Source organism: Lathyrus oleraceus, chromosome 3 (assembly GCF_024323335.1).
Source record: "Lathyrus oleraceus cultivar Zhongwan6 chromosome 3, CAAS_Psat_ZW6_1.0, whole genome shotgun sequence".
Lineage (NCBI taxonomy): Eukaryota > Viridiplantae > Streptophyta > Magnoliopsida > Fabales > Fabaceae > Lathyrus > Lathyrus oleraceus.
This window is the reverse complement of record NC_066581.1, coordinates 514173502-514245590: the sequence shown is the minus strand read 5'-3', so window position 1 is coordinate 514245590 and position 72089 is coordinate 514173502.

Genomic DNA, 72089 nt, shown 5'->3' with positions numbered 1-72089 from the left:
AATAGTAACCAATCTATTACTTGAAGTGGAAGTTTCATACTCTATATGATCATGCACAGAAATTGAATTTTTTATTTGATCGCTCCCACTAGTTAAATGATTTTCAAGAAACTTTGCATTTCTTGACTCCACAATCCTAGTTGTATGAGATAGACAATAAAACCTATAACCTTTAGACCTTTCGGCATATCCAATGAAATACCCACTAATGGTCCTTGGATCTAGTTTCTTTTCTTGTGGATTATAAATCCTCACCTCAGACGGACATCCCCAAACGTGCATATGTCGTAAACTCGACTTCCATCCTTTAAATAACTCAAATGGTGTCTTTGGGACAACCTTGAATGGAACCCGGTTTAGAATATACACAGTCGTCTTTATTGCTTATTCCATAATGATTTAGGAAGATTAGAGTTACTAAGCATACTTTGCACCATGTTCAATAATGTTCGGTTTCTTCTTTCTGCAACACCATTTTGGTTCGGAGAACCGGGCATGGTGTATTGGGCAACAATCCCATGTTCTTGAAGAAACTTAGCAAATGGACCAGGTGCTTGTCCACTCTCATTGTATCTACCATAGTATTCACCACTCCGATCTGATCTCACTATCTTTATTTGTTTTCCACACTGGTTCTCAACTTCAGCCTTAAAGACTTTGAAGGCATCCAATGCTTCATATTTATTGTTAAGCAAATAAATATTCATATATCGTGAGTAATCATCTATGAAAGTGATGAAATATTTCTGACCATGTGCATCCATATCAGGATAGCATATGTCTGTATGAATTATTTCTAATATACTTGAACTTCTATTGGCACCTTTCTTAGACATGTTGGTCTGCTTTCCCTTAATGCAGTCAACACAAGTTTCAAAGTCAGCAAAATCTATAGTATTAAGTACCCCATCTTTTACTAACCTTTTAATTCTCTCTATGGAGATATATCCTAATCTCCGATGCCATAACTTAGAAGAATTCTCATTAATATTACACCGCTTAGTGCCAGTTTGAACATGCATTGAACTATAAATGGATTCGATTTATAAATTAATACGATAAAGATCATCAGACAATATACCATTCCTAGCATATTCCGAATTATAAAATAATTCAAACAAGGTGTCTTTAAAATTAAAGGAATATCCAAAAGGTACAAGTCTAGAAACTGAAATTAAGTTTCGTGAGAAACTTGGTACATAAAAGGTCCTTTCTAATTTCAAAACAAAACCATTATTCAAAATTAAATTGCAAGTTCCAATAGTTTCCACATGTGAGCCCATCCTGCTTCCTGATAGGACAGTCCGCTCACTTCCCACTGACTTCCTTAGGTTTTGCATACCCTGTAAGGAATTTGTTATATGGATTGTTGATCCAGAATCAATCCACCAGGTGTTAATATTAACATCGGTCATATTAGATTCATAACAAATAAATGAGAATAAATTACCTTTCTTCTCAAGCCATTCTTTGAATCCAGGGCATTCCTTCTTCATGTGTCCTCCCTTTTTACAGAAGTAACACTTTGCTTCTTTCTTGATATCATCTTGCGGTGGTATTTTGAATTTCCCTTTTTGATTGGCTTGTGACTTGTCACTTTTGAAAGCTTTATTCTTCCCGTGAGTGCTTGTCAGCAATGCACTCTCACTCTGTTCCATTACAAGCCTTTCTTCTTCCTGAACACACATGGTCATTAATTCATTGATTGACCATTTATCTTTATGTGTATTGTAGGAGATCTTGAAAGGCCCATACTCAACCAGAAGAGAGTTCAGAATATAGTGCACCAGGAAGGAGTCAGACATATCAACCTCAAGTTTCTTAAGTTGAGCTGAAATGTCACGCATTTTCATTATGTGCTCACGCACACCTTTCACACTGGTGAGTCGGTAGGAGGAAAATTTCATAATTAATGTGCTTGCCAAAGCTTCTTCAGAAGTGACGAACTGGTCGTCAATGGCTTTCAGCAAATCACAGACATTCTCATGCTGATCGATAGAACCACGTATTCCACTTGTGACCTTAGTCTTAATGAACATCACACTAAGTCGGTTGGATCTCTCTCACCGCTCATATAGTGCGATTGCATCTGGAGTACTTTCATATGTAATTGCAGGTGGTTCGTCTTTCCTAATAGCATAATCTATGTCCATCCATCCTAGATGGAGGAGAATTCTTTCCTTCCACACCTTATAGTTATCTCCTCTGAGCTCGGGAATATCACATCGGATATCATAAAAATTAGCAGGTTGAGAAGCTAAAAAGATAAACAAAATTGATGTCAAAATTTGAGGCATAAATATTATCCAAATTGTATGTATTATCAATATGAACATACCATAAAATAAATCTTGCAACATAAAAATTACTTGTGGGCTAAATTTTAATGTAATAAGATTTAAAAAAAATTGCGATAGATTTTTCAAACCTCACACTTTACGTGCATGATATAATTTTATTTTTCTATCCAAAATTAATATTTTATGATAAAACTATCAAATTATGTACCAATTCATAATTCATGTGGGCAAGTTATGAAAGTATTTTGACATTTTATCCAAATTAATCATACAAATATAATAAGGATAATGCTAACTTGTGCCCCAAGGGCATAAGTTAAGAGATAAATATAGAAATAAATTCTTGGAAATTGTATATTGAATTTATTAGAAACTTATAATTAATAATTTTATTTATTTTTTCAATACAGATTTTCTATTTGTAGATTTCTTAACATGTGCCCTTAGGGCACAAGTTAGCATTACCCATATAATAAAAATTCTTGTAGGATAAAATTCATTATACCACGTATAATTAATTACAATTTTATGTCTAATAATTTATGTGATCTCAAAACTTTAAAAAAATAATCTCAATTAATTTAAGGATGTTGTGGCTAATTCAAATTAATCAAAATTATAACGATGTAAAAATGAAATCATATGGATATGAACAGAATCAAAATACATGTTTAACAAAGCAGCTCAGCGGTAACATTCATGAATGTTATAATATAATATATAATATATATATATATATAATATATATTGATCATATCTTCTTGATGATCAATACATTCGACTTTCTAACTTTGACTTAATACAAATGTATTCGACTACAAATCAAATACATACAACTTCGACGACTTCTTGCTATACTCAACTTACTGTCGAATACATGTAGATTGAACTACTACTCAGTCAAATGTTGCAACTACACTACATGTTTAACACAAAGAATTGCATATTTAACCTAAAGAAAGACTAATATGCAAAAACTTGTTTATTTCTTAAAATCAGACCAGCCTTGCTAAATAGTCATCTATGTTTTATAACTTATAATTCATTTTGAGTAAAAATCATATAGATGTTTTACGGATGTAGAAAAAATTATATCACGTAAAATTTAAAATTGGAGTTTTACTTAGTATAATTATATTATGTAATATTCAAATGGACATTATTTCAAAATATGTATTACGATAATAAGAAAGTGCATATCATGATTAAAAAAATTAAAAGTTTTCGTAGTATTTTTGTCAATTGTAATTGTTGTGTGAGGTAGCAGTATTAGATATAAGGGTATAAAAAAGCATTTCATGATTTATAAAAACATATAGAGGGAAAAAAAACAAATAACAAAAACTCCATGTCCATATTGAAGCCCAGATCCAACAGTACTATCAAAATGGGCTTAGAATTTGAAAAAAAAAAACTACTCTCCAAAACCAATAAAATGGATTTCGTAGTATGAATGAATAGTAAGCTATTGACTAAAATAGTTACAAATAAAATGTATAGTAAAGATAAATAAAAAGAATATTAGACTTCCCTTAAATTAATTATACTAAAAAGTTCAATTATATATTATTTATAACAATTTTTCTTTAAACTCACTATACATCAACATAAATGCATTAACATCAGTATAGGAAATTCTTTTATCAAGAACAAAGGTGCTTTTGTGAAAAGATCAACAATTACAAAAAGGATTTTAACAACAAAGTAATGGTATCATGTTAAAAATAGATTGCGGGTGTAAAGTGACAATCTTAATATGTATTGTGTGATCGTGAAAGACGGAGTTGTGTGTAAAGTGACAATCTTAATATGTATTGTGTGGACGGAGTTGTGAATAATTTAAATGATATTACTTTTATCACAATAGATAGGAGTTGGTTGAGAAATAAGAACACACATATAATAAAGTAAAAAATACATATTGAATTGTAATTATTTGTGTCGAAGTAGGTTGTTCGATAGAAGTAAGGAAGTGTAGAATCACCTAGTATCTTGAGTTGTATTAGTGTCGAAACATGTTGATTCACACAGAATTTCGACTTAGGCCTATTTTAGTAGTGTTAGCTATTTTGGACTTTTATAGTTTTTGGTTTTGCCTTGAGGTACAAGTTAACCTAAATCTATAAATAGATGGAGTAACCCTTAATTTTGTAATGAAGTGAATAAAGTATTTATAACATTTGTAAATCACAGTATTTTGCAGTTGCAAAGTGAATAAGAAGTTTTTCACAGTTTGTGGGCAAAAGAGAAACTCTGTAGAATTTTATTACTATTCTCCTTCATTCTTTACTTTCTTTCGTTTCTCCATTGTTCTTTTCTTTTCATTGCTGTTATGTGTGTGATAACGATCTTGTTCATCAAGATTGATTGAAATTCTCCATAGATTTTGGTGGATTTCCAACATCTGGTATCAAAGCCTGGTTTGAGAAAAGGAACCGAATTACTTGTATCAAAAGTCAACGGCGTCAGTGTGGTGAATAAGAAATGTTTCGTTGAAGAGTGTCAACGGCGCCAGTGTGGTGAATAAGAAACATTTTGTGCGATACAAGAGTTTGTGGAAGTAAGAAAAACTTTTACTTTAGGGGGAGCATTGTGGACTCACACTTGAGAGGGAGTGTTGAGAATGTATCAAGTGTGAGTAGTGTGGATAATAGTCTCACATTGGTTGGAAATGTGGAGATTTGAGCATTTTTATAAGTGGGGGAATCCACTCACCTATCACCTTAAGGTTTTAGGTGAATATGTAGTGTGTCTCTCACAAAGGTGTTGCTCTAAAAAAGGAAGTCCCACAATGTTCAATGCTCCCTAGTGAAAAAATTTCCCCAACAAATGGTATTAGAGCCTGGTTGAAACGATTCGTGGGAAGAAAATCACCATGGCAACGAATCATCCAAACGGGCATTTTCCAGCAAATCTTCTGATTCTCAAGAACAACAATTATGAGAATTGGTGCAAGCAGATAAAGGTCGTGTTCTGTTATCAAGATCTTTGGGATCTTGTGAAGGAATGAGTAGTAACGCTTGCAGAAGCCGTGACGGATCAAGAAAAGGATGCACATAAATAATTGAAGAAGAAAGATTATAAAGTTTTCTTTATAATCCATCAATGTGTTGATGCATATAACTTTGAAAATGTTAGTGATGCAGAGTCAGCGAAAGAAGCATGGGAAATTCTGGAGAAATCGTTTGGAGGTACAAAGAGGGTGAAAGAGGTGAGGTTACAAACTCACAAAAGGATGTATGAATTTCTTCAGATGGAATACAATAAAAGCATAACCGATTTCTTCACCAAGGTTACAAAACTGGTGAATTAAATCAAGATATGTGGAGAAGTGTTGACATCAAGATCTGTTGTTGGAAAGATCTTGAGGTTGTTAGCTCCAAAGTTCGACCATGTGGTAGTAGCCATAGAAAATTCGAAAGAAATTCTTGAAGTCATATACTCTGATGTATGTGGTCCTCTCCATGTGGATTTGATTGGAGGTAAAAAATACTTAGTTACATTCATAGATGATTTCAGTCGAAAACTGTGGTCTTACCCGATCAAGAAGAAAAGTGAAGTGATCGAGGTATTTGCCAAGTTTAAATCTATGGTCGAAAGATAGAGCGGTCAAAAGATCAAAATTTTGAGGACTGGTGGTGGTGGAGAATATGTGTCGAAAAACTTCGTTGCATTATGTGTGAAAGAAGGAATTGTGCATGAGGTGGTGCCACCCTACACTCCACAGTAGAATGGAGTCGCAGAAAGGAAGAATATAACCATTATGAATATGGTTAGAAGTATGTTGAAAGGCAAGCATCTACCCAAAGAATTATGGGGAGAAGTTGTGTAGACTGTGACATATAATCTGAACAGATGTCCGACGAAGAAGCTAGAAGGAATCATGCCCGAAGAATGTTGGTCTGGTGTTAAGCCTAGCTTAAGTCATCTGAAGGTGTTTGGATCTATAGCACATAGACATGTGCCAGATCAGTTGAGAAGAAAACTTGTTGATAAGCCGAATCAGATGATCCTGATAGGATATAATTCGATTGGAGGATACAAGTTGTTCGACCCAGTGAATAAGCAATTGGTGATCAACAGGGACGTGATCATAGATGATCTTAAGGAGTGGGATTGGACTGAGAATGTCAAGAAAGATTCAGTGAGAATCTTTTATGATGAACCAACTAGTGAAGTCAAAAGAGAAGTTCGACAGGAAGAAGTCATAGGTGAAGCAGGCCCAAGCAGACCTTAGAGAACAAGACACATGCCTGCAAGGTTTCAAGAATGTGTGATTACATCAGATGATGTGGTCGATGAAGAAGGTGAGCTAGTACACTATGCTTTCTACGCCAATGTCGAACCAGTCAATGCAACTGAGGCATTGAAAGATTCGAAGTGGATGATAGCAATGAACGAAGAGTTGAATTCAACCGAAGTCAACAACACTTGGCCACTTGTCGAATTACCCCAAGACAAGAAGGCAATTGATGTGAAGTGGGTATACAAGGTGAAGTTGAATCCTAAAGGAGAAGTGACTCGACACAAGGCGATACTTATGGCGAAAGGGTTTCTTCAGAAAGAAGGAATCTACTCCGATGAAGTTTTTGAACCTGTTGCTAGGATCGAAACAATCAGGTTGGTTGTTGGTCTAGCAAACATGAATGACTGACAGATGTGTCAGATGGACGTGAAATATGCATTCTTAAATGGCCCCTTAGAAGAAGAAGTTTATGTTGCACAACCAGCTGGGTTTGTAAAATAAGGCGAAGAAAGAAAGGTGTACAGGCTGCATAAAGCCCTGTATGGACGTAAACCAGATCCAAGAGCTTGGAACAAGAAGATAGATGGATTTCTGAGGGAAAGGAATTTGTGAAATACGCAAGTGAACATGGAGTATATGTAAGAAGAATCAAGAGTGAATTGCTTATACTATGTCTCTATGTCGATGACTTGTTGATAACAGGTAGTTGCAAGAAGGAGATCGAAGACTTCAAAGGTGATCTCAACAAGGAATTCGAAATATCAGATCTGGGTGACATTTCATATTTCTTTAGCATCGAATTCTACAAGAGTGGTAGAGGTTTGATGATGCATCAAAGAAGGTATGAAAGCGAAATACTCAAGATATTTGAGATGCAAGATTGCAACCCAACTTCGACTCCAGCTGAGCCCAGATTACAATTGTCGAAAGATTCAGATGAATATGATGTCGACCCAACCCAATATAGAAGACTTATTGAGTCATTTCGATATCTTTGTCACACAAGGCCTGACTTAGCATATAATGTAGGTATGGTGAATAGATTCATGCAGAAGCTAAAGGTATCACATCTAGCAGCGGCGAAGAGGATATAAGGTATCAGAAAAGAACTCTCGACTATGGTATTTTGTTTCCTGTAGTTAATGAAGGAAAAGAATGCAAATTAGTGGGATACACTGACACAAGTTGGTGTAGTCATCTTGAGGATCGAAAATCCACAATTGGCTATGTATTTATTCTAGGTGGTGCACCAGTTGTTTGGAGTTTGAGAAAAGAGTCAGTAGTGGCATTATCGTCATGCGAAACAGAATACATAGCTGCTTCTATTTGTGAATGTCAAACAACGTGGATGGTGAATCTGTTCGAAGAGATAACAACGAAAAGTCATGGAGCAATTACCATGAAGATCGACAGCATGTTAGCTATGAATCTGGCGAAGAATCCGATAGCACATGGTCGAAGCAAGCACATCGAGCTGAGGTTTCATTATCTTCGAGAGCAGGTAGCAGATGGGAAGATGAATGTGGAACACTGCAGAACTGAGAATCAGATTGTAGACATCATGACGAAGGGAGTGCAGGTCGAAGTGTTCAGAAGATTAAGAGCTATGATGAATGTCGATAGCTTAGACACAATGAATTAGGTGGTGTGTTGAATTGTAATTCCTTGTGTCGAAGCAAGTTGCTCGACAGAAGCAAGGAAGTGTCGAATCACCTAGTGTCTTGAGTTGTATTAGTGTCGAAGTGTCTAAGCATGTTGCTTCACATAGGATTTTTACTTAGACCTATTTTTAGTAGTGTTAGCTATTTTGGACTTTTGTAGTTTTGAGTTTTAGCTTGAAGTCCAAGTTAACCTAAATCTATAAATAGAAGGAGTAACCCTTGATTTTGTAATGAAGTGAATAGAGTATTCATAACATTTGTAATTCACAGTACTTTGCAGTTGTAAAGTGAATAAAAAGTTTTCCACAGTTTGTGGGCAAAGAGAAACTCTGTAAAGTTTTATTACTCTTCTCCTTCGTTCTTTACTTTCTTTCTTTCTCCATTGTTCTTTTCTTTTCATTGTTATTGTGTGGGTGATAACAATCTTGTTCGTCAAGATTGATTGAAATTCTCCATAGATTTTGATGGATTTTCAACAACGCAATCAAACTACTTCAATCGTAGTGGATGTCATAACACTATAGTTAGCTTTTGTAAAAGATCAGGAGACAATGACTTGTTTTTTACTTTACTAAAAGATGAGAGAATCTTTAAAAAGAAATATGGCATTGTCCCTTGATTACTTTTAGAAAAATCTCTGACGATGCGGTGGAGAGGAAACTAAATTACAAGGTTATCATTTCAACATTTAAAATATAGGATAAAAGGTATGAATTGGAAAAAATTTAAATACCTAAAAAAATGTCCAACTTTCTTTCTTAAATATGAGAAACCTCTAGCAACTGAGTGTGTGGTGAGACATAGATTATAATCAATCATCAGATTGATCTGGACGGTTAGAAAGATACTTGCATGAGAGGGTTAGAAGGATACTTGCATGAGAGGTTGTTTGTCCAATGAGGGAAATGAGTCTACATGTTATGTACTTCATGTTTTATTGTTTTTTTCCTCTTTGGGGCCTTGTGCATCCTAAATACTTGTAAGGTACAATATTAGATGTACAAAAATCTACAATATCTAATTAAATATAGTATTTCCTCTGTCTCATAATAAATATCTTATTTAATTTCTACGTATTTTTTAAGAAAATAATTAAATTTATTGACTTTAATAATAAAATTAATATTATTTATTAAAATACTCTTATTTATTATAATTAGCGGAGTTGTTGGAAAGAATAAAATTTAATAAATATGAATATAATAATGGAAAAAAATAATAAATGTTTTATCAGTATTCTAAAAAAGATATTTTCTAAAAAAGATATTTTGAAACATTTTTAATGAGACAGAGATAATGGGCCAGTTTGTTTTAGTTTTAAAAAAATGGATTTTTTGTTTCTATTTCTGAAAATGGATTCTACAAAAATATTTTTCAAAATATTACAAGTTTTTCTAAATTTATTTTCTATAAATTAAAAGATTGAATTGTTCATTCTATAACATAAATATACATTATTGAAGATCAAAATATAATCAAAATCACAATTTTTTCAAAAAGTTGTATCTTAAAAATGATTTTTATGAAAAGCTATTTGAAATAGCTTCAAAATTAAGTGATTTTTTGAAAATTTAATATCCAAAAAAAAGTTTCGATAAAATGATGAAATACCTAAAATAACATTTTAAGAATAACTATTAAAACCAAATTTTCATTTGAAGCTTTTATGAAAAGTTTCTTTGTAAATTTTTTTTACACTAAAATTTGTAACACTATAAAAATCATTTTTAAAAAAAGCCAAAACAAACGGACCCAATAACATCCTAGGTTTGAAAATCTCAAAAAAAACTCACCTGAAGATAAATTTCAACTATAACACTAACAAGTAGAGTCATATACTCACTCATTCAGCTATTTTCAAAACTAGGCATATGCGTAAGTACTTCAATTTCGTATTGAAATTTGTGTGAATAAACTTGAAAGTGTGAATCTCCTTTGAAACACAAAAAATATGGATGCCTGTATCATTTGGAAATCTCGTTCCTGTTAGTCATCAAAGAAGTGTTTAATTTCTTTCGTTTGGCGCAACAGTGAGATAAAGGAGAAAGAATAAAATAATATCGATTCCATGCATTTCCTATTCTTTACATGCATGCTAATAAAGACAAGAGACTTCTCTACCCTTCTCTCTTCACATTTTCAAGGTCATCATTATTTAACTAAGACTTTTATGTATTCTTAAGGCACGAAAACACTTTTTCAAAACAAAATAATTTACTTAATTTTTAAAAATAGTATCCTGATTAAAAATTAAATTTATAATCATACATTATTATATTAACAATATATATATATATATATATATATATATATATATATATATATATATATAGAGAGAGAGAGAGAGAGAGAGAGAGAGAGAGAGAGAGAGAGAGAGAGAGAGAGAGAGAGAGAGAGAGAGAGAGAGAGAGAGAGAGAGAGAGAGAGAGAGAGAGAGAGAGAGAGAGAGAGAGAGAGAGAGAGAGAGAGAGAGAGAGAGAGAGAGAGAGAGAGAGAGAGAGAGAGAGAGAGAGAGAGAGAGAGAGAGAGAGAGTTTATTTTGTGCCGAACAAAGATCTAATTCATGTCAAATCCATTCAACTCGATTCAAAGTATAAATTCATTTCACACAAGGAACAAGGTACACTTTCTAATCTCCATTTTTCGCTATACTCATCTTAAATCTTGAATTGACTTGGGAGTTAGAGTGTTAACCATGCAAGTTCACCTTGCATCGCCGTAACGAAGATCAGTACCACCGATTCAAGATGTCTAGTTCATTAACCACATTCATATCAGGTTCCTGAATGGAACAGTGGTGTCGTATGTGAGATTCTACTTCTGATTTCTATGATTTCCATTATTTCAGATCCAATATTTGATTTACCAGTTCGTAAACTACTCAGGTCACTGAATCAAGAGAATTTATAATCAAACGTGTAAATTTGTCTCATTATATCCATTCATTTATTGTTTCAACTAAGGTTCATCGTATCTCCAGATCTATGATTCCCTCGAGAACTCCGCGAAGTCGAATAAGAAATGCCTAGATCCAATTCCAAATCTACACTAAAAACATTAGAAAGTGAAGGCAATTTTCTTGGAGATTGTGTTGAAGATTCATGATCCATCTTCCGATCTAGCATCGCCTATATCTCCCTCCGCTAACGTGATACTTATTATGGTGACATCGGAGATACGACGAGTGCATCACTAATGTTGGCGTACATCCGGTACTAAAGCGCCTTCTATAGGAACTAAAGGATCTCCAGCTGATGTGCAGGGATTTCCTCAGGCTAGATTCGATCAATCGTGAGGGAGCATGTCGGCTCTGCAACATCTTTTCCTTATCGCTTAGGTCAATTATTACTAGGAAATGAGTTAATTCCAGTGGTGACATTTTGGTAAACTTCCTCTTCCATGTGATCTTTGAATGTTGCATCATGAAATAGAGACGTACGGGCGCAAATACAAGCAAAGAACAAGAACGTTGAACAAACTACAGCCTCGAGTCGTTCGATAAGTACAATAGTTTCTACCGAGGCCAGAGTGTGTATGTGATAGCTCATAAGCAACATTCTCTAAGCGACATCGCCATGTCCGACGTAGCCGAACTACCAAATTCCCATGGTCGGGACGGTAAAATAACAAAGATTCAATAAATACGCTCCGGGAAATGGAACCCTGAACCTTGGTAGCAAAGAAACCAAGTCTCCTCCAGAGACACCTATGGTTAGAAGTCTTCTCTAATCTCTCACATGGCATCTTCGTTCCTTCGAGAAATTACTAGATGAAAAATGCGGGACAAGCTTCTTCCGTTGAGGTCTGGAAGACAGGTCTCTTAAGAACGTTACCTTCGACCGACCATGCTTTTAGCCCTATAGGAATCTGGTTGCAAGCCCAGACCGCCTCTAAGAAAACCGGCAGACACGTCTCAGATGGTCGGGGAGGGTATTGTAACATCCCGTTTTTTGTTTATTGTAATTTTAATTGAATTTAAATTGATTTATATTATTTATTAGAGTGCTTTAAGTAAGTTGGTGGTATTTTGAGGATGGGTTGAGTTTTTGTAGAATTATTACTAACTTTAATTTTTTTAAAATTATAGAAAAATGTAGATAATTGATTTTGGGGTGGAAAATAGAAATATAATGAATATTGAGGATGAAGGTAGGAATAGTGAGAGATAAGTGAATTAAAGAGAATTATTAAAAGGAAATTAGATTTGGTTTAAATAGAGGAGTTGCGAGAGAATTGAGACGGTATGTGTTTTTTGTGGAAAAGAGGCAAAAGAGAGAAAACCTAGAAGAAACTTTTGGAAGGAGTAGAGAGAGAATCCCATAGTCAAAGCTTCAAGTTTTTCAAATTCACGGTAAAGAGAGAATTGTTCATATGTGGGTGTTTAGGAAGATGGATAATGAGGGTTTTTTAACCTCATACCTTCTTCTCTTTCTATTTCTATGTGATAATGTTTGTGGCCAAAGAAGATTTGGGCAAAACCTTATAAGGTGATTATTATGATAATGTTTCTCAGTTTGTACTTGATCATTGTTGACTTTGATTTGATATGTATATTGATTCCTTTTAATAAGGCAAAAGTAATTGATATTATCCATTGATGCCTTTTGATAAGCGAGTTTATAAATTTGTGATGTTTGTTGATTTTTATTATCCATGGTTAACCTGTGTGTATTGAATTGATAATATATTCCGTTGATGCCTTACGATAAGGCGAAGGTTGTATTCAGATTTTTATTGTTGCATTATGATAAGGCGAGAGTTAGAATATTTAATTTTTAATGACTATGTTTATCTGTATGTTTTTGGGGCGGTGAGAACTTAAATAGGAAAAATATGTGAGTTTTGAATTTATTCAATAGAGAGAGAAACACAAAAAATCACAGGTAGACATAGAAAGAGATTGACCGCCTTGTTTAATGTGTAATTTGAGTTTTGTAAGACCGTTTAAAGTGTCTTCGGTTACATTAGAAAGCTAATGTGGTAATATTTCTGTTGAAATGGAGAAATTGGGTCTAGGAGCGCTACAACAATAGCAGTTCTATGATTTTTATACCTGAGGTTTAGTCAAATTTCAGTCCTTTGTTGGTCATCTTATTTCATGTGTAACTTGAGTTTCGTAAGTCCTTTTGAGGTACGGTCAGTTGCGTTAGAAAGAGAGTTTAACGAAATTTTAAACATGAGAGTTTCATAATTGTATCACAAGTCTATACTTTTTGTGCCATTTTGAAGTTAGACATTTCGTTTTAGAGTTTATGCAGGAAATATTGGGATATGGTTGAACTGGAAAGAATAGAACTGGAGTTTCGTAACTCCGACCGAGATGCGATAAATTTCATTTGAAAGAGGGTTTAAAGAAATTTTAAACTAAAGAGTCACATAATTTTATCACGAGTCTATATTATTTGTGCTACTGTGAAGCAAGACAATTTTAAAGTTAAGGCAAGGGTTTTGGGAAACCCTTGGAACGACTTAAAGAATTTGAATATATTTATGAATAACTTGAATTTGAATTATTTTATATGTTTAGAGTTGAGTTTAGAGTATTTGACATTCTTAGAATTTAGTTTGAGGTATTTGATATTTTTACAACTGAGCCTGAAATGTTTAGAGTTGAGTTTTGAATATTTGTCAATATCCATATGAAACAATGCAGTGGGAAAGCAAGATGCAGTAATGCTCATATGGAGAAATGAAAACAAGACTTATTCAAGATTAAGAAGAAGCAAATAACAGAAAGTTGTTATTCAAACTGATTGTGAAATACAGAAAGTGATTGGGCTATTTATATTACATTATCCACATAGCAAGGAGAAAAAGAATGAATTAAATATATGTACATATGATATGCTATATATATCAGCTAACAGCCCCCCTCAAGTTGGGCAGTGGATGGTACAAACTCCCAACTTGACCAAACTGTTCTTCAAGGATGGTGAATGAAGAGGTTTAGTAAAAATGTCTGCCAACTGGTTATGTGTAGAGATAGGAAGAAGATGAATAAGTTTTGAATTGATCTTTTCCCGTATAACGTGACAGTCCAATTCAATGTGTTTGCTACATTCATGAAACGTAGGATTATGCGCCAAGTAAATTGCAGACTTGCTGTCACAAAACACAGATGCAGGCTGCTCAAATTAAACTAGGAAATCTTGAAATAGGAAATATAGCCATTGTAATTCACAAGTGATAGAAGCTAATGCACGATACTCAACCTCAGTGGAAGAACGAGAAACTGTGTGTTGCTTTTTGGATTTCCAGCATAATAAAGAGGAGCCTAACATAACACAGTATCCAGTGACTGATTTCCTGGTATCAGGGCATCTAGCCCAGTCAGAATCAGCAAAGCCAAAAAGCTGTAATTTGTTGTTGGAGGAGAAGAAAATGCCTTTGGCTGGGACAGATTTGAGGTACCTGAGAATTTGGATGGCAGCCTGATAATGAGGAGCACGTGGCTTGGATACATATTGACTCATATGCTGTACAGCAAATACAATGTCAGGGCGGGAGTTGGTGAGATAAATCAACCTTCCAATTAACCTTCTATATACAGAAGGATCCTCCAAAACATTGCCTTCATCAGCTAACAATTTCAGGGTTAGGTTGAAGGGAACTGCAGAGGGTTTTGCTGCCAAGAGACCAGCATCTTCCAAAAGTTCAAGAGCATATTTTCTTTGATTAAGAAAAATGCCAGTAGGAGATCTAGCAATCTTAAATCCTAAAAAGAAACGTAGCTGACCAAGGTCGTTAATTCGAAACTTTTGATTCAAGAGGTGTTTGACTTGTTGAATCTCAGACAAGGAATTACCTGCCAATACCACATCATCTACATAGACCAGTAGTGCAGTGAATTCATGTTTGACCTTCTTAACATAAAGTGAATGGTCAGCTTGGGATTGTGTGTATCCAAGAGAGATAAGGAAGGTGGATAGTTTGGAATACCATTGCCTGTTGGCCTGTTTGAGGTCATATAAAGACTTCTGCAGTTTGCACACCTTAGATTCACCATAGCCAGATAAACCAGGAGGGAGAGTCATATATATACCTCTTCATGTAAATCACCATGAAGGAAAGCATTGTTCACATCTAGCTGTTCTAAGTGCCAACCTTTAATAGAAGCTAATGATAAAAGAACTCTGACTGTAGTAATCTTGGCTACAGGAGAGAATGTGTCAAAGTAATCAATACCCTCCATTTGTGTATACCCCTTTGCCACCGACCTGGCTTTAAATCTTTCAATGGAGCCATCTGCCTTATGCTTGATTTTATAAACCCATTTGCATCCTATGGGTGTTTTTCCATGAGGTAGATCAACAATCTTCCAAGTATGGTTTTCCTCAAGAGCAATCAACTATGCATCAATTGCCTTCTTCCAACAGTCATGTTTATTGGCTTGGTTAAATGTCTTTGGTTCAACATGAGAGGATATAGAAAGGCAATAGTGTTTATAAGAGGGAGAATAATGATCATAGGTCAACACAGAGGATAAGGGATATGCAACAGTGGAAAGTTTTGTTTGGTTTTAAGAGAGATATGAGAATGATATATGGTGTTATAGCAATGGTAATCTCCAAGATAACTTGGAGGATGAGAAACTCTAGTAGAATTTTGATATGTAAAATTTCTGCATTATTTGTTGGCTCTGGTTCAGGTAAAGGGGCATGTGGTTGTTCAGTGGTAGCAGGCTGTTGTGTTGTGGTGGGTACAATAGGGGAAACAGTTGTAGCAGGCTATTGTGTAATGGTGGGTATAGCAGGGGAGACATGGGATTGTCCATTAGGTAATGATAAAGGTGTTAAAGAAGTTCTGATAGGAATAGTTTGAGTAGCAGACCTATGTGCATCCAACAAAGTGCTAGATTGGGACATTTGTGAAAAGTCATTCATGACAGGTTGTAAGGTTGGACTGAGGTGGGAATGGTCATTAATTACCAACTGCTGAGGTGTATCAACAGCAGGCTGCATATGAGATTAAGGTGAAAGCCTGCCATGAGTTGTGGAAGAGGGAATAGGTTGGATAGGTGGATCATCATAGGTGGGTTAGGCCATGAGAGTTGTGTTTTCAGGTTCAGGTGCAGATGTATTAGGGGTTTTAAAGGGGAAATAAGTTTCATAAAAAACTACATGTCTAGACACAAAGATATTGTGGTGTTATAAATCATAGAGAATATATCCCTTAGGCCCTTCCTTGAATCCAAGAAAAACAACTTTTCTAGCTCTAGGTGCAAACTTAGTTCCGTGGGCTTGTAATGAGGTAGCATAGCTAAAACATCCAAAGGTTTTTAAGTGGATGAGAATGGGAGGATGTTTATGTAGCAATTCATAAGGACTTTTGAGTTTCAGTAGGGGAGTAGGGAGTCGGTTTATGAGGTGTATGGCATGTTGGACGCAGAAATTCCACATGTTTAATGGAATTGAAGAGTGAAACAAAAGGGTTCTAGCTGCATTCAATATGTGTTGGTATTTCCTCTCTACTACCCCATTCTGTTGGGGTGTTTCAATGCATGACTTTTGGTGAATGATACATTTAGATAGAAAGAAATTACTAAGGCCTATAAACTCACTTCCATTATCAGATCTAAGGCATTTCAAAGAAGTTTTGAATTGAGTCTCAATGTATGCTACAAACTGTGTTAAACTATTCTTTGTTTGATCTTTGGTTTTGAGGAATATAGTCCATGTACACCTAGTATAATCATCAACCAAGGTTAAAAAATATCTATGTCCCAATGTAGAGGTGGTGGCGAATGGCCCCCACAAGTTAGCATGTAGTATTTCAAAAGGAAAAGAAGTAACAGTAGTACTGTTAGGAAATGAAAATTTCTTTTGTTTGCCAAAATGACAAGAATCACAGGGAGTATTATTGTGTACATAAGGAATAAAAGGGAAAGCTTTGGAAATGCATTTTAAACCATCATTAGATATATGGCCTAATCTTATGTGCCAAAGATTACAAGAGGAAGCAACATTGGAATGAAGGGCTTGTGATTGAGGAGTAGCATCAAGTACATATAATTCTCTTTGTAGGTTAGTTGTACCAATCACTGCCTTAGAATGGTTATGCAGAATGGTACAAGAATTAGCAGTGAAGTTAACATGACAATCATTGCTATTGACAAGTTTAGCAATAGAGAGTAAGTTAACATGGAAAGTGGGAATGTAAAGGACATTATGAAGAGTGAGGGTGGGAGATAAAACTATGCTACCAGACATGGAAGCAACAATTTGAGAACTATCTGGTAAACTAACATGGACTGGAATTATGTGTTTATATGATTCAAAGGAGGCTAAGTCATAGGCAATATGGTCTGTTGCACCAGTATCAAATATCCATAGATTACGGTTCTTACCATGATCATTGTAAGCATGAGAATTTAGGCTAAATGGGGATGAGGATATGGAGTTGGCTTGAGGTGTGAGCTGGGACTGTTGGATTAAGGCTAAAATGTTGTTGTATTGATCTTGTGTAAAACCAAAACTTGGTTGAGATTCGTCTAACCCTACATGAACAGATGCAACAACAGTCTAATTTGAAGTATTGAAAGATTGGTTTTTACCTTTGCCTTTGAAGCCAAGTGGATATCCATGCTTGAGGAAACAGGTCTCAACTGTGTGATTAGTTCTCCCACAATGTGTGCAAACACGGTTGAGTCCTCGAGCTCCACCTTGTGGCTTGCCTCTGAAAAACTGACCATTCTTGCCATTAGCATGTCCTGAATGAGAACTGTGAAGCTAAAATGCAGTTGCTTCTTCTGCGGTTGAAACAGTGGGAATGACCATGGATGACCCTGCATAGTTTATCTCTCTTTCTTGTTGAATCACCAATGAAAAGGCTTTGTCAATGGTGGGAAGGGGTTGCATCATCATTATTTGAGATTTGGAATGTGTAAACTTTTCATTCAATCCTTTAAGAAACCTGATAACATAATCTTGCTCTCTGTAATTTCGGATTGAACCAATGGCACCACAAGAACACGGTACGGCGCAAGAACATGCTGGTACGGGACGGTAATTCTCGAGTTCATCCCACATGACCTTCAATTGGGTGAAATAGTTCGAAACATCAAGAGAACCTTGACGAAATTTGTATAAATCTTCTTGAATATCTGAAATGCGGAAAATATCACCTTGCGAAAAACAGAGTTGCAAATTCTTCCATACGCCAGCTGCGCTTTCGATCCACAACACAGACTTAGCAATAGATTCAGAAATAGAACGGTGAATCCATGCCAGAACCATTGTGTTACACCGAATCCATGGGGAGTAAGGGATCAGAAACAGGAGGTTTTGTGAGTGTACCGTCAACGAACTTATCCTTGTTCTTGGATATTAACGCAATGTGCATCGATCTCGCCCAAGTATGGTAATTTTTATCATCAAGAAGAGGTGTAACGAGGACGATTGAAGGATTTTCATTCGGGTGCAGGTAATACGGATTCGACAAATTTGTGGAAAAATCGATGAAGCTCTGGTTAGCCATGAAAATAGAGATGGAAAGATATTAAGAATCTGCAAAAAAAAAAATAGAAATGCAGTTGATTGGAGAATGAAGGAGAAGAACGATGGCTACCAGAGTTGGTGAAGCTCTGATACCATGTCAATATCCATATGAAACAATGCAGTGGGAAAGCAAGATGCAGTAATGCTCATATGGAGAAATGAAAACAAGACTTATTCAAGAAGAAAGCAAATAACAAGAAGAAGAAAGCAAATAACAAGAAGAAGAAGCAAATAACAGAAAGTTGTTATTCAAACTGATTGTGAAATACAAAAAGTGATTGGGCTATTTATATTACATTATCCACACAGCAATGAGAAAAAGAATGAATTAAATATATGTATATATGATATGCTATATATCAGCTAACAGTATTTGACATTCGTAGAGTTGAGCTTTGAGTATTTGACATTCTTAGATTTGAGTTTGAGGTATTTTATATTTTTAGAGTTGAGTTTGGATGTTTAGAGTTAAGATTTGAGTATTTGACATTCTTAGAGTTGAGTTTGAGGTATTTGATATTTTTAGAGTTGAGTTGAATACAGGGATTGAGATCTGAGTCACTTGATATGTTTTGAGTTATGAGTAAGTTATTGAATTACATTAATGTGTTTGGAGTGTTGTGTGTGTCAAGTGTAACATCATAAACTCCAATACTTAATATAAAAGGGAAATTCACAATTTAGAATACTACTCAAAACACAACATGAATACTTCATAAATATTTTTCAAATCTCGCAACGGAACTCAAATAAAATCACATAACTTCAAAGAAGTGCAAAAAGCACATCAAGTACCTCGTTACAAAGAGGCGTCTCTTTACTTCCTAAAGGCAAACAATCAAGGTTCCCACTATAGCATCCCGACTTTAGTTAATTATTTTACTTGAAATTTATATTAATTTATGTTATGTTATTGAATGATTTATGTGTTTTGTCTGATTGATGGATATTTTGGTATTTTAGTTAATATTAAAAAAAATAAAGATATGTTAGAGTTAAGAGAAAATACAGTTTTTAATTAAATTAGAAAGAGAGAGGTGTTTGGAACAAAAGCTAGGGTGTGGTGAGGATTTTTGAGAATAATAGAATTATTATTTTAAATGAATAATTGTATGCGATGGTATACTATCTATAAAGAGCATAGAAGCTTTTGTGCTGACTCTTTTATTTTTTCAAATTTACTCTTTGTAACTTACAATATTTTTAAAATAAAATATATTGTATTAGTATACCATGTATAACTTTTATGGGATTGGAAACTCCCCATAAGTGCTTGCCGTTTCTAAAATATTATAATCAACTTCTCTATTGAACATGAGAATATATGTAATATTGGTTATGTCAAAAAAAAAAAGTTACACCTATATTTATATTAATTTTTTTCAGTGCAAAATAGAACACACATTTTAATTGCTTTGAAGTTTTATATATGTTGCTTATGCTTTATGAGTCCACTATTTTGATTTCAAGTGTCGTTCTTTTGAACTGAAAAAATTTAATTTATTCTATATTTTTGCAATTGAAATTTTGGTATATGTTTAATTCCAAATTGCAAAAGGTTTTCCTTACATACTTTCTATGGTTCTATTATAACAATAGATAAAAGAAATATAAGTTTTCCTTTTAAATTTTTAGATTATATTTAAACTTCTATGATCCCATTAGAGAGATTTTTGAAGTTAAGATAAAGAATATAAAATAGTTAGGGCCTTTTTGAAACACTTTTCAATTTTAGTTTTTAAAATTTGTTTTTCAAATCTATTTTAAAAAATTATTTTTAAGAAGAAAATTAACAAAAAAATTATTTGATAAGCTAGTTTTTAGAAACTATTTTAAAAATATGAAAATGAAAAAACTTGTTTGATAGTCTAATTTTTTAATAGTATTTTAAGAAGAGAATAAAAATATATATTTTATCATCTATTTTTAAAATCTATTTTTTTTTATAAAATATTACAAACTTAAGAAAATTAATTGATATTTGTTCGAATACAAATAATTGGATAAAAGTAATTTTTTAATTTTACAAATCACATAACGCTTGTTTGATGAATATTTTTCTTTATTTTTTTTATTATTATTTTTAATAACGTTTCTCTTAAACAAAATAGAAATTAAATATTTTCAATAACTTTGATAATTTTTAATAGTTTAAATTTTTTGAAAATATATAAAGTTGTAATGACTATGAAGAATGTGAAATAAAGTATGAAGGAGAAACCATTGTGTTAAAAAAATAATAAAATCAAAAAAAAAAAAATTTAAATAAATTATAATAATATTAAAAAAAGAAGAAAAAAATAGTATTAATAAGATTTAGCTATATAATATTTCAAAGTCAAAGAGATAAATTCAATGTCTTAGAAATCGCATTGGATCTGTCGATTGAACCAAACCAATCAAATCGGTAAAAAATGAAGAACCGACGATTTTTATAAATCGACTGATTAACTACTTGCTCTTTTTTCACAAAACACGACGCCGTTTTGATAAATAAAAAATTAAAATATAAAAAGATTTTGCTTAAAACTTAATTGGAACACCTTTCACCCCTTAAATCTAATTTGTCTAGACAATGTATTATATTGTTATTTGAGTTTATTTTATTTATATTTGTATTATGTACTATTTTGTTGTGTGCGATAATTATGTTTAGAATTTGAGTTTAAAGAATAAATTTGTTAAATTATGATATTTTAAAATCTTGAAAATTTATAGGTGTCGTAATTTTTTTAGAAACTGGATCATTTGGTTCGACCAATTTAATAACTATACATTTTCTTCATGGAGACTAGTTTATTCAACCGAATTATCCAGATTAATCTGGTTTAATCATTCGGTTCGACCAATGACATAGTGGTTCGTCCAATAAATTAGTGATTCGATACTCTTATTGATTTGTTGACCAATCTAGTTTTCAAAATAGTGAATAAATTTATTTAAAAGTGAATTTTTATTATTTTAAGAATTTAAAATAAAATTAAGAAATATAATAATAATAATAATAATAATAATAAAAGTAAAAAATGGGGTTGCACGTTTAATAGAAAAAAAGGTTATATAGTGAAAATAATTAAGAAATAAAAAAAATTAACTAAAATAAATAAATATATTTGAGAATATTACTTATGCATAAAAAAAACATACATAAATAAAAGAAATATCATATTCTTTCAAATACGTTCTATCTTATTTTAAAAATACTAAAAACTGAAAAGGAAAAAGTAAAATACAACTAAGGTGTTTTACTTTTTTGCTTTTAAAAACTGAAAAATAGACTCTTTTACAAAATATTATATTCAAATAAGTTTTTAAATTTTAAATTTTTAAAAACTAAAAAAGAGTTTTTAAGATGTATTTCAAACAGGCCCTTAATTAAAAATTTATTTTTTTAAAAGTACAATAAATTTGATAAATTTTAATTATTACAATATGTTCTATGCATTGTTAAGTTGGTCTTGATAATAATTGTTTTTGTGCAAATACCTGAAACTTTAGTGTCAATTACTAAAACATATTAAAATTGAATATCTTCATCTTACTTCTTACTTCTGTTTTCAATAATTATGTCCAAATAATATTTTTGTTAGGCGCAGATGCGAAAAACAACATATTATGTTTAAAAATTTCTAATAATAAAAAGAACCGCTGCCTCAATTTGTCAATATCTATTCAATGACTTCTCTTTTGAAGATACTCCTTCTAATTCATTTTTAAATATCATTTTTAAAATAAAATAAAATTTAATTGTCATATAAAATTTAAGAGTATTAACTGCAATTTTATCAAAATTATCTTTAAATAATTATTATATAAAAATAATAAATATAATAAATAATTAAAAGTATATAAATAAAAAAAGAATTATTATTTAAAAAATAACAATAATAATTTTTTTTATATATGTAAAAAATTAAAAAATTACATTTAAAAAGAAGAAGTCATTTTTATGAGAGTTTTAGTTTTTAGTTTTTTTTTTATAAACATTACCCCCTCTCCTTCAACACACATATTCAACCTAGCCTATGAAATTGAATTGGGAAGCAAAGAGAAGAAAACATGGTTACAAATGTAATCATCATTTCATTTTGGAAATAAACCCCTCTCTTCTTTCTTCTCATATTAATCTTACTTTTAAATTTTTACATTCTATAAAAGAAATTATTTATTTTCATTTTAATTTTGATTAACTCCATGTAATAGCTAAAAGAAGGTTGGGATTGTGCTAAAAGAATGGCCTTCTACAACAACAACCAAAAAAAAACTATTTATCATCTCACACTTTTTTTATCAAAATAATCCAATTTTTTTTTTTAAAATCCCAAAATAATTCTGGTTTCAAAAAAAATCCCAAAGTACCCCACTTTTAAGAGGAGGCGTCAATCCAATTGGCGACTCCTCTTAAAAATAGAGTGGAGACGCTAATTGGATTGGCTAGGGCACATGGTGCAGTCAATCCAATTGACGCCCATGTGTATTTTTATAAAGGAGGCGCCAATTGGATTGGCACCTCAATGTAAAATGCACTTTTTTTGTTATAAATAGATGTGTTGTGTGAATCATTTTTCCACATCTCATTTCATCATTTGGAAATCATGTTTGGTGTTCGTCGCCGATACGGAAAGGTGATTTATGCGAGAGACAAACCTCAGATGCTGATGCTCTCCTAGAACATCACTACGTTCGATCAACTGAAGAAGGAGTTGGTTCGTTGGTTAGATGGGAAAATACCAGAAGGGGAAAAAATTAGAAGTATTGAGAGACTCGACAGTATCTTTGGTTGGGTGCGAATGAAAACTGATAAGGATGCTAGGGAAATGATGTTCGGTCGAGATGACATCACTTTGATTGTTGTAATTAGTTAGAAACATTTCTGTTTTCAGTTAGCTTATTTTGTACTGATGTTTGTTGTGAACCTCATTGTAACAAAAAATTTATGATATATAATAATTGAAGGTTACAGAAAGACAATGTTACCAAAAGCTTATGACACAGATGATGCTCCTCGATTGGAACAGTTGTTCTTATTGTGTCCTGGTTGACGACAGATACTACATAATCTTATCATTTTATCTGTCGAATCCATTTCTGTCATGATACGTGTGTTGTTTGGCCTTCCTTTTTTCTTTCTACGCATCTCGTCGTTGTGCCAAACTATATCACCTTTGTATGGAGGCCAGTATTCCTCCATTGGTAGCACCGAGAAGCTTTTATTATATACATTCATGACGGTGATGGCCTTGTACACATCAGATAAATGGCTATAAGCATATTGATGAGTATATGCGCATGCTGCAATGACATGGGAGTAAGTAAGGTGGGAGGCCTGGAATTTTCCACAGTCACACCAACTTCTGTTTAGTCTAACAGCATAGGCTAAATTTGGTCTCCCCTCGTTGTGGTCCATTGTTTCCTGGACGCTGAAATTTTGCCTATGACAGTCAACGACTGTTACATCGTGTGGGCTAGCTTTGATGCTCTCCTCTTTCATGACTTTCATGATACACTCACTAAATACTTGCCCAGACATTAACACCGCACTCCATCTTTCACCTCTGGTTGCGAACGTAGAAGCCAACCTATAATAGGTCGATCTTACCAAGGCGGTTATTGGCAAATTTCTAATTCCTTTGAATACCCCGCTCATGCATTCCACAAGGTTTGTTGTCATGTGGCCTAATCGACAACCTCCGTCAAATGCCTTTGTCCACTCCTTTACTGGTATGTTATTCAGCCATCTTCCTGCGACTTCATTAGACAGTCTAATTTCATCACGATAATATTGAAATGACGGCTGAGTTAGAGCATACCCAGCATTCACCACCTTCTTGCGAAGATTCTTATCTTTTATTGCATGCATGAAATTTTATGCAATATGTCTAATGCAATAGACATGGGTAGAAGGAGGATCATGTCATCCGTTGTCATGGTTGTTGTAGGCACTCTCAATGGCATCATGTCTATCAAAAATCAAATAGAGATTGGCTTGTGGAGCCATATGCATTCTGAGATGTCAAAGAAAGAAACCCCATCCACCAGCCGTTTCACCTTCAACCAGAGCAAAGGCAATGGGAAAGACATTGTTGTTGCCGTCTTGTGCAACCGCCATAAACAAAGTACCCTTGTATTTGCCGTATAACCAAGTGTCATCAATTTGAATAATAGGTTTGCAGAATGCAAAACCTTTGATGCATAGGTCAAACGCCCAAAAGAGACGGTGAAAGATTCTATTACCTGTAACACAAGTTCCGTCTGGCATCATTGTTGGCAATGTCTCCATAATTGCCACAGTTTCTAGGACATATGTTTTTAATGCCCATAAAAACTGTGGCAATTCTTTGTATGAATCCTCCCAGTTGCCGAATACCTGTTCAATAGCCTTTGTCCTCGCAATCTAGGCTTTCTTGTAAGATGGAGTATAATTATATCTTGTTCTGATATGGGATATAATTATACTTACCTTCATTGATGGGTATTTATTAACCAACGGCTGAATGTCTTGACATATCAATGCAGCGCTTAATTTACGGTGATCTTGTTCAACGTTAGTTGCAATGCAACTGTGAGGTGGGTCTATTGAAGCTATCTCCCAAGAGTCATTTTTCTTTTTGTAAGACGCAGCCAACCGAAACTTACAAAGGATGTTACGACATTTGATGACATACCTTCTTGAATCAGTGTGTTTCACTGTAAAATCAGCAGAGTTGTTCATGTGGACTTTTTTGATAGCTCGCACACATTCTTCTTTGGTGCGGAACATGTATCCCACCTTTAACTCTCCTTCTAATCGTGGATACGGGTTATAGAAAACACTATTGGATGTTTCATCGTCATGCATATGCATGTTTGTCATATGTTGAGGCGGATTGTAGACATGACTAGGAGGTATTGGCGGTGGTTGATCATCATCTTCAATGTCGTTGTTCAACATATGATCGACCTGTATCTCGGTCTCCTCTTCTTCTTCATCAACGATGTTCACTTCTGCTTCTGCTTCTGGGTTGACATCATCTAAGGATTATGGATCAAATTCATCAGATTCATCCTGACTGGTTATTTGAGACTACTGAGATGGTATACATGGTTGAAGAGTAATATACAACTCAATACAATTGCAGCCTGAATGTTCATGACTAATAAACATGTATTCAACATCTTCTTCATCCCGTACCTTAAGCGGGAAAAACTTGCATTGACTGTTCTAAAAAAATATAAGATTTTGATACGTGATCTTTGACACAATACCCGATCCTATACAGGATTGTATTCTTTTTTTTCAAATGCAAGAAGGTTGCATTTCTCTTGATCATAAGTCGAATGGTATCGGTGTTTCGAAATAAAAATTCGTATAACTCAGACTCGTATGTTTCACCATTGCAGTGAACATTGACACTATATTTTGGTGAAGATGACATTGTACAGATGAAAATTATTTTCTTGCTGCAGATGAATGTGGGTTGAATGTTGTATGTTGATAGTAAGACACTTAAATAGTGAGTGATTTGTCTCATATGCAAGCTAGTTTGAAGTGATGTGTCACACATGCAAGCTAGTCCAAAATGATGTGTCAAACATGCAAGCTAGTCAGAAGTGACATGTCCAGCATGCAAGTGAGAGGAAAGCCATGTGTCACACATGTAAGCACACACTCCAAATGAATTGGCGCCTCCTTACAATCCTTGCACATGAGCGTCAATCCATTTGGCGACACCATGTCTTGCATGCATGCAGACCTCGAAACCAAGCATTCAGACCTAGGTGTGTCATGCATGTACCTATGGAGGCGCCAATTTGAATGGCGACACCATGTACAAAATGCACATGGGCGCCAATTCATTTGGCTACCACATGCAAACACACTTTTCCATGCTCCAATTCATTTGCCTATAAGTTCATCCACACCATCAACACTTCTTCCACACCATCACTCACTACTTCTTCTACAATATCAAATCTTTCATCTACAACAACTTCTTGTAGTTTCATCTGCACCAACCGCTTTCATCCCCGACAAGATGTCTATCCTCACAATGGGTGAATCGCACAGAGGAACAGTTGCAAATATAGCAACTTATATAAGCGTTTTATTGTTTTGTTATTTGTTTTAATATAGTACCTTTTAATAACATATTAACTTAGTAAAGTTTTTTGTTCTTTCTTTTATAGGATGTTTCAAGGTTCCGTACTCGGGTCCACGAATATCTTGGTCCCACATGGACCCGATGATTCAACCTTATGTTGAACTCGCCGGTTTTGGACATATAAGCAAAATTATATCTTGGTCCGTGGATAATAAACTCATTCTTGCTTTATGCAAAAGATGGCGTCCCGAGACACACACATTCTGGTTCCCAACCGGTGAGTGTATCGTGATGTTAGAAGACGTCTACATGCTTTTGGGACTACCCGTTGAAGGTAAGACTGTAAATGGTAAATCCAACTATGCAAATTCAATTTGCATGGACCTTTTGGAGACTGATTTGTTAGATGATAACTCAAGAGGTCAAGGTATACTTCTTTCACGCCTTAAGTCATATTATAACAGTTTACACTTAGATGAGCATTCTACTGAAGATGCTCGAATAATAAAAACTAGGTGTTACATTATGCTTTTAATTGGTTCTTTTTTATTTCTCGAAGGTAGTGCTTCAAGTATTCATATTATGTATTTACCTTTACTAAGACATGTAGATAGAATATGAAGTTACAGTTGGGGATCCGCTTGTCTGGCCTATCTTTATAGCTCTTTGTGCAAAAACTCACACAAAGACACATCTACCTTTTCTGGATGTGCTGTTTTGCTCCAAGCATGGGGTTGGTCAAGACTAGCGTCCCTAGCACCTGTAAACAACAACCCTTTCACATTCCCGTATGCACAAAAGTAAGTTGTTTAAATTGATATTTATTTACTTACTTCTTTAACGATTATTATCTCTAACTAATATTTTTACCTTTTTGGTGCAGATGGTCGGCACGTGGTATGAGTTATAATAGATGTCCTAGACATTGTATTATCCAGTATCGCAATCTGTTGGATCACCTTCGATCGACAGAGGTAAGGATAATAATCTCATTATTTCGTTATAATTTGTTAACTTCTTCTACCAAGTTTTTAATCCAAGTTACTTTCACATTTTAGTTCTTTTGACGTTCATACCTAAATTTGGATCATGACCATGAGGTCAACGCTGAAGACGCAACCGTATGGACTGCATGCACACCGATAATAAGATTCACAACTGTGGAGATGCACAACAGTGATCGTGTGAAGTTGCAGTTCGGTATGCACCAAAACATCCCAGATCCCCCAGCAAGCCTAGGAGAATGGCATCTGCGCAAAGTTAACGACCAATGGAACTTCAATCCAAGGCAAAGCTTCGCAAGATCTGAGTGTCGCAAATGGAAGCACCGTCGTGACCATGTCTTAACTGACGCAGTGATGCGAAATGAAGAAAAACCAAGTCGTACTTATATGGCTTGGCACAGATCGGTTGGTTTTCAGTTCATTGCCGAGGATATGTGTAACACCCCTTTTTCTACCCCAAATTATTTAGCATATAATCAGAGTAAATAAACACGCATATAAGAAAAGGGCGTCACATCGACGTTTTCGAAACTTAAAACTTTTCAAAAACCAACAATACACCTGGCCAATTAAAGTAACACATTCCAATCATCATGAATATTCAAACATATGCGTTCGCAGCGGAAAATAAGGAATACTCATGCATTTCATAAAATGATCCATGTCCCATACCATGGTCACTACTTCAAATTAAATAAAACGATTTATGACATAAAGCATATCAAAATAAGATACGAGTTCAACATCTCTAATCTACCCAATGTTACATGACCAGAGCATTGACTCATTACCAATTCAAACTAAATACGGAAACTCTTCAGCTAATCTTGAGCGAGCTACCGTCCACCTACTCCAGCAATACTACTCTGTAGTATCTGCACGATACCCATGTAAAGGTAACATTCAAACAGAAAGGGTGAGAGTTCCAAATCATTATGAAATAGCATAATAAGGCACAATGAATTAAAACACAATTTAAGAATTCATCACACTTGGTATAATTATATCAATGATATTAACAGACAATCATTCCACATAAATTCAAATGTACATCACACTCACATCAATACACACATTCAATGATCACATAACTATAGACGACTCAATGCAAGACAATGTGACTCTATGCATGTGGTACCGCACTGTGAACTCAAAGTTTCACCGCTTTCCGATTCAATATCTAGAATCCAAGCCACGCTTCAGATCCGGACAAGACCAAAGCTTACGTCTGTTTCCAATGAAGGATCACCGCTTAATACTACGCCTAATCCCAATCAAGGATTAACGTCTGCTACGTCTGTTTCCAATTAAGGATCACCGCTTGACCATGCTATGAATGAATGCGCACACATACCAACACATATGCAATTAAGACCTCCTATACCGTCTTAACATCCACATATCACCATAACTCACAATTGGTACATATACACATTCATAATCATAAACCTTTCACAATTCAATAATGGCATACATACACATTCATGCAATATATTATTCACCAATATAGGCCAGTCATCCAATATGTACACATAACTCCATTCCAAAACATACACAATATTTAAATATCAATTTTTCACTTTTCAAACAGTGTTAACCTGTTAACACATTTGGTTAACCTGTTAACGCAAGACAGAATACAAATTTGACAGTATTTCAACAGTGTTAACCGGTTAACGCCCTGGGTTAACCTGTTAACGCAAGACAGAATGCAATTCTAACAGTATTTCAACAGTGTTAACCTGTTAACGCATTTGGTTAACATGTTAACGCAAGACAGAATACGCTTTTTGGCAAATTATAACAGTGTTAACCTGTTAACGCATTTGGTTAACCTGTTAACGCAAGACAGAAATTAATTTTTTTAATTATCATAACAGTGTTAACCGGTTAACGCCCTGGGTTAACCGGTTAACGCAAGACAGAAAGCTGTTCCTGCGCCAACAACGAACAGAATGCAGAATTACCCGCATTTTTCGCCGTTGGAGGACTTCCGGACCTCCGATTTCGATTCCGTAAAAAGCTACACGTTCAGAAAATTACGACTCACCCAAATATAGATTCATTCACAGTTTTAACATAATTTATTCATCACAATTCAAGGGTATTTATCAAAACCTAATAATTCCAATTCATGCCAATTAAGGATTTCAACCTAAAACATGTTCCTACCCATTGACCCAATCATACTAACCCATAATAGTAAGGATTTCCCCCCTTACCTTGTAACTCTGATGGAAACCTTAACTCCTCTTTACGTTCCCTCTCCTCTTTCTCTATTGCCTTCAGTGCTCAAGTGAATTATGATTCTCACTCCCTTCACTCTTACTATTTATAATAGTATTCTAGTTGGGTTTAAATCATCTAATTTAATCACTAGGCCCAATAATACCTAATATTTAAATACCTCTATTTAAATTTAAATTCAAATAATTAACCACTCACTAGTCATACCAATTTAATTAATATAATTATTTAACTATCTCTCATAACAACTAAATAATTAATTCTCACACTAATTAAGTTAATTAATCCCTTATCATACTACCTCACAACCGCTTAATTACTTAACACTCCAAATAATTAAATTAAAATATAATAAAAATAATATAATCATTAGTTCCTAAAAATTGGGCTGTTACAACTCTCCCCCACTTAAAAGATTTTCGTCCTCGAAAATTCCTCAGACGAACAACTCCGGATACGATTCCCTCATCTTATCCTCGAGTTCCCAACCTGCCAATGGAAAATAAAACAAGCACCGACAGTGTTCTCACACACATGTCACATACTAGGGAACAAACATAACTAAACAACCTGGCCGGACGGACCGACCTGCTACTAATGTAACACATTAGTGACTATTGACCAACTGGTCGACCATGCTCTGATACCACTAATGTAACACCCCTTTTTCTACCCCAAATTATTTAGCATATAATCAGAGTAAATAAACACGCATATAAGAAAAGGGCGTCACATCAACGTTTTCGAAACTTAAAACTTTCGAAAACCAACAATACACCTGGCCAATTAAAGTAACACATTCCAATCATCATGAATACTCAAACATATGCGTTCGCAGCGGAAAATAAGGAATACTCATGCATTTCATAAGATGATCCATGTCCCATACCATGATCAAATAAAATAAAACAATTAATGACATAAAGCATATCCAAATAAGATACGAGTTCAATACCACTAATCTACCTAGTGTTACATGACCAGAGCATTGACTCATTACCAAATTTCAAACTAAATACGTAACTCTCCAGCTAATCTTGAGCGAGCTACTGACCACCTACTCCAGCAATACTACTCTGTAGTATCTGCACGATACCCATGTAAAGGTAACATTCAAACAGAAAGGGTGAGAATTCCAAATCATTATGAAATAGCATAATAAGGCACAATGAATTAAAACACAATTTAAGAATTCATCACACTTAGTATAATCACGTCAATAATATTAACAGACAATTATTCCACATATTTCAATGTACATCACACTCACAACAATACATGCATTCAATGATCACATAACTATAGACGACTCTATGCAAGACAATGTGACTCTATGCATGTGGTTCCGTAATGTGAACTCAAAGTTTCACCGCTTTCCGATTCAATATCTAGAATCCAAGCCACGCTTCAGATCCGGACAAGACCAAAGCCTACGTCTGTTTCCAATGAAGGATCACCGCTTAATACTACGCCTAATCCCAATCAAGGATTAATGTTTGCTACGTCTGTTTCCAATTAAGGATCACCGCTTAATACTACGCCTGATTCCAATCAAGAATCAACGTCTGCTACATCTGTTTCCAATAAAGGATCACCGCTTGACCATGCTATGAATGAATGCACACATACCAACACATATGCAATTAAGACCTCCTATACCGTCTTAACATCCCACATATCACCATAACTCACAATTGGTACATATACACATTCATAATCATAAACCTTTCACAATTCAATAATGGCATACATACACATTCATGCAATATATTATTCACCAATATAGGCCAATCATCAAATATGTACACATAATTCCATTCCAAAACGTACACAATATTTAAATATCAATTTTTCACTTTTCAAACAGTGTTAACCTGTTAACACATTTGGTTAACCTGTTAACGCAAGACAGAATACAAATTTTACAGTATTTCAACAGTGTTAACCGGTTAACGCCCTGGGTTAACCTGTTAACGCAAGACAGAATGCAATTCTAACAGTATTTCAACAGTGTTAACCTGTTAACGCATTTGGTTAACCTGTTAACGCAAGACAGAATACGCTTTTTGGCAAATTATAACAGTGTTAACCTGTTAACGCATTTGGTTAACCTGTTAACACAAATTATTTAGCATATAATCAGAGTAAATAAACACGCATATAAGAAAAGGGCGTCACATCGACGTTTTCGAAACTTAAAACTTTTCAAAAACCAACAATACACCTGGCCAATTAAAGTAACACATTCCAATCATCATGAATATTCAAACATATGCGTTCGCAGCGGAAAATAAGGAATACTCATGCATTTCATAAAATGATCCATGTCCCATACCATGGTCACTACTTCAAATTAAATAAAACGATTTATGACATAAAGCATATTGTCGCAGCCCGAAAAATACAGTGGGTGCAAAAAAAACAACCGGCGAGAAAAGAATGACAGAAGAGTCGCCACCGTGCGTTATTTATCCCAAAGGAGGGAAAGGAAACGCTCGAAGTAAACCTGAAGAGAAGGAAAGGAAAAGACAAGGTCTCGCAACCAAATCTTGGGTTCGGGAGTCGATTATGCGAAGGGAAGGTATTAGCACCCCTACGCATCCGTAGTACTCTACGGGATCCACTCTTGTTTGTTCTTGTCTAAAGGGTGTGTGTTTATCTAATGTATTATTTACTAAAAGAAAGGGTCAAAGAAAATGACTCGCACGGATGTCGCATCCACTGCATACGTATCTCATCTGAATATGAGAATCAGAGTTTTCGTAGCTCGGCTACCTAGGGGTTAAGGGATGTGTGCTCGCGAAGACATCGCGTCTTATGCCTACATATCTCATCGGGAATGAGAATCAGAGCATAATGTAGTTCGGCTAACTACGGGAACAAAGGTCTCGATTGCAACTAGGGCAAGAGAAAGGGAAGGTCTCGATCGCAACGAGGGCGAGAGAAAGGATCGCAACAAGGGCGAAAGCAAACAAGGATTAGTTGTTAGTCGTTAGTCAAACTCGGCAAGACATCGCATCTTGTGCCTACGTATCTCATCTGAACATGAGAATCAGAGTTGCCGTAGTTCGACTACATAGGGACGCCAAACAAAACACACGCAGGAAACCGACTACCAATCGCTGGACTTATGTCAGACTCCACACAAACAGGCAAACATGGAAACCGAATGCCAATCGCTGGACTTACATCGGACTCCGAACCAACAAACACACACAGGAAACCAACTGCCAATCGCTGGACTTATGTCAGACTCCTACACACACAAAGGGTTTAACCGGACGCTGAATCGTCAGAAGCAACAACAAAGTTGAACAAACAAGCTAACAGGGAGTCTGGTACTCGAGCCTGCTAGCTGTCAAGCAAACACACACAAAAAAAAGAAAAGGGTGCCCGGAGAGACCTCGCACGGTCTCCTGCCTACGTACCTCATCTGGTATGAGGATCAGGGCGACGTAGTTCCCCTTTATAGGGTCTGCCATCTGAACATGGACTTACAAAGGAGGACACCAGTTGTGTCAAAGGAGAGTGGGCAATGTGTTCACGTCCTAGCAGTAGGTGTCGCAGCTCGCTGAATCAAGTCTTAGGCGGTTACCTCTTTGCAATAGGACGGACTACATGCCACAAGATTGGAGACGCACGGAAAGGTCTAGAAGTGGGGAAGCTCTGCCCTAGAGTTGTCATGCAATATGTACTTAAGTGTTAGGATTTACAAATGGGAATATCTACCTAATGTTAGCATGCAAAGTAATAAGGGAATTCTACCTATGTTATCATACAAAAGAATATGGGAATCCTACCTATGTTATCATACAAAAGGATATGGGAATTCTACCTATGTTATCATACAAAGGGTTCTATCTAATGGGTGTTACCTAATCGGAACAAGAGTTGACGAGTGAAGCAAGGAGAAGTGTTAGGGATAAGGGTAGATGGCGATGCATGAAGCAATCGACTTACAAGGTTGATGGTGATGCATAAAGCAATCGGCTTACAAGGTTGATGGCGATGCATAAAGCAATCGACTTACAAAAGGGTGGATGAATATGTGCTGGTTCTGTTAGATTTTGAAAAAATGATTACTCGACGTTGGATCGAGGTTTTGATCTTGCTTTGAAATGGTTATCGGGTATTCATTTTATTTCTTGTATTAACAGATGAATAAAGAATGAAAGAATATTATACATTTCATGGGAGAGGGATACATTTGCTATGAATGGGGGTTGTCATGGCAATCAAACAACATAAATATATGCCTCATACATCATACAAGTAGGCAACAGTCAACCAGACAATAAGATATTTAAACAAGTATGTGATCAAATCAAATAATCAAAGAAATGAAATGAATGAGCATTAAACAACGTATGAGTGTAAGTGTAAGGGAACCGGCTCATTGTAAGAAAGCCCAAGAGTAAGCTATGTGGGGTTGATGGCGATGCTTAAAAAGCAATCGACTTACAAGGGTGTAAAAAATGGGCTCGATATTAAATCGAGAAAGTATGATTTTTATAGTTTAAAAAATGGTTTTGAATTAAATGATGAGATTAAAAGAAATCAGATTTGCATTACTAAATACTGATGAAGCTATGAGTACGGGATAAATTATACTAAAAAATAAGCACGATAAAAAAAAGAATGGTAAAAGAAATGAAATGCTCTATGTGGGTATCGAACCCAATACTAAGGGGAAGATGAAATTACTTTCCCTCCACCGGACCATAAGCTGTCAACTGTTGAGTCAACAGCGATCCAAACCTATAAACAAGAATTAAAAAACACAAAGAAACAAAATAAACAAAACTAAAAAAAGGAATGGGCTTGGGATGAAGGAAAGCCCAACGGTCATTTGGACTGTTGCGATTCGGGTTAATGGAACCCTGCTCCAGCCCAAACCAAATGGAAGCAGCGAGAACCTCCAAACAAACCTAACGCATGGCCGGTGAGGGAGGCGCACAGAGAGGTGAAGAGAAACCTCATCAATGGCCAGGCATTAAGTCATTCATGGGAAAACAACAAATGTTGGGAAAAACAAAAGGCAACGGGAAAGGCAACAATCACCTTTGACCCCTTAAAGATTCGTTTTCTAGAAAAAGGACAACAAAATTGGAAGCAATCCTTCGCTTCATCTTCTCTCCTCCCAGCTTAAAACTTCCCCCCAAACCCTACTCGCAGTAACCAATCCTAAGTACTACGAAGAAGACAAAGTGCAAACGACAAAACACAACCCTAAACCCAGTCCAACAAGATCAAACTAGAATCATCAATGTGAAAGAAACATAAATCGCATAGGAATACATCAGGTTTGGAAAGTAGTAAATATGCATCCGAATACGGAACAACAAAAAAAGGCAAGAATTCTACCAGATTGGGATGTCTCGGAAGTGAACGAACAGGTACGTGATCCTCCTTCTGCTTTCTCCTTCGTTGCGCCTTTCTTAGGGTTCGTCCTCTCTTTGATTTCTTATCGGTTCGCCGTTTTCACCGTCGGAAAATTAATAGATTTTTTTTGTTGCTGAACAGTAGTCAACTCTCTAATTTTTGTTTTGCTTTGATTTGGGATTTATGGTTTGTGGTCTCTTGTTCCGCCTCCTCCTCTTACTGATTCCTCTTTTCTATTTATCTCCCAGCTTAGGGTTTTGACTCGGTGCCCTTCTTCCAAAAGAGTAACTCTGTAACCTCCTTTCTGATGTGCTCAGTTTGGATGGGCTTCTTTGGTGCTAGGTTCGAAAGTGGTAATCTGAACCTTCGCTTTCTTCTTGAATTTTGTTTCTAATCCAATTTGGGAAATTTCTGATGTTTGCATTTTACTGTTGGCTAATTAATCCTTTTTACTGCAGTGAAAATGGAGGGTTGGGTTTGATTTCAACATCTGAAGGATGGTTTGTGATTTTTCCTTGAGTTTTAGTAGTTTCATGGTGAGTTGGTTTTGTTTGCAAGCCTAAGGCCAATGCTTTTGGTTGATTTCATGACTTAGCATTCTATGTGTGGCATGAGCTGTTTTGATGCCTTGCTAGATATGTATTGGTTGCATTGCTCGCTGCAGTTTGTTATTTGATGGCAGGTTGGAGGCTTTGGCTAGGTGATGTGGTGTACTGTGAGCAGGGAACTTGGTTGTGCAGGTTGATTCAACGATCCTTATGGTTGCATTGTTTTCATCAATCATGTTCAATGTTGGGAGTGATAGACAGTTTGAACAATGCATTCAATTGGACAAATTTTGCCTTGAATTTCTTTGCCATTTGCACGTTTTGACTTGGACTAGCTGAAGCAATGCATTGAGCAGTGGAACTTGTCATCATTCATTCTGCAGCATAGCTTACATTCCTGACTTGTCAAGTTCATGGTTTTAGAGTTTTGAATTGGTTTGTTCAAAAACATGGCCATGATATCTAGCTTGTTCATGAAGCAACAATGAATCATGGGATTGAAATGGAAGAGTAGCATGAAGCAAGTAGGATTAGGTTTTAGATGATGGATTTATTGATGTTGCAGGTCAGGGCTTGACGTTAGGCTTGGTGCAGTAGGGTGATTGAGGTCTGCAGGATTCTTGCACGGTGTCTTGTTGGCATAATGAAGATGGTAACATGATGTGTGGATTGTTTTCTGTAGGGAGGTTTCCTTGTTGTAGCTTTTCATGAGCCTTCTCCATTATCATAAGTCCAAGGCGTGCTGCATGTGCAAGTATTTTCAATTGGTTATATGAGTGTCATACTGCAGCTGGTAACGGGTTTCTATAGGTCTGCTGCAACATGATGCAGGTGGAACTCCATTGAGCTAATGCAAGCAAATCCCATCTGATTTTCTGTTGATTTTATTTCAGGTTGCCATGCATTTTGCAGATGAATGCCATTTCAGGCATGCAACATCAACATGAGCATTGCATCTTGTTGTTGTTGATGTGCTGCCAATACTTACCTTGCTGTAGGATTTTATTATGGACATGGATGAACTGCTGTCATGCTGCAGATTGTGTTGTTCTGCAGGCCTAAACCAATTGTTATGCATTGCATTTGGAATATCAGAGGGTGTGAATTAATTTCAAGCAATTATGCAGCAGGTTAACTCCATTTGGTTCAGTACTTCATGGCTTGTGTTTTGTAGGTTTGTGATAGTGGTCAAGGCATTTGCAAGGGTACTTGTGAGCGAAGCAGCAAGGTGAAAGCACAATCAACATGCCTACTGGATGATTAATCAAGGCAAAGTAACATGGGATTATGTCCAAGTTTGGGAAATTAGGGCTTCAGAATTTTAGGGTATTAGGATTTAGGGTTGACTTTGGTCAAAGTTGACCAAAAAGTCAACCGTTGACCAAAGTCAACAATTGGTCAAAGTGTCAATTTTTGTGTATTTTTTGTATGGAATCAAATGTAATGAAATAAAATTGAAATGGATTAACAAAAATGGTTTGAAGTTGGTTTCACAATTGGTTTAATCATAACTTGAATGTTTGACTCTTGAAAAGAAAATAACTTGACTGATAATGTGTATGAACAAAACCATGAAATAAGACCATAAGGTTAGGGTTTTGACATAGTATCCATGAACCAATAACATGACTGGCAAGTGGCTAGAAACACAAGAAACTTGGTTGTTCAGATGACCCAGACCATAGAGGTATCCACAATCACAACACCATGACTTTGGATCAAAACCACAATCCTCATACAAAACCAAAGTAAAGCTAGGCCAAGCATGCCAAACAAACATCAAAGATTTAGGACCAAAATTTGGGGTATGACAGCTGCCCCTATTTAAGCGTCTTCAACTAGAGAATATGAAGCAGGACGTTCTTCATATGATCATAGTGGGAGATGGTTAAATATTAAGAAGACCCGGATTTTGATCCTGAATCCCTATGAAATAATTAACAATGCCTGTCAGAATCGGCAAAGAAGCAATCTCAAAAGAAGAATCCGTCTGGTACGGTGAAAATCGGCCTGAGTACCGAAACAGAGAGTTGACCTGGAAACCAAAATAAATGGTAACATAGGAAAACCCATGGCCTGAACGCCGCACATTAGTCTGAACACTAAGCATCAAAATATGAGAGTATCAATATTGGTCTGATCACCGGAAATCTGGTCTGAACACCACTTTGATCTGGATATCGGAAAAACTGGCCTGAATGCCACTTCGGTCTGGATACCGGAAACTTCTTCAATCTGAAAATCGGGAAAGACTGGCCTGAATGCCACTTCGGTCTGGATACCGGGAACTGGCCTGAATGCCACAAGTTGCGTCGACCTGAATGTCGGAAACCTCTTCGATCTGAAAATCGGAAACTGGCCTGAATGCCACTTCGGTCTGGATACCGGGAACTGGCCTGAATGCCACAAGTTGCGTCGACCTGAATGTCGGAAACCTCTTCGATCTGAAAATCGGAAACTGGCCTGAATGCCACTTCGGTCTGGATACCGGGAACTGGCCTGAATGCCACAAGTTGCGTCGACCTGAATGTCGGAAACCTCTTCGATCTGAAAATCGGAAACTGGCCTGAATGCCACTTCGGTCTGGATACCGGGAACTGGCCTGAATGCCACAAGTTGCGTCGACCTGAATGTCGGAAACTTCTTCGATCTGAATATCGGAAACTGGCCTGAATGCCACTTCGGTCTGGATACCAGGAACTGGCCTGAATGCCACTTCGGTCTGGATACCGGAAAAAAAAACTGGCCTGAATGCCACTTCGGTCTGGATACCGGGAACTTCTTCAATCTGAAAATCGGGAAAGACTGGCCTGAATGCCACTTCGGTCTGGATACCGGGAAATTGGCCTGAATGCCATAAGTACATCGACCTGATCGTCGGAAACTTCTTCGATCTGAAAATCGGAAATTGGCCTGAACGCCACTTCGGTCTGAATACCGCCTCGGTCTGAACACCGGAAAATTCTTCATGTCTATCAGCATCGGCGAAGATAACAAAACAGTGATACGTGAGCCGGCACGCATGCCAAAGACCCATGCTGGGGATAACACGCCACGAACCGGCTATTCTTTATTCCACCCTAGCACACGAACACTTCGCGTTTAGCTGGGGATTATTCTTTCTTGTTTTGCTCCTTTTTTGGACCCCGAAACCTCTTTGATTACCATTCCCATCTTTGCTCGACAGAAACTCTGATTCAAAATCACGATGCCAAACTCCTCAGAGTAACACCTTCTCCTTTGGGCAAAACCCCATCTCAAACAAATACCACGGCTTGAGACTAGCGTATGCTTGCAATAATGATGCATGATCTTTTTCAAGCGTAATGCTCCATAATTATGGAAATGCTACGCGATTTATTATATTTTTTTATGCTATGCTTATTCTACATGATGAATGCATAAAAAGTATCCCCCTCAAGGGACTCTTCTGGGGAGCTCGAGACACTCTGCTGAGGAACTCGCCAACACTCCGATCTCCACCCTGCTGGGGAATAGCGCTGCTGCTGGGAAAAGGCAACCCTTGCTGGGAGTGACAAGACGACTTGCTAGGGATAATCAGGCGACTTCAATGGGGAGAGCCAAACAATCCACAAGTAGGATCAACTCTGCTTTGGGAAATAAATACTACTCCGCTGGTGAAGCTCATCCAATCCACAGGTAGGATAGACTCAGCTAGGGATGCAGATATCCTTCCACTACGGAAAACTCAACCAATCCACAGGTAAGATAACTGCTGGAGATATATTTCTTTGAACCCGCTCCACTCGGGGAACTGCTGAGGAAAATCATCAACACAAACCTCTACTCGGGAGATCTGCTAGGGAAATCCGCTCGGTTGGGGGAGCACAACTCTGGTGGGAAAGCAAATATACCAGACTCTGTGCTGGGGAGAGACATCCAAAAACCTGCTGAGGATGAGTGCTCACGACCACGCTGGGGATAACACTCTCACACCCACTGGGGAGATACAGCTTACTGGACACGGAACACCTGTCGAGTCGTCGAACAACGACCTTCATCATCCACCTACCGTGTCGACTTTCCACTTTTGAGAACTCCCAGACTCGCCTGGACTTTTCTGACTTATCCCACAAAGATCGGATTCCTGGGATTCACACAAACTTTCCAGTCCTTAGACTTTGAAGAGTCTTCTTGATTAGCTTTCAGGATCGTCGTCGCAACTCTGTCACGGGCTTTTCACCGTTAGTCTATCCATTGCCCCTGGTCGGGCTTTGCAGGGATCTCTTTTGTCAAAAGGTTTCATACCACTAAATGCTAGTGAATGAAGATATCTAACGGTACCTGCACAAGAGATTGTTAGATAAAAGTGTGCCCCAGGCGTGCCAACACTTCAACACCTTGGTCACTCAAACTTCCGAATAAGATTTCTAGATTTCAATCTTATAAGCACGCATCGGAAGGGACCTCTATGTTTCCAAATGCAACTATTCTTATCAAAACGAATGGATGTTTTCGTAATCAAAACGGCAATGAAAACAAAAACAAAATTATTTGACTGAACACGCATTTATTGACTGAAACAAAAAGGACGGCCCAGAACTGAGCGACGCACAGGAGGCAAACCCTGGAAAGAGGTGATTGCACACAAAAGGAAAAAATATCTATCCTAATGGCAATGTGAAACCGTGATCTCATCGGGTTCCAACTCGGTTACACCTCATATGTCCTCAAGACTTTCCGCACTTTCGGCCTTCTGAACAAGACGCTTCTGATTCGATCTCTGTCGGAGATTAGCCGTGATGTCTTAATCAAAGCACAAACGATCATGCCAGACACAATTGTTCGTTTCATTCCCTCTTTTGCCTGGACCGCCCTTTCGGGTTTCAGTCCACCGGGATACCCTTTTTTTTTTTTTTTTTTTTTTGCCCAAGTCGCCCTTGTGGGGTTTTCGACTTGCCGGGTGTACAGTTCTTTTCTTTTATTATCCCTAACTTTTGCCCGAACCTTTTCTCTCTTTTTTTTTGGTTCGCCGGGATGCCCTTTTTGCCTGGACTCTTTTATTCTTTTTGTCCAGCGGGTCTCTTTCTCACGAAGTATCTTTTAACTGCGTCCGCATTCACAGGGGATGGAAAATCCTCATCATCCGTGGTCGTCAGCAACAAGGCTCTGTCAGAGAAAACCCCTTTTGACCACGAACGGACATTCATAATTGTTTATCCACTTGCCCCACGATCGTCTTGAGGAGGAAGGATCCTTTTCAACACCACATCTCTTCCATGCTACCCACGAGGTCGCACTTCTCGGTCAACAACACGCTTCATTTACTGGGTACAACTGCCCCATGACAAGTAACTGTCAGCCTCTTTTCTCAACCAGGCTCAACGCGTTATATCGAGTCCTCATCCACTCGCCCTTTTCTAACTTCTCATCCATCCGGACTCTTTACAATGAAATCTAGCCTCCAGCAAGCAAGATCACTTCCATCCCATACCGCATGAGGAAGGCGTTGCCCCAGTAGATGCACGTACCAAAGTACGACACTCAGGATACCAACTTCGTACTCAGCCACTATCATTGGTGCGTTCACATGTTATCGGGGAAGCACTAGCTCACTCTCTTTAAACTCTCCTCATCAGACATCAAAACCCGTTCGGATTCGGGGTCAGGCCCCTCCTCCGGGATCGGTCACTCTCAATCTTTCGATTCGAGTACCTCGAGATGTCCTCATCAGGGACTTCAGACTTCCTTGGTTGACAATCATCAGTGGGCTGTTGGGCGAGATAACCATACAATACCCTCCTCTTGGTTGCTTTCTGGGAGGTATACTGAATATCGTATTCAGTCGACATCACTTGCCCTCTCGCAACCCGTCCGTTCGATGCTAGTTCCTCAAGCACATACTTGATCAGATCCATTTTGGACATCCACAAGGTGGTATGAACCAACATACACTGTCTCAATCGGCGAGCAGCCTATGCCAAAGTACATCAAGTTTTCTCGAGCAGTGAGTGTATTGTTTCACAGTCGATAAACTTTTTGCTTAGGTAAATTGCGTGCTCTTTTCGACAAGACTAGTCATGCTGACTCAATACGCACCTCATAGACCCCTTAAGGGCTGTCAAGTACCAGATTAGCAGTCGTTTCTTCCCCGGAAGGTATCAGAATCAGAGGTTCCTACTACTCCTTTTTTTTTTTGTCTTTCCATGCCCCTTGGCAGTCCTCATTCCATCTGACCATTTGATTTCTTTCTTTTTTCGTTTGTTTATGGTTCAGGCGTTTCTAGTACTGTTCCTTTTTTTTTTTTTTTTTTTTGCAGGATCAACCTTGATTCCTCTTTCGTTCGCAACATGCCTCGGCAGCTTGCTGGACAGCACTCCATAAGTGCGCTAATTCGAACTCAACAGTATGAGTTATCTCTACCTGTCAAACAACTTGATCCATCGGATGCCCCTCTTCTGCTTGGGACTTTGCCATCATGTCATCAACATGGCATTTGCTTTCACGATGAATCATATCATGAAACAAAGTCACCCTAGACTTCTGATACTTGGCACCGACCTTCTCGATACTGAACGACATCACCTTATAAACAGAAGGTGCCCCTTGTGTGATGGACATGGTTTACGTCATATCATCTGGCAACAGTTCAATCTGGTCTCGGCCAAGAAGCCATCCATGAAGATAAACTGAGCATTATAATCAATCCAATACCTCGTTGCGACGTACCGGGAATTCATCTTTCAGATTAGCTCAGCTCACATCTCGACAGTCCACACACATTCTCATCTTTCAGCACCGGTTTCCGCTTCCCTGGAGGACAGTCTTCTCTCCATGGTAACTCGTGCCTCCACAACATTGGTATCTTACCTTGGTGTATCTAGATACAACCAGGCGCACATATACCATCCTGTTCTTGACTTGCCTCCGAAGCGGCCTCAATATTCGCTTTCTGACCTCGGCGGTGCTTGGAGCAACAATTCTGAGCACTCCTCATGCGGTTGAATCATCTTCTCCTCTGGTTTCAACGACCCGGCTAATTCTAACAAATCACAATCTTCTTCGCCTTCTCCTTCGGCATGATAGATCGAATTGTCGAAGTCATACAAAGGTGTAACCAAATTGTTATCGATGAGATCAGGAGGGTAATCATTTTTGAGGTTGGAACGAGACAAGTTCAAAAGAAAAACGAAAAACATTGCCATTTTTATTTTTTTTTAAACTGTAAAAAAAAATGAAAAACAGGGAACACCGCTTTTAATCACAAAAACATCCATTTATTACTGATGCAAAACGTTGCAAAATGAAACACATGAGATGGCCCTTACAATGGACCGGTACGTTTCGGGCAAAACGTATGGCTTTCATGCAAACAAAATTAAAACAGAAATACCACACTTCCGGATGAGCGACAGTGATGCTTTTGGAGACCTTCCAGTTGCCTAGTACGCACGACTTTATCCACAACTCGAGCTTGCGGTCACGGTCAATCTCTTCACTCACTGAGCAAGCATGATCAGGATCCAACATTCCTGCACTGACAAAGGGGTACGGTGGGCGATATCCTCTGTTTGGTCTAGACGACTCTTGATCTGGCTGATAACCGACCCCAAACATGTCTGCTTTTACCACTATGTCAATGATCCTTCCCCAGCCTTGGGCCTCTTTGTTCTTCACCACTTCCAGAGCTTGTTTATAAGAAGAAATGGACAGCTTCTTCTCTTTCTCAGCAACAAAGGCATTCTCCACCGGAACGGTCTCAACGGCCAGACTGGGCGCTTTACATCTTACATCGTCCATTTCTACTTTCTTCATCTTTTGGGTCATGTCCTTCATCAATACACACCCCTCTGTGGTGACGGTCGCACAACAAAAATCAACAACAGGGAAAGCTCCATCCTGCACCAGAGGTTTTGAGACCACGGACATTGGAACCTTTAACTGATTCTCCTCAGTCGCCCTTATTCCTTTCTTGTCCTTTTTCACCATCTTCACCTTGACCGGACCCTGCCTTTGTACGGGGTCGGCCTCGCCATCCATTATCTGTGCCAAGCTGATAGCTTTAGAGTCTACCATGTCCTGGACGACATGTTTGAAAGCTCTACAACCCTCAATGTTGTGTCCGGGCACCTCAGAATGGAACTCGCACCTGGCATTCTCATCATAGTGTGCAGGCCTCTTCTGTTGTGCTATGGGAATCAAAATCCTTGGCCGGACTAACCCCAAATCTCTCAATCTCCTGAACAAAAGGGTATAAGACACAGGTGGTTCCTCAAACTGACGATCCTCCTTCTTCTTCTTCACCTGGCTCTTAGCTCTCGGTGCCTTCTGTTGAAGTGGTGGTTGTTGCGGGGGTACAGGTGAGTTACCAACAAGAGTGGTTACAGCAACAGCATAAGGATGATAACGATCCTTACTGCGTTCTTTCTTTGCTGGCACACCACTTGACTCAACCTCCTTTTTGAGCGGACCACTGTCAGAGAGTTTCTTTGCTACCGAGCCAGAGGGATTTGTTACATCAGATGATGGAGCCTTTCCCTGAACTTTCTCCTTGATCATCCAGCTCTCAATCCTTTCCAATCTCTCAGACATGGCTTTCTGCCCCAAGGCAAGCCCTTGCACAATACTGAACAATCCCCTCATCATCTCTTTCAGTTCAAGGATGTCGGCGTTGGGAAGATCCATCAGCTTGGATTTGTTGAGTCTGACTGTATGTCTGAATGGAAGAGCTATGCGCACCGGTTGACACCTACAAAACAGCAAATGGGTTAGTATGACTCACGCATGCAATGTCTATCCGTACCAGGAATATTCCTTTGATTTTGGTTTCACAGAGACAGATAATTTTTCATCAATAACATTCTGACATCTGGATATCTCTCAACCAGAATCTTAATCAAAAAGTGGACCCTGAGTACGGATAGACACGAGTTGAATGCAGATGAATGCGATGCAAATGCATGAATGCAAGTCACTGCGCCACCAAGTCATCTGAAGACCCATTCTCTGAACTAGTCACAGTCATCGGGACTAAGTCACCATAAATCCGACTTGGGGAGTTCCGAAATAAACGGAACTGGAGATTACATCACTATCATCACAGGAACATCCACTGAACGGATGACAGTCAGATCCTCTGAACAGGTACTTTCAAATTCAACCCGGGGATCCGAAATAAACGGAACCCATTGATAAACCACGGACAGAACTCCGGCGTCCCAGAAATAAATGTCCATAAATTTGGCTGAACCCAAGTCACCATCACAGCACCACTGGCAGAAACCGTATCTGTAGAGATCAAACCCTCCCCTCACTGGTAGGTTCTAAGAACAGAAGTTTGTCAGCTTCAGCCCTTCAGTCGAGAATAATACGTTTACCACTGAAGGTTTGGCATTATTACGGGATAAAAGACCTCTGCTGACTCCCCTCAACAGGATATCCTAAAGCAAGTTCCCAGTCTCGGGGTCCTCGGATTGAGCAGCGAGAATGCGCCCACCAGAGCTAACATAATCACGTCTCGGAGGAGAGGCCTCGACTGAGTTCTCGGGAAATGGTCACCAGAGTCGACGATTTCTAAAGGAATATCTGTCGTTATGGAACACCCATAGGACAAAATATATCCAACAGAAACCTCGTCTGGAATGTGGGTCTCATGAACGACTTATCATAGCAACATGCCACGCAAGCCTCATGACTATCCACCCTAACACCTATGTGTACACTCAAGCCTGGGTAGTGGGCTTATTTCTCACAAAATATCCCATCCCAACAAACAGACAACCCACATAACCCACAGATACAACAAACATATGTACATGAATGCAATAAGGTAAAGCAGGTAAATGCTGAAAATAAATAACTGTACAAAAGAATAAACACCCAACAAACAAGAGACCTACAAAAGCTAGGAGGGACTCGCTTAGGGAAACCGATTCCCCAGCAGAGTCGCCAGCTGTCGCAGCCCGAAAAATACAATGGGTGCGAAAAAAACAACCGGCGAGAAAAGAATGACAGAAGAGTCGCCACCGTGTGTTATTTATCCCAAAGGAGGGAAAGGAAACGCTCGAAGTAAACCTGAAGAGAAGGAAAGGAAAAGACAAGGTCTCGCAACCAAATCTTGGGTTCGGGAGTCGATTATACGAAGGGAAGGTATTAGCACCCCTACGCATCCGTAGTACTCTACGGGATCCACTCTTGTTTGTTCTTGTCTAAAGGGTGTGTGTTTATCTAATGTATTATTTACTAAAAGAAAGGGTCAAAGAAAATGACTCGCACGGATGTCGCATCCACTGCATACGTATCTCATCTGAATATGAGAATCAGAGTCTTCGTAGCTCGGCTACCTAGGGGTTAAGGGATGTGTGCTCGCTAAGACATCGCGTCTTATGCCTACATATCTCATCGGGAATGAGAATCAGAGCATAATGTAGTTCGGCTAACTACGGGAACAAAGGTCTCGATTGCAACTAGGGCAAGAGAAAGGGAAGGTCTCGATCGCAACGAGGGCGAGAGAAAGGATCGCAACAAGGGCGAAAGCAAACAAGGATTAGTTGTTAGTCGTTAGTCAAACTCGGCAAGACATCGCATCTTGTGCCTACGTATCTCATCTGAACATGAGAATCAGAGTTGCCGTAGTTCGACTACATAGGGACGCCAAACAAAACACACGCAGGAAACCGACTGCCAATCGCTGGACTTATGTCAGACTCCACACAAACAGGCAAACATGGAAACCGAATGCCAATCGCTGGACTTACATCGGACTCCGAACCAACAAACACACACAGGAAACCAACTGCCAATCGCTGGACTTATGTCAGACTCCTACACACACAAAGGGTTTAACCGGACGCTGAATCGTCAGAAGCAACAACAAAGTTGAACAAACAAGCTAACAGGGAGTCTGGTACTCGAGCCTGCTAGCTGTCAAGCAAACACACACAAAAAAAAGAAAAGGGTGCCCGGAGAGACCTCGCACGGTCTCCTGCCTACGTACCTCATCTGGTATGAGGATCAGGGCGACGTAGTTCCCCTTTATAGGGTCTGCCATCTGAACATGGACTTACAAAGGAGGACACCAGTTGTGTCAAAGGAGAGTGGGCAATGTGTTCGCGTCCTAGCAGTAGGTGTCGCAGCTCGCTGAATCAAGTCTTAGGCGGTTACCTCTTTGCAATAGGACGGACTACATGCCACAAGATTGGAGACGCACGGAAAGGTCTAGAAGTGGGGAAGCTCTGCCCTAGAGTTGTCATGCAATATGTACTTAAGTGTTAGGATTTACAAATGGGAATATCTACCTAATGTTAGCATGCAAAGTAATAAGGGAATTCTACCTATGTTATCATACAAAAGAATATGGGAATCCTACCTATGTTATCATACAAAAGGATATGGGAATTCTACCTATGTTATCATACAAAGGGTTCTATCTAATGGGTGCTACCTAATCGGAACAAGAGTTGACGAGTGGAGCAAGGAGAAGTGTTAGGGATAAGGGTAGATGGCGATGCATGAAGCAATCGACTTACAAGGTTGATGGCGATGCATAAAGCAATCGGCTTACAAGGTTGATGGCGATGCATAAAGCAATCGACTTACAAAAGGGTGGATGAATACGTGCTGGTTCTGTTAGGTTTTGAAAAAATGATTACTCGACGTTGGATCGAGGTTTTGATCTTGCTTTGAAATGGTTATCGGGTATTCATTTTATTTCTTGTATTAACAGATGAATAAAGAATGAAAGAATATTATACATTTCATGGGAGAGGGATACATTTGTTATGAATGGGGGTTGTCATGGCAATCAAACAACATAAATATATGCCTCATACATCATACAAGTAGGCAACAGTCAATCAGACAATAAGATATTTAAACAAGTATGTGATCAAATCAAATAATCAAAGAAATGAAATGAATGAGCATTAAACAACGTATGAGTGTAAGTGTAAGGGAACCGGCTCATTGTAAGAAAGCCCAAGAGTAAGCTATGTGGGGTTGATGGCGATGCTTAAAAAGCAATCGACTTACAAGGGTGTAAAAAATGGGCTCGATATTAAATCGAGAAAGTATGATTTTTATAGTTTAAAAAATGGTTTTGAATTAAATGATGAGATTAAAAGAAATCAGATTTGCATTACTAAATACTGATGAAGCTATGAGTACGGGATAAATTATACTAAAAAATAAGCACGAGAAAAAAAAGAATGGTAAAAGAAATGAAATGCTCTATGTGGGTATCGAACCCAATACTAAGGGGAAGATGAAATTACTTTCCCTCCACCGGACCATAAGCTGTCAACTGTTGAGTCAACAGCGATCCAAACCTATAAACAAGAATTAAAAAACACAAAGAAACAAAATAAACAAAACTAAAAAAAGGAATGGGCTTGGGATGAAGGAAAGCCCAACGGTCATTTGGACTGTTGCGGTTCGGGTTAATGGAACCCTGCTCCAGCCCAAACCAAATGGAAGCAGCGAGAACCTCCAAACAAACCTAACGCATGGCCGGTGAGGGAGGCGCACAGAGAGGTGAAGAGAAACCTCATCAATGGCCAGGCATTAAGTCATTCATGGGAAAACAACAAATGTTGGGAAAAACAAAAGGCAACGGGAAAGGCAACAATCACCTTTGACCCCTTAAAGATTCGTTTTCTAGAAAAAGGACAACAAAATTGGAAGCAATGCTTCGCTTCATCTTCTCTCCTCCCAGCTTAAAACTTCCCCCCAAACCCTACTCGCAGTAACCAATCCTAAGTACTACGAAGAAGACAAAGTGCAAACGACAAAACACAACCCTAAACCCAGTCCAACAAGATCAAACTAGAATCATCAATGTGAAAGAAACACAAATCGCATAGGAATACATCAGGTTTGGAAAGTAGTAAATATGCATCTAAATACGGAACAACAAAAAAAGACAAGAATTCTACCAGATTGGGATGTCTCGGAAGTGAACGAACAGGTACGTGATCCTCCTTCTGCTTTCTCCTTCGTTGCGCCTTTCTTAGGGTTCGTCCTCTCTTTGATTTCTTATCGGTTCGCCGTTTTCACCGTCGGAAAATTAATAGATTTTTTTTGTTGCTGAACAGTAGTCAACTCTCTAATTTTTGTTTTGCTTTGATTTGGGATTTAGGGTTTGTGGTCTCTTGTTCCGCCTCCTCCTCTTACTGATTCCTCTTTTCTATTTATCTCCCAGCTTAGGGTTTTGACTCGGTGCCCTTCTTCCAAAAGAGTAACTCTGTAACCTCCTTTCTGATGTGCTCAGTTTGGATGGGCTTCTTTGGTGCTAGGTTCGAAAGTGGTAATCTGAACCTTCGCTTTCTTCTTGAATTTTGTTTCTAATCCAATTTGGGAAATTTCTGATGTTTGCATTTTACTGTTGGCTAATTAATCCTTTTTACTGCAGTGAAAATGGAGGGTTGGGTTTGATTTCAACATCTAAAGGATGGTTTGTGATTTTTCCTTGAGTTTTAGTAGTTTCATGGTGAGTTGGTTTTGTTTGCAAGCCTAAGGCCAATGCTTTTGGTTGATTTCATGACTTAGCATTCTATGTGTGGCATGAGCTGTTTTGATGCCTTGCTAGATATGTATTGGTTGCATTGCTCGCTGCAGTTTGTTATTTGATGGCAGGTTGGAGGCTTTGGCTAGGTGATGTGGTGTACTGTGAGCAGGGAACTTGGTTGTGCAGGTTGATTCAACGATCCTTATGGTTGCATTGTTTTCATCAATCATGTTCAATGTTGGGAGTGATAGACAGTTTGAACAATGCATTCAATTGGACAAATTTTGCCTTGAATTTCTTTGCCATTTGCACGTTTTGACTTGGACTAGCTGAAGCAATGCATTGAGCAGTGGAACTTGTCATCATTCATTCTGCAGCATAGCTTACATTCCTGACTTGTCAAGTTCATGGTTTTAGAGTTTTGAATTGGTTTGTTCAAAAACATGGCCATGATATCTAGCTTGTTCATGAAGCAACAATGAATCATGGGATTGAAATGGAAGAGTAGCATGAAGCAAGTAGGATTAGGTTTTAGATGATGGATTTATTGATGTTGCAGGTCAGGGCTTGACGTTAGGCTTGGTGCAGTAGGGTGATTGAGGTCTGCAGGATTCTTGCACGGTGTCTTGTTGGCATAATGAAGATGGTAACATGATGTGTGGATTGTTTTCTGTAGGGAGGTTTCCTTGTTGTAGCTTTTCATGAGCCTTCTCCATTATCATAAGTCCAAGGCGTGCTGCATGTGCAAGTATTTTCAATTGGTTATATGAGTGTCATACTGCAGCTGGTAACGAGTTTCTATAGGTCTGCTGCAACATGATGCAGGTGGAACTCCATTGAGCTAATGCAAGCAAATCCCATCTGATTTTCTGTTGATTTTATTTCAGGTTGCCATGCATTTTGCAGATGAATGCCATTTCAGGCATGCAACATCAACATGAGCATTGCATCTTGTTGTTGTTGATGTGCTGCCAATACTTACCTTGCTGTAGGATTTTATTATGGACATGGATGAACTGCTGTCATGCTGCAGATTGTGTTGTTCTGCAGGCCTAAACCAATTGTTATGCATTGCATTTGGAATATCAGAGGGTGTGAATTAATTTCAAGCAATTATGCAGCAGGTTAACTCCATTTGGTTCAGTACTTCATGGCTTGTGTTTTGTAGGTTTGTGATAGTGGTCAAGGCATTTGCAAGGGTACTTGTGAGCGAAGCAGCAAGGTGAAAGCACAATCAACATGCCTACTGGATGATTAATCAAGGCAAAGTAACATGGGATTATGTCCAAGTTTGGGAAATTAGGGCTTCAGAATTTTAGGGTATTAGGATTTAGGGTTGACTTTGGTCAAAGTTGACCAAAAAGTCAACCGTTGACCAAAGTCAACAATTGGTCAAAGTGTCAATTTTTGTGTATTTTTTGTATGGAATCAAATGTAATGAAATAAAATTGAAATGGATTAACAAAAATGGTTTGAAGTTGGTTTCACAATTGGTTTAATCATAACTTGAATGTTTGACTCTTGAAAAGAAAATAACTTGACTGATAATGTGTATGAACAAAACCATGAAATAAGACCATAAGGTTAGGGTTTTGACATAGTATCCATGAACCAATAACATGACTGGCAAGTGGCTAGAAACACAAGAAACTTGGTTGTTCAGATGACCCAGACCATAGAGGTATCCACAATCACAACACCATGACTTTGGATCAAAACCACAATCCTCATACAAAACCAAAGTAAAGCTAGGCCAAGCATGCCAAACAAACATCAAAGATTTAGGACCAAAATTTGGGGTATGACACATATCAAAATAAGATACGAGTTCAACATCTCTAATCTACCCAGTGTTACATGACCAGAGCATTGACTCATTACCAATTCAAACTAAATACGGAAACTCTTCAGCTAATCTTGAGCGAGCTACCGTCCACCTCCAGCAATACTACCCTGTAGTATCTGCACGATACCCATGTAAAGGTAACATTCAAACAGAAAGGGTGAGGATTCCAAATCATTATGAAATAGCATAATAAGGCACAATGAATTAAAATACAATTTAAGAATTCATCACACTTGGTATAATTATATCAATGATATTAACAGACAATCATTCCACATAAATTCAAATGTACATCACACTCACATCAATACACACATTCAATGATCACATAACTATAGACGACTCAATGCAAGACAATGTGACTCTATGCATGTGGTACCGCAATGTGAACTCAAAGTTTCACCGCTTTCCGATTCAATATCTAGAATCCAAGCCACGCTTCAGATCCGGACAAGACCAAAGCCTACGTCTGTTTCCAATGAAGGATCACCGCTTAATACTACGCCTAATCCCAATCAAGGATTAACGTCTGCTACGTCTGTTTCCAATTAAGGATCACCGCTTGACCATGCTATGAATGAATGCACACATACCAACACATATGCAATTAAGACCTCCTATACCGTCTTAACATCCACATATCACCATAACTCACAATTGGTACATATACACATTCATAATCATAAACCTTTCACAATTCAATAATGGAATACATACACATTCATGCAATATATTATTCACCAATATAGGCCAGTCATCCAATATGTACACATAACTCCATTCCAAAACGTACACAATATTTAAATATCAATTTTTCACTTTTCAAACAGTGTTAACCTGTTAACACATTTGGTTAACCTGTTAACGCAAGACAAAATACAAATTTGACAGTATTTCAACAGTGTTAACCGGTTAACGCCCTGGGTTAACCTGTTAACGCAAGACAGAATGCAATTCTAACAGTATTTCAACAGTGTTAACCTGTTAACGCATTTGGTTAACCTGTTAACGCAAGACAGAATACGCTTTTTGGCAAATTATAACAGTGTTAACCTGTTAACGCATTTGGTTAACCTGTTAACGCAAGACAGAAATTAATTTTTTTAATTATCATAACAGTGTTAACCGGTTAACGCCCTGGGTTAACCGGTTAACGCAAGACAGAAAGCTGTTCCTGCGCTAACAACGAACAGAATGCAGAATTACCCGCATTTTTCGTCGTTGGAGGACTTCCGGACCTCCGATTTCGATTCCGTAAAAAGCTACACGTTCAGAAAATTACGACTCACCCAAATATAGATTCATTCACAGTTTTAACATAATTTATTCATCACAATTCAAGGGTATTTATCAAAACCTAATAATTCCAATTCATGCCAATTAAGGATTTCAACCTAAAACATGTTCCTACCCATTGACCCAATCATACTAACCCATAATAGTAAGGATTTCCCCCCTTACCTTGTAACTCTGATGGAAACCTTAACTCCTCTTTACGTTCCCTCTCCTCTTTCTCTATTGCCTTCAGTGCTCAAGTGAATTATGATTCTCACTCCCTTCACTCTTACTATTTATAATAGTATTCTAGTTGGGTTTAAATCATCTAATTTAATCACTAGGCCCAATAATACCTAATATTTAAATACCTCTATTTAAATTTAAATTCAAATAATTAACCACTCACTAGTCATACCAATTTAATTAATATAATTATTTAACTATCTCTCATAACAACTAAATAATTAATTCTCACACTAATTAAGTTAATTAATCCCTTATCATACTACCTCACAACCGCTTAATTACTTAACACTCCAAATAATTAAATTAAAATATAATAAAAATAATATAATCATTAGTTCCTAAAAATTGGGCTGTTACAACTCTCCCCCACTTAAAAGATTTTCGTCCTCGAAAATTCCTCAGACGAACAACTCCGGATACGATTCCCTCATCTTATCCTCGAGTTCCCAACCTGCCAATGGAAAATAAAACAAGCACCGACAGTGTTCTCACACACATGTCACATACTAGGGAACAAACATAACTAAACAACCTGGCCGGACGGACCGACCTGCTACTAATGTAACACATTAGTGACTATTGACCAACTGGTCGACCATGCTCTGATACCACTAATGTAACACCCCTTTTTCTACCCCAAATTATTTAGCATATAATCAGAGTAAATAAACACGCATATAAGAAAAGGGCGTCACATCAACGTTTTCGAAACTTAAAACTTTCGAAAACCAACAATACACCTGGCCAATTAAAGTAACACATTCCAATCATCATGAATATTCAAACATATGCGTTCGCAGCGGAAAATAAGGAATACTCATGCATTTCATAAGATGATCCATGTCCCATACCATGATCAAATAAAATAAAACAGTTAATGACATAAAGCATATCCAAATAAGATACGAGTTCAATACCACTAATCTACCCAGTGTTACATGACCAGAGCATTGACTCATTACCAAATTTCAAACTAAATACGTAACTCTCCAGCTAATCTTGAGCGAGCTACCGACCACCTACTCCAGCAATACTACTCTATAGTATCTGCACGATACCCATGTAAAGGTAACATTCAAACAGAAAGGGTGAGAATTCCAAATCATTATGAAATAGCATAATAAGGCACAATGAATTAAAACACAATTTAAGAATTCATCACACTTAGTATAATCACGTCAATAATATTAACAGACAATTATTCCACATATTTCAATGTACATCACACTCACAATAATACATGCATTCAATGATCACATAACTATAGACGACTCTATGCAAGACAATGTGACTCTATGCATGTGGTACCGTAATGTGAACTCAAAGTTTCACCGCTTTCCGATTCAATATCTAGAATCCAAGCCACGCTTCAGATCCGGACAAGACCAAAGCCTACGTCTGTTTCCAATGAAGGATCACCGCTTAATACTACGCCTAATCCCAATCAAGGATTAACGTCTGCTACGTCTGTTTCCAATTAAGGATCACCGCTTAATACTACGCCTGATTCCAATCAAGAATCAACGTCTGCTACGTCTGTTTCCAATAAAGGATCACCGTTTGACCATGCTATGAATGAATGCACACATACCAACACATATGCAATTAAGACCTCCTATACCGTCTTAACATCCCACATATCACCATAACTCACAATTGGTACATATACACATTCATAATCATAAACCTTTCACAATTCAATAATGGCATACATACACATTCATGCAATATATTATTCACCAATATAGGCCAATCATCAAATATGTACACATAATTCCATTCCAAAACGTACACAATATTTAAATATCAATTTTTCACTTTTCAAACAGTGTTAACCTGTTAACACATTTGGTTAACCTGTTAACGCAAGACAGAATACAAATTTTACAGTATTTAACCAGTGTTAACCGGTTAACGCCTTGGGTTAACCTGTTAACGCAAGACAGAATGCAATTCTAACAGTATTTCAACAGTGTTAACCTGTTAACGCATTTGGTTAACTGTTAGATGCCCAAAAGTGCTTATTTGAGCTATCATATGCGGGCATCTTTCACTCTTTTTCCTTGCTAAATTGTAAAAAACACCTTTGTCTTTGATGAAATGCATTACATTGATAAACAAGCTTGGTGCCTTTGATTTGTGTGTTATTGTGCAGGAAAAAGGCATGAAATAATTGAAAATGAAGACACAAGAAAATTGGCAAAGGAACCAAAGCAAACAAGCATTCATCAGCCTGCTCGCTAGGCGAGGGCTGTGGCGAAGCACTGGTTCGCTAGGCGAGCGCCAAGCGAAAAGCTCCAGTAAATTGTCAATAAATTCGCCAGGCGAGCTGACAGCGAAGGTGGTAGCGAGTTCGTTCTGTTTTGGTGAAAAGCGCAGCCAGCACTCACTCGCTAGGCGAAGCTCTAGCGAGTCCCCAGCGAGCATTCCAGTAGCAAAACCTCTCAACCTCGCTGGGGCGAAGGTTGAAGCGTGTCCTTCGCTAGGCGGAGGTATGTTCGCTAGGCGAACATGACAGTTCAGCAGACCCTGTTTCTCTGGGCGCAGGTGCCTTATGTGCCCATATTAGACCCTCGCTAGGCGAGCCATTCTGCTCGCCTAGCGAGCATGACAGCCCAGCAGAGGTCTATAAGTAGCAGGTGCCACTTTTGAGCACCATACCTAGTTTACCTCATTTTTTCCACTTTTGTACTTTTGTTAGATATCTTTCCAGCTTTTGCTCTAGAGATATTTTTGCCCTAGTTTTCATTTCTCTTCATCTAGCAACCATCTTCCACAAAAAGAAGGTGGATTCCCATCCAATCTCGATTATCCGACTTGGATGTTGATCAACCTTCTTCCGAAACTTGCCGACCAAGCTACCATGAAAATGAGTAGCTAAGTCATCCATTTGTCAAGGTTAGATGTAGGTGATTACTAGCTTTGTGTGTAAATGTAAGGATCCTCATATGTAAACTCTTTAATGGTAAATATATGATGAAAACTTTGTTTCTATTTAAAACTCTTTGTGTTGGTTTATGATCGAGAGATGTTTACCGACTCTTGACCTAGGTTTTCATCCAAACTTGTTTGTTAGCTAGAGATAGTAATGAATGATTTTGTTCACCATAAGGTTGAACCAAAAAGTTGTCATTTTGATAGATTGTGTTCGAGAGAAACAATGGATCAAAATGGCAAAACTCACAATGTGTGTTCGAGAGAAACATATTGAGAGGACTTTGTGAAATGATTTATCATCTAAAGGAGTTTATAAGATTGTTGACCGAGCAAATACATGCAAAGTGATCATTGAAACCTAACTTTGACAATATTTCTCATTTAATCAAACCATAACTTTTACCGCAATTTAATACCTTTTTATGCAAGATAACGTGACAACCAATCAAAACCCTATTGTTACTTAAGCTAAGATTAATACAACCATCGAACGGCGGTGATATCTTACAATCCCTGTGGATACGATAACAAAAACCCGACACGAAATATACTACCAACAAAATGGCGCCGTTGCCGGGGATTGTAAATTGATATTGCGAGCATCGCAATGGTTGTTTAAGTTTAAGCTTGTGAATTTTTGACTTGTGCTTGTAATTTGTTTGGTTTAGTGTGCAGCTTACGTTTTATGCGAGGGCAAATCCCTGTGGACGAACTTCTTTTTGATCCTGAGATCGAGAGAACCGCAAGGAGGCTCAATAGCAAAACGAGACGTAGGAGGCAACAGGCTAGACAACGTCAAGAGCAAGGAGAAAGTTCTTCAACCACAAATCCACCACCATTCATACCAAACATGGAGCCACAACCACCACCACCTATTTCTACTCCATGCATCAACAGTCCAAGGAACACCGCTCAGTTTGCCAACCACACCGGAAGGCAAGCTGAGATGAAAACGGGAACTCTAAATCTATTATATGGAAGTCCATTCACCGGAATGGACCATGAAGACCCATTTGCTTTTCTCACAAAATTTTATGAGATAGCATTGGCTGCCGGAGTGGATCAGGCTCAGGAGCTTCCGTTGTTCAGACGATTATTTCCCCACGCTTTGCTCGGTAAAGCAAAGGATTGGTACCTAGATCAAACACCAGCCGTAATGACAGACTGGAACGTGTTAGAAGAGAAATTCATAGAAAGATTCTTCTCCCATAACCGATTCATGGAATCCAAGACGGCCATCTCGGTGTTTTCACAAGGAACCAGTGAATCTTTGAATGAAGCGTGGGAAAGATTCAAGTCCATGCTTCGGAAATGTAAAGGGCATGGATTTGATGAAATGACTCAAATCCATATCTTCAGAAATGGACTTCAACCAAACTGCAAAACATTGTTGGATGCTACCTCGGGTGGCTCTTTATTGTCAAAAAGTGCCGAAGAAGCCACGAACATTATAAATCGAATGGCTTTGAATGATCTTCAGAGTCAAAGTCGAGGAAATTCTTTGAAGAAGGCGGGAGTGCTTGAGCTAGGGACGAACGATGCCATCCTTGCCCAAAACAAGCTCATCTCACAACAAGTGGAACTCTTAACGCAACAAATCAAAGAGTTAAGAGAACCGTCAAAAGCTAAACAAATAGCTTGTTGTGAACTTTGTAAAGGTGAACATGACACCGGATTTTGTCCACCTCCCGGTTTTGACGAAGTAAACTACATGGCCAATCAAAGGGACTATCAACCGAGACAACAACAACAACAACAACAACAACAACCTTATCAACCGCACCCTCAAAATCAACAACAACAATTCCAAGGGTTCCAACCTAGAAGCAACTATTATCATAACCAAGGTTATGGAGGTGGTTCTTCTAGCCGTCAAAACCCTCCCCAAAATCCTTATCAACCTCAACCTCAACAACCGCCGGTCGTAACTTCTAAATTGGAAGAGACATTGACGCAATTCATGCAAATGTCAATGGCTAACCAAAAGAGCAATGACGCGGCCATAAAAAATCTCGAGACTCAAGTTGGGCAACTTGCTAAGCAACTCGCGGAACAACAAACCGGTCCTTCCTTTTCGGCAAATACGCAAACAAATCCTAATGCACATTGTAAGGCGATCATGACGAGAAGTGGGAGGGAGTTGGGTAGTGAGAATGAAAAAAGAGTTGAGAGTGAACAAAGAGAGAAAGAGAAAGAAATTGAGGAGGGAATATTGGAGGAAAATGTTGATGGTGAAGTAGGAGAGTGGAGTGAGGGAGAAGAAGTTGAAAAGAATAAAAATAATGGTGAAGTTGAAAAAGAAAAAGGTGTGGAGATGGGGAAAAATACAAGTGATGAGGTAATAAGGGAGGTAGTGAAAAAGCCTAGATGGAAGAGTGCTAGAATTGCAAAGGGAAAGGAGGTAGTGAGCGCTACTCCTATCCAAAACCTTCCTTATCCTCATGCTCCTTCCAAAAGGGAGAATGAACGGCATTACGCCCGGTTCATGGATATTTTTAAACAGTTGCAAATCAACATTCCGTTTGCCGAAGCCTTGGAACAAATGCCCAAGTATGCCAAATTCATGAAGGACATACTAACCAAAAAGCGGAGGTATACGGAACCGGAGACCATCGTCCTTGATGCGAGCTGTAGTGCCATTATTCAAAGGACGCTTCCTAAGAAAGAGGTTGATCCGGGAAGAGTTACATTGCCGGTTAAAATTGGTGACGTGTATGTCGGGAAGGGACTTATTGACTTGGGGTCGAGCATTAATCTTATACCTTTGTCAATTATCAAGAGGCTTGGCAACATTGAGATTAAGTCCATCCGAATGACGTTGCAATTGGCGGATAAATCGACAACCCATCCTCATGGCGTAGCCCAAGATGTTTTGGTGAAGGTCGACAAATTCTTTTTCCCGGTTGATTTTATTGTTATTGATATGGAGGAAGATGATGATGCTCCGCTCATCTTGGGCCGACCGTTCATGAAGACCGCGCGAATGATGATAGATGTTGATGACGGTTTAATGAAGGTGAGAGTTCAAAATGAGGAAGTCACATTTGATCTATTCGAGGCGATGAAGCATTCAAAAGATAGAAATGATAGCTTTCGCATCGATGTGATCGAAGACGCTATTATGGAGGTTTCAAAGCATATTCATGAGATATCTCCTATGGAGTTAGCTCTTGACGATTTATTGGAGGTTTTCACTGTTGAAGAAGAGCTAGCTCTTGAGGAATGCTTAAAGGAACTTGATAGTTTAGACGACCTACAACCATGGGAAGTAGAGGAAGAAAACTTGAAGAAGGAGGTCATTGACGAAAAAGCGCCAATTGAATTAAAAGTGTTACCTTCGACTTTGAAGTATGTGTTTCTAGATGAGACCGAGGCAAAGCCGGTCATCATAAGCAACCTGTTGACAAACGAAGAAGAAGCCCGTCTAATCATTGTGCTAAAAACAAATCAAGAAGCAATGGGTTGGACTCTTTCCGATCTAAAAGGAATTAGTCCATCCTATTGTATGCACAAGATTTTGATGGAGGAGGATTTTAAGCCGGTGGCTCAACCACAACTCCGCTTAAATCCTACGATGAAGGAGGTTGTAAGAAAGGAAGTGGTGAAGCTATTGGATGCGGGAATGATTTACCCGATCTCGGATAGTCCGTGGGTTAGTCCCGTGCACGTGGTTCCGAAGAAGGGAGGAATGACCGTAATCCGAAATGACAAGGACGAATTGATCCCTACTAAAGTTGCAACGGGGTGGAGAATGTGTATAGATTATAGACGGTTGAATACCGCGACTCGAAAGGACCATTTTCCACTCCCATTTATGGATCAAATGCTCGAAAGACTATCGGGCCAACAATACTATTGTTTTTTGGACGGCTACTCCGGGTACAACCAAATTCCGGTTGACCCGGTTGATCATGAGAAGACGGCTTTCACGTGTCCGTTTGGAGTGTTCGCATACCGAAAAATGCCCTTTGGGCTGTGTAATGCACCGGCGACCTTCCAACGATGTGTCCAAGCCATTTTTGCCGACCTGATAGAGAAAACAATGGAAGTCTTCATGGATGACTTCTCGGTATTCGGTGGGACCTTTAGTCTATGCTTGGCGAATTTGAAAACGGTGTTGGAAAGGTGTGTGAAGACCAATTTGGTGCTTAATTGGGAGAAGTGTCACTTCATGGTGACCGAGGGGATCGTGCTAGGCCACAAAGTCTCTAGAAGGGGGCTTGAAGTGGATAGAGCTAAGGTTGAAGTAATTGAAAAATTACCCCCTCCGGTGAATGTGAAGGGCATCCGTAGCTTTTTGGGGCACGCGGGGTTCTACCGGCGCTTTATCAAGGACTTCTCAAAGGTGGCTAAGCCTTTGAGCAATTTGCTCGCCAAGGACCAGGTATTTCTCTTCACCGAAGATTGTTTGCAAGCTTTTGAGGTTTTAAAAGAAAAATTGGTTACCGCTCCAATAATAGTCGCTCCCGATTGGAATGAAAATTTTGAACTAATGTGTGACGCGAGTGACTATGCTGTTGGAGCGGTACTTGGCCAAAGAAAAGACAAAACTTTCCATGCGATACATTATGCGAGTAAGGTTCTTAACGAGGCTCAAATAAATTATGCCACAACGGAAAAAGAACTACTTGCAATAGTGTATGCGCTAGAAAAGTTTAGGTCTTATCTTATAGGGTCTAAAGTCGTTGTGTATACCGACCACGCGGCGATTAAATATCTGCTAACAAAACCGGATTCGAAGCAAAGGCTCATCTGTTGGATCCTCTTGTTACAAGAATTCGATGTAGAAATCAAAGACAAGAAGGGGTCGGAAAACTTGGTAGCGGATCATTTATCCCGCTTAGTGAATGTGGAGGTTACCGCATCTGAAAAGGAAATCCGGGAAGAATTTCCTGATGAAAAACTGTTTAAGGTTCAAGTTAGGCCGTGGTTTGCAGACTTTGCAAACCACAAGGCTAGTGGTTTTGTGCCTTCCGACCTAACTTCGAACCAAAAAAGGAAGTTCCTTTCGGATGCGAAGTATTATGTTTGGGATGACCCATACTTGTTTAAGTTGGGTAGTGATAACCTATTAAGGAGATGCGTTACTGGCGATGAAGCCCAGAGCATCCTTTGGCATTGTCACAACTCGCCTTACGGCGGACATTATAATGGGGTTAGAACGGCCACTAAAATTCTTCAATCGGGATTTTATTGGCCCACTATTTTCAAAGACGCACATACCCATGCGCAAAGTTGTGACAGTTGCCAAAGAAGCGGTGGGATAGGTAAGAGAGATGAAATGCCTCTCCAAAATATCCAAGTGGAAGTATTTGATTGTTGGGGCATAGATTTCGTAGGACCTTTCCCACCCTCTTATGGGAACGAGTACATGCTTGTTGCTGTCGATTATGTCTCTAAGTGGGTTGAGGCGATTGCCTCACCTCGGGCGGATGCGAAAACGGTGATAATTTTTTTGAAGAAAAACATATTTTCCCGTTTCGGAACCCCCCGAGTGTTGATAAGTGACGGAGGGTCACACTTTTGTAATGCACCTTTGGAAACTATTTTAAAACATTACGGTGTATCGCATAGGGTGACGACTCCGTATCACCCACAAGCTAATGGGCAAGCTGAGGTCTCTAATCGTGAGATTAAGAGAATCCTCGAAAAAACCATGTCTAATTCAAAAAAGGAGTGGTCCCAAAAATTGGACGAAGCATTATGGGCCTACCGTACGGCCTTTAAAGCTCCAATTGGCCTGACTCCCTTTCAATTGGTATTTGGTAAAACTTGCCATTTGCCGGTTGAATTGGAGCACAAGGCCTTGTGGGCCCTAAAGTTTTTAAATTTTGAAAATGAGTTGGCCGGTGAAAAAAGGAAAGTCCAACTACTTGAGTTGGAGGAGATGCGCAATGCCGCATACCACTCAAGTTGGTTGTACAAGGAAAAGGCGAAAAAGTATCATGACAAGAAGCTCCGTAACAAAGAATTTGTGCCCGGACAATTGGTCTTATTGTTTAACTCCCGGTTGAAATTGTTTCCCGGGAAGTTGAAATCAAAATGGTCCGGGCCATTTCGGGTGAAAGAAGTAAAGGAATATGGGGCTATTGTCATTGAAGACATAGAAAAGAAAGACAGTTGGACAGTGAATGGCCAACGGTTGAAAGTTTATCTCGGCGGTCATGTGGATCACGAGAGCTGTGCTATACCGCTTGATGCTCCTCTGTGAGCATCACACCGTCGAGCTTAGCCGACGTTAAACAAGCGCTAGTTGGGAGGCACCCCAACATTGTAAGTATTTACTATTTTTGTGTTGTGTTGTGTTGGGTTACCTTGTGATAAAACTGTTCTGGATGAACTTGCAAGTGCAGCATTTGAAAAAAGCACTTGCTGTCATGCTCGCTAGCAGCTCGCCAGGCGAGGCAGTAGCGAGCAGGTTCGCTAGCTGCTCGCTAGGCGAGGCAGCAGCGAGCGCTGCATGACAGTTTGTATTTAAATCTCAGCAGGGCAACCATTTTGCCCCAAACTCAAAAAAAAAATTCTGTACGGCTCTGCTGGGGAATTTTTGATAAGCTCTTCACACTCTCTCATTTACATCTCTATCACCAACACTTGCTCTATTCGGTCATTTGCAAACTCTACTCTCTTCACATTTCCGAATCCGTGTAACTAAGGTTTGCCCTACTACATTTTTCTTGTTGTTTGAATTCTAAATTTCCAATATGAATAGCAATTAGGATGAGTGGAGTATGGGAAACTTTAGCTTTGCATGTGGTATTTAGGGTTTTGCAAATTGGGATTTTAGGTTTAGGAATTGGGGATTTTTAGGTTTTGTATGCAAATAGGTAATCCCCAATAGCATAGAACGATTATTTACTTGATATATCATTAGGTTCTGATGTTGGAACCAATTGAGTATGGGTTTTGGGGGAGAACCATCTGAACATGCTGAAAAACCCCAAAACCCGTAAGGTTCGCTAGCACTCGCTAGGCGAGCCTGGGGCGAGCGTTCGCTGCCACTTCGCTAGGCGAAGCAGCAGCGAGCATGGCAGTCTTTTAAATTATGCTTTGATGTCTAATCTGTTTGTTTGGTGTGTGTTGTTTCCTCTCATATTTTGCAGAATGGAGTCAAGGTCTGGAGCGGGTAAGAAAAGAAAGGGAGCAGCTACTTCCCGGACCGTGCCTATTCAATTCGATACCGACAAGTTTGTCGGTCCAAAACAGGCTGCACGGTACATCGCTCTGGAGAAGCGAAAAATACTTCCAGAGAAGCGATTTCTGATCAACCCACAGGGCACTTACAGAAATTTTGCCGGGTTGATTGACGCGAAGAAATGGGATAGGTTGATTAATCCCTTAGAGCATTACGACATAGCGACAGTGCGTGAATTTTATGCTAACACACTACCCGACGACGACGAGCCCTTTACTTGGGTATCTAGAGTTGTCGGGCGTCCAATTCCATTTGACCGGGATGCTATCAACCGAATCCTTGGGGAACCGCTCCAGCTGGGAGCTGAAGAGAGAGACCAATACCACATTGACCTAAGGCTTCACCGAGATGTTCCAGCAATTACTGCCGCCCTGCTATTAAGCGGGAAATCAGTTGAGCTGAACCCATCTGGGGTTCCAGTGAGGTATCACCGGGAGGACATGACTCCCATGGCTCAACTGTTACTGCTCTTGGTTTTGACCAACATCCAGCCAAAGTCCCACACCTCTACTGTGCCGATCCCAGTGGCACATTTGGTCCATTCCATCCTCACCAATGTCGAGATCGATGTGGCGAGGATCATCGCAAATGAGCTGAAGTCCGTGGTCGAGAGCGGGCTTAAGTCGGGGGCTCGTGTTAATTGTCCCCTAGCTTTCCCGTGTTTGATCATGAGTTTATGTGTTCAGGCAAGGGTGAGACTTCCGTCTCGTGGGCAGGTAAGGATCCCGTCACCTATCGATGATCGGTATGTGGCCAAATATTGTAGAGCAAAGACTACCGGTGGCAGTGCTGCCTCAGGAAGTACTCGGGCTTCTGATGGTCCTGGTACTTCTACTCCTAGAATTGATCCGTACGTCCAAGCTGTGTGCAATTACAGTTTGGAATGGATGGCGGCATCCCAGAGATCCATGTTGGATATGCACGACTCTATGCAGCGGTTGCAGCTGCAAGGAAGTGGTGCTCATGCTTTGATGACGCGTGAGCAGTTTCTGCTACACGCCAATTGGCCTGTGGACACGCCAGTGTATAGTGAGGGGGTGGGCGCTGATGCTGATGATGCTGATGATGATGATGATGTTGATGATGAGGCTACCGGTTCTGAGGCCGGTAGCGAGGAGGAGTCCTGAGCCCTTAGTGGGTTAAGTTTTTGTACTTTTCAGTTTTTATGTTTATTTCTATTTGTATTTTCGGATTTTGTATCTTGACTTTGGTGTTGTACTATTGGGGTGTTTTGTCCCCCATGAACAAATTTATATTTTCAGTTAATGTTATTTATTTATGTTTTTAATTTTGTGTGTTTAATAAATTTTTGGTTGATTGAGTGGCAAACCCTTCTAGATTGGTTGCTCCTCAAGAAGTACCCAATGAAGGTGCATCCGAGCTTGGATGGCAATGATAAGAATAAACAAGTGAATGAGGCTAAGGTACATGGTTACCTTCGGCTAGAATTTTAGAATGCATTAGGAACTTTACTCTTTTTGGTAAATTGAATATTGTCTTTTTGCAACATAATTGAATGAATGTTTCATCTAGAACTTAAAACCACAAATTGTGAGGAAACCTCCATTGTACACTTAAATGCTGGATTCTAATAAGTTTTGTTGATTCATGTGATTCATGCTTTGTCTTTTATTATTGTGAAATTGTGGAAGAAATTAGAAATGATCAAGGCACTTGTTTTCTTTTGAGCACAACTACATCCAAAAACAACTTACCTGTGAGCAGAGAGAGTATTTGTTAACCCCTTTGAGCTTAAACAGTTGAATCTCGGCTTGAAATAAAGCGAGATCTCAAAAATCTTTTTTTTTTACAACCCGGAAAATCTTGATTATTGTTCTTTTGCCGTGAAAAGTTAAGAGCATTCACTTAGGGTGAGGAAGAAATAAGTTGGGGAGAACGAAAAAGAATCGGTAAGTACCACAACTCTTGAAAAAGAAAAGAAAAACCGAGCAAGCATAAAAAAATATATGTATAGAAAATATAGAAAAGGAACATCTGTTTTGTATATTTGATGTGAAAGAAAAGAACAAAAATAGAAAGAATGAAAATGAATGCTTGCTTGGAAGAAAAATAGTGAAAAATAAAAATTGAGTTGTGGAATATGTGTTGTGAAGGTTTCAAATAAGAAACAAATGAAACAAAGTCGAGATGTGTGAATAATACTGTGAATGTCTCTTTTGCATCGGCACTTTCGTTTCAATGGCCTTAGAAATGTCCCTTGTTTGTTAACCTAGCCAAGCTTCAACCTAAAAGCCCTTAGTGATCTTTATGCTTCCACAGTACCATTTATAATTGTTAGACATTGTATGAATCTATTTGATTTCTTCATTGTTTGTTAGAGAGTGAGATTATTCCCGCGGTTGCAAACGCGTAAAATCTTCATTCCTTATTCGAAGAGGAGAGATAGGATGATTCATTCAGAATAGTATTGTTGTAGATAGATAAATATTTTGCATTGCTATTTAAGTTTTAGTTCTTGTGTATTATTTTATTCGAACCGTTGGAAACTTGTATATGCTGATTTCGCTTGTGTTTGAGCCGTTTATCCAACTTCGGAGAAACCATTTTCTTAAAGCAAATCCTCTTGTCCTTCAAGAGGCATACTTTGCTTGAGGACAAGCAAGAATCTAGTTGGGGAGAGTTGTTAGATGCCCAAAAGTGCTTATTTGAGCTATCATATGCGGGCATCTTTCACTCTTTTTCCTTGCTAAATTGTAAAAAACACCTTTGTCTTTGATGAAATGCATTACATTGATAAACAAGCTTGGTGCCTTTGATTTGTGTGTTATTGTGCAGGAAAAAGGCATGAAATAATTGAAAATGAAGACACAAGAAAATTGGCAAAGGAACCAAAGCAAACAAGCATTCATCAGCCTGCTCGCTAGGCGAGGGCTGTGGCGAAGCACTGGTTCGCTAGGCGAGCGCCAAGCGAAAAGCTCCAGTAAATTGTCAATAAATTCGCCAGGCGAGCTGACAGCGAAGGTGGTAGCGAGTTCGTTCTGTTTTGGTGAAAAGCGCAGCCAGCACTCACTCGCTAGGCGAAGCTCTAGCGAGTCCCCAGCGAGCATTCCAGTAGCAAAACCTCTCAACCTCGCTGGGGCGAAGGTTGAAGCGTGTCCTTCGCTAGGCGAAGGTATGTTCGCTAGGCGAACATGACAGTTCAGCAGACCCTGTTTCTCTGGGCGCAGGTGCCTTATGTGCCCATATTAGACCCTCGCTAGGCGAGCCATTCTGCTCGCCTAGCGAGCATGACAGCCCAGCAGAGGTCTATAAGTAGCAGGTGCCACTTTTGAGCACCATACCTAGTTTACCTCATTTTTTCCACTTTTGTACTTTTGTTAGATATTTTTCCAACTTTTGCTCTAGAGATATTTTTGCCCTAGTTTTCATTTCTCTTCATCTAGCAACCATCTTCCACAAAAAGAAGGTGGATTCCCATCCAATCTCGATTATCCGACTTGGATGTTGATCAACCTTCTTCCGAAACTTGCCGACCAAGCTACCATGAAAATGAGTAGCTAAGTCATCCATTTGTCAACGTTAGATGTAGGTGATTACTAGCTTTGTGTGTAAATGTAAGGATCCTTATATGTAAACTCTTTAATGGTAAATATATGATGAAAACTTTGTTTCTATTTAAAACTCTTTGTGTTGGTTTATGATCGAGAGATGTTTACCGACTCTTGACCTAGGTTTTCATCCAAACTTGTTTGTTAGCTAGAGATAGTAATGAATGATTTTGTTCACCATAAGGTTGAACCAAAAAGTTGTCATTTTGATAGATTGTGTTCGAGAGAAACAATGGATCAAAATGGCAAAACTCACAATGTGTGTTCGAGAGAAACATATTGAGAGGACTTTGTGAAATGATTTATCATCTAAAGGAGTTTATAAGATTGTTGACCGAGCAAATACATGCAAAGTGATCATTGAAACCTAACTTTGACAATATTTCTCATTTAATCAAACCATAACTTTTACCGCAATTTAATACCTTTTTATGCAAGATAACGTGACAACCAATCAAAACCCTATTGTTACTTAAGCTAAGATTAATACAACCATCGAACGGCGGTGATATCTTACAATCCCTGTGGATACGATAACAAAAACCCGACACGAAATATACTACCAACATTAACCTGTTAACGCAAGACAGAATACGCTTTTTGGCAAATTATAACAGTGTTAACCTGTTAACGCATTTGGTTAACCTGTTAACGCATTTGGTTAACCTGTTAACGCAAATTATTTAGCATATAATCAGAGTAAATAAACACGCATATAAGAAAAGGGCGTCACATCGACGTTTTCGAAACTTAAAACTTTTCAAAAACCAACAATACACCTGGCCAATTAAAGTAACACATTCCAATCATCATGAATATTCAAACATATGCGTTCGCAGCGGAAAATAAGGAATACTCATGCATTTTATAAAATGATCCATGTCCCATACCATGGTCACTACTTCAAATTAAATAAAACGATTTATGACATAAAGCATATCAAAATAAGATACGAGTTCAACATCTCTAATCTACCCAGTGTTACATGACCAGAGCATTGACTCATTACCAATTCAAACTAAATACGGAAACTCTTCAGCTAATCTTGAGCGAGCTACCGTCCACCTCCAGCAATACTACTCTGTAGTATCTGCACGATACCCATGTAAAGGTAACATTCAAACAGAAAGGGTGAGAATTCCAAATCATTATGAAATAGCATAATAAGGCACAATGAATTAAAACACAATTTAAGAATTCATCACACTTGGTATAATTATATCAATGATATTAACAGACAATCATTCCACATAAATTCAAATGTACATCACACTCACATCAATACACACATTCAATGATCACATAACTATAGACGACTCAATGCAAGACAATGTGACTCTATGCATGTGGTACCGCAATGTGAACTCAAAGTTTCACCGCTTTCCGATTCAATATCTAGAATCCAAGCCACGCTTCAGATCCGGACAAGACCAAAGCCTACGTCTGTTTCCAATGAAGGATCACCGCTTAATACTACGCCTAATCCCAATCAAGGATTAACGTCTGCTACGTCTGTTTCCAATTAAGGATCACCGCTTGACCATGCTATGAATGAATGCACACATACCAACACATATGCAATTAAGACCTCCTATACCGTCTTAACATCCACATATCACCATAACTCACAATTGGTACATATACACATTCATAATCATAAACCTTTCACAATTCAATAATGGAATACATACACATTCATGCAATATATTATTCACCAATATAGGCCAGTCATCCAATATGTACACATAACTCCATTCCAAAACGTACACAATATTTAAATATCAATTTTTCACTTTTCAAACAGTGTTAACCTGTTAACACATTTGGTTAACCTGTTAACGCAAGACAAAATACAAATTTGACAGTATTTCAACAGTGTTAACCGGTTAACGCCCTGGGTTAACCTGTTAACGCAAGACAGAATGCAATTCTAACAGTATTTCAACAGTGTTAACCTGTTAACGCATTTGGTTAACCTGTTAACGCAAGACAGAATACGCTTTTTGGCAAATTATAACAGTGTTAACCTGTTAACGCATTTGGTTAACCTGTTAACGCAAGACAGAAATTAATTTTTTTAATTATCATAACAGTGTTAACCGGTTAACGCCCTGGGTTAACCGGTTAACGCAAGACAGAAAGCTGTTCCTGCGCTAACAACGAACAGAATGCAGAATTACCCGCATTTTTCGCCGTTGGAGGACTTCCGGACCTCCGATTTCGATTCCGTAAAAAGCTACACGTTCAGAAAATTACGACTCACCCAAATATAGATTCATTCACAGTTTTAACATAATTTATTCATCACAATTCAAGGGTATTTATCAAAACCTAATAATTCCAATTCATGCCAATTAAGGATTTCAACCTAAAACATGTTCCTACCCATTGACCCAATCATACTAACCCATAATAGTAAGGATTTCCCCCCTTACCTTGTAACTCTGATGGAAACCTTAACTCCTCTTTACGTTCCCTCTCCTCTTTCTCTATTGCCTTCAGTGCTCAAGTGAATTATGATTCTCACTCCCTTCACTCTTACTATTTATAATAGTATTCTAGTTGGGTTTAAATCATCTAATTTAATCACTAGGCCCAATAATACCTAATATTTAAATACCTCTATTTAAATTTAAATTCAAATAATTAACCACTCACTAGTCATACCAATTTAATTAATATAATTATTTAACTATCTCTCATAACAACTAAATAATTAATTCTCACACTAATTAAGTTAATTAATCCCTTATCATACTACCTCACAACCGCTTAATTACTTAACACTCCAAATAATTAAATTAAAATATAATAAAAATAATATAATCATTAGTTCCTAAAAATTGGGCTGTTACAATATGTACCTGTACGACACACGCAAACAAACTTACACACCAGACACCTCAACATCTAACCCCCAACAACATTGTCAGACCGGATACACACAACCCCCTGTCCGTCAAGCTTTCCGTTCCACAAACACACAAATATACAACCCAAACATTACATACACCCAACCCCAATACCAAGAGCATACCTCATACCACCACCAACAAATTCATCACCAACCAGAGACCCAACATCGCTTCGCATCCAACACATCACCCTACCAAATCCGCCTTAGCCAGAACACCCAACGATCATTCAACACCAACCGCCCCTCCTCCTACCATAGCCAAGAAGTTCAAACCTCATAAAACCAAAACCTCTAACAAACCTATCTCTACCAAACACCCCAACAATCTTTCCAACCTTTTCTCGATGCATCATTCACATCCATGTCTCCCTTCAACCGTCCCGGTCGCCCACCAAGGAGTCAAACACAACCCAACTACTCTGGCATGGGTCATGAACTCAGTTATGTCGGTACACCTTCGATGCATACTGAAGACTATGCCGATTTGTCTGACTATCTCAACAGGTCATCTCCTGTAGTTGGTAGTGATGCTTTTGGCCCCTCAGATGCTCAAACACCAGTGGTGAATCATCAACGCGGGTTAGGGTCATGGGTTAGGGTAGCTAGGGGATGTGGGACCGGAGGTCGGTTAGGTGATCCCGGTCATCACCATTAGACTTTTTTGTGTAAACGGGAATTTTTATTAATATCAATTGGTCCTATTTCGAAATTGTGTATCACGTAGATCGTTTAAAAAAATTGCATTTTACACTGAGGTGACAATTCAATTGGCGCCTCCTCTCAATTGATAAACATGGGCGTCAATTGGATTGGTTGCACCATGTGCCCTAGCCAATCCAATTGGCACCTCCATTCTATTTTTAAGAGGAGTCACCAATTGGATTAGCGCCTCCTCCTAAAAATGGGGTACTTTGGAATTTTTTTTAAAACTAGGGTTATTTTGGGAATTTTCTTGAAAAGCATGGTTATTTTCGTAAAAAAATCACACTTTGTCTCCCACTATATATTTATTATTTTTTTATTTTGTCTAAGTAATCTAATTAAATCTCTTACTTTGTTTTATTATATGTTTATAGGTTTGCATATGCACATTTCATTTCTTTCACTCTGAAGTATATAATTTCCGAAGCATAAGTAGGCATGACAACGGGGCGGATCGGGAACAGTTTTTGTTTTCCCAAACTCAAATTTAAATCCTTAACACAATCTTTGTTCTCCGTCCCAAATTCAAACGGGGATGAAAAATAAAATTCAAACTCGTTCCAAACAGGTTTGGATTGGATTCAGGTATCCCCACCTCGCCACCATCCATTTAATGAAATTAAATTTTTTAATAAAAATATTTATTTTTTTCAAAATCAAATTACATTACAAATAATAAAATAAAACAATCTAAAAAAATGCATACATATATTTCAAATATTTTAAATAATTAATACAAATCAAAATATCAAAATATTGATCAATTATTTAATATTCTAAATTATCAAAAATAAATAATAATGTATATAATTAAATAAATATGACGGGTTCGGGGACGAGTTCGGGGTGAGTACTAGTGTTCTCATTATCCGATTCATTTTCATATTTTATAATCGGGAAAAATCCAAATTCAAACTCAAACTCAATCAAAACGGATTTTCTCCGTTAACTTCGGGGTAGATTCGGGTGAGTATCTCATGGACCTGTTATGTTGTCATGCCTATACATATGGTAAACTTAGTTTAATTCTCAATCTATTTATATTAATATATTTTTTATTTTATTTTTAATGCATTATTGCACGCCACGCTTATTAGAGATATTTTTTTAGGTTTTACATTGTAAACTTGATTTTTCTTTTTATGTTTAACCAAATATGCCTCAATGTGCAAAAGGTTTAACTAAGATGTTAAAATTATTAGTTTCATATAATTTTTTTAATTAAATATTGTTTTTTCATATAATTTTTGCGGTATTATATTGTGCGTTCAATTATATTTCTTTCATATTAATCTTACTATATTATAGTCTAATTGAAAAGGTTCTTCTATATATTTTTGGATTACTTTTTGTTTATAGTAACACATGTCATTAATAAAATACAAAGTAGTTAAAAAAGAAAAGGGTTTAAATTACTATAACGTAGTAGTTAATGACTTTTTTAAATCCATTATTGTCCTTCCAATCGTTAATAAGTTATAATGTTGATTTTAATTTATTTGTTTGATCATATTATTTTTCTTAAATAGTTTGGTGGTCCAGGTAAGACAGCCATGTTCACCCACATCATCAAATTTAACGTCAGGTTCTAATCTCAAAGGGAAATCATCTGTTAGAAAGATTTAAGAATTAAAAAAAAAAACTCGTCAATTTATCGGATTAAAAAACTACTTAAATCTTATTTTTTTTATTTTGGATATTTTGTTTTTAATTCAATTAAAATCCTTCCATGCAATATAGATAATTATTACCATTAATTAATAAATTTATTTTTGGAATTTTTATCACAACCATATTACCTGATATTTCATTGATGTTTATTTTAAATTATTATATATTAATTGATATTTATCACATATTTAATGAAAAATTACTAACACAAATTAATATCACAAAATTTATTATATTAATTTAAGATCAAAATTAAGTAAAAAAATAGGTTTGTGTTTTGATGCATGTACACTATAAA